General features: G+C 42.2%; 1 protein-coding gene across 1 annotated transcript; it reads left to right on the top strand.

Annotated features, from left to right (window-relative positions):
- Positions 1–15,415: 15,415 nt before the first annotated feature.
- NPR3 (natriuretic peptide receptor 3) lies at positions 15,416–56,999 on the top strand (the record flags this gene model as incomplete). The annotated part of the gene is made up of 8 exons (XM_082335652.1): positions 15,416–16,127; positions 20,902–21,024; positions 25,990–26,156; positions 44,415–44,550; positions 48,420–48,514; positions 51,660–51,795; positions 53,871–53,958; positions 56,888–56,999. 8 exons carry the CDS (start codon positions 15,416–15,418, stop codon positions 56,997–56,999), a joined length of 1,569 nt encoding a protein of 522 aa, XP_082191778.1.
- Between the last annotated feature and the right edge of the window lie 15,090 nt (positions 57,000–72,089).

Genomic DNA, 72,089 nt, shown 5'->3' with positions numbered 1-72,089 from the left:
GTTCGATTGGAATTGCAATGTCATTTGGCTTATCTTTCGTTTAGGAAAACTAAAAATCAGAATTAAATAAAAATTTTAAAAATGAAAATAAAAAAATCAAAATTTAAGAAAAGAAATTTTTAAAAACTAATCAGAATTTTAAAAAGGAGAAGAGAGTAAAAAAGAGGGAGAAAAAAAAGGTAAATGAACATACAAGGAACTGAAGAAGGAAAGAAGAAGAAAAATATTTCACAACCTGTAACACATCTACACCATTTGCTTGCACCAGTTGCTCTAGGGAAACCCATCTCACTTGTGATACAACACTGGCCTTTCTGTAAAGTCCCTGGGTTTGTTTATATCTGGTGTACATTAAATCAATTCTATTCACTGTAGAGTATTTACTAACTTCGCAAACTCCCAGCTAATTTGAAAATCAAATTGTATGAAAGCCACCCATTTACATCAGGGTTCAAAATATATCATTTGAGTTCAAGGCTTAATGGATTTTCCTAAGCCCACATCAAGCGAAGAGCTATCAGCTCTCATTACAAAATCATGCAAATATGGGAATCTCAGCTTTGAGAACTGAAATCTTTTGGGGCAGTTTTCTGCTGTATTAATTTCACCTGGGCCAGTACAGCAAAGCAGTAGACTTCTAAGAAGTCCAGTATAGCAAGCTTAGAAATGTAGATTCAGAAATTTAACATGTGAAGTAAAATAAAAAAATAAAGAAAGTTGACATTAAATTAAAGTACCTGTGAAAGTAACTGAAGTCTGGATTCAAACTGGAGCATGCTAGGAAAACTGAATCTAAGCCTTGGCTTTTGATATTTTTTCAACTTTTGTGGCATTATTAAAAGAAAATAGTTGTATTTTTAGGAGGATAACAAAGATAACTGGTATTTCATGCAAAGAAGGAGACCAGTTTTGTTTTGTTTTGTTTCTATATCCACGATGGCTTCGTGTGCAGCCACTGCAGTATGTAGTCCATTAGTCTTCATGGTGCCAAGGGGTTTACCATACCTACCAGGCATTTTTCTGCTTCTTCCAGAAGAGGCGCATGCTTGTGCTTGCTAGGGAGAAAATCCTTGCAGCAGGAACCCCACTGACCTTTTGTAGATTGGAAGCACACTGCACAGTGACAGCCTTGTCCCACCTGTGTCCCAGGATGCAGGTCCTCTTCGATTGCTCCTCTTGCCACTGTTTCTTCCTACCTACAGCTGTGGAGATAATGCATTCAAATTACTCAGGTTCAGTTTGTTCTCTGCTACCAGGGAGGTTTTTTGAGTAAAACACAATAAAGTTGTATTTGGTCAAATGTAGGAGACATCCAGTATCAGTGCTCATAGTTATAGATGCTGCGATCACAGGTTACAAATTCTAGGTGAAACTTAAAACCAGGGTTCACTCCTTGACATCAGCCGAGCATCAGACTCCTACTAGGAATCCTTGGGCCTTTTAAAGAAATGAGATGCTGGGTGGTTATTTTTTTCCTTCTTTTTTCTCTAATAAAACTAGATTTGGCTTTCTGCTTCTTCGTAACAAACATTCCAATGATAACTCGGGTCTCATATTTCCCCTGCATCTCAGATTTACCCCTACTTCACTTGGCTAAAAAGTTTTAGCATACTTATAGCTGAGTCAACAATATTTTGTTATCTCACATAATGAAAAGTAGTAGGTGTGCTTACATGCAATTAAGCTCAGATATTTCCTGTGTTCTTTTCATAGAGCTCCTTCATGTCATTGGGGGGGGGGGGGGCACATTATTAACCCAAGTGATGTATCTAGGATTAAGATACTTTTCTAAACCTTTGCCTTTAGGATAAACTGTCCCCCCCCTTCACAGTATTACAGCAGATTACTCCTATTTTCCAGTAAGATTGGCACTTAAAAACATAAAGCCATTGTTTGTTTTTCATTTAAAATCTTTTTTGTATACTGGTTTAAGAGAAAGATGTGCTATCTGCAGTTGTGCGGATCTGTGACTCCCACTCTGGTCTCTACTCTCAGTCTTGTGACTGGGCTGTGAAATGGGGATCCAGAGTTGCCTTCCATTTCCTGCTCTTCAGTTAAGACAAAACAGTGAGGCAGCAGTCATTTAAAAAAAACAAAGAAAATGTTAGCAATTTCATATATTGAGGAGGAGGGGTGCTAAACTGAAAAAATTAAAATCACATATCCTTACCTGTCCTTAATCACAACTTAAACTATTACAACGAAGTAATATTAAAAATCCGATCGATACAACATTTTTCCCAAACTTCTAGCTCTTGGACACACCCTTGGGTTTTGTACCTAGACTTAAACTAGCTTTTACTATAACTGAACATCACCAAGCTCTTCTACTACATAAAACTTTTTTGCCCGTATATGGAATTTTCCAGAATCCAAAATACTTTTTTGGTAACCTTTTTTCCCTAACAAAAAACTATTATGGTTCATTTTAGTGTGTCTTTCAGAATTTAAAGTCTAGGGGTGTGGTTTATTTCAGATATTTTTGTAATAATGGTATTCCAATTTCTGAAGAGGTTTTTTTCCGTATAGATATCACCGATATTTTTTCCCTGAGAATAGCCTTCTCTGTGCCTGTAACAGCAGACCACAGATATATTTACATAAAACCTATACAATGAAAAGTTAAATTTCATAATTTATGAAATTTAAAAAATAATTAGCACAAAAATAATCAGCCTGATCAGACATCCTTCCTGATACTCTTACCAGAAAAAGTAGTGATTTGCATGTTACAGAGACCAAACTGTTGCTTCATCTCCTCTGTGAGCAGAGTCCTCCACACCATGACATGACATGGCACATGGAGGAATTTCCTACATAACGCAATTAGAAGCAAGAAATGCATTTCCAAGTCATTCATTTGCTACAGTCCATAACCATCAATTTTCCAAATTCAATTTCTTACTCCAAGCAATCTCCGTCATACTCCATAGCACTGAAAATGATCTTCAAATACCAAAGGACAAAAAATTCTTGTATTAGCTTATCCTGGAAGTTCTCCATCAGACAATTTTTGGGGGAAATGGTAGACAACACAGAGAAAACAGATGTTGTATTCTAGGGTTTTGTTTCCTTTGACTGTATTTTTCATTGCAGTTAGGACTTAATTTCACACATTTCCAGTGAAATTTATTTTATTTGAAAAGTATGTTCTTGGTTTCTCTTTTTAGCCATGACTCAAATGTTCTGGTGATCTTCTCATTAACATCCCTTTTTAATGATGTTTCATGGACACAATCCAATAACATTGCTTCAAATAAAGAAACACGTGAAAGCTGACAAAAACAGGGACATCTTAACTGTGAATTTTGTCAAACAGCTTGTGACAAGTTATATAAAGGCTTCTTTCTTTGTGTCCTGTTCACTGGGAAGTATTTGGAATCTTACTAAAAATAATACTAAACTGGTAAATCACTTCAAGGTCTTATAACTACAGGGATAGAGGACAAAACTTTCCTTACTTAGCAGTAGCTGCCAGGAGATGGATTCCTGAGGGACGCCGTTGTCAGATGCTGATCAGAGGAGAAAGATATTCCAAGGGGAGATACAAAGTTTTATTTATTGACAGTTTACCTGGAAGAATGGGATGGGATGTCTTGGTAATAGCATGGAACAGAAAAAACAACTGATCACTATCTTTAAAACATCTGCTTGATATGGAAGGACCACTACATCTCTTTTCAGTCTTCCCTTTTCTAGACTAAGCAAACTTAACTTTTGAACCTGTCTCAGGGGGACGCGCTTCCAGGCTCTGGTCCTTCCCTTCTGAACTCTCCAGTTTGCCTGTGTTTCTTTCAAAACAGTAATGCTCAAAGCAAACACGGTACTCCTGCAGAGCAGAGAGAACTATTTCTCAGACCTGACATACAGCACTTCTGCTAATATAACAGCATTGTATTGCTCACTCGCCTTCAGTTTGTGGCTCTTTAGGACGAGTAGAATCTTTTCTGAAGCGCTATTCTGTACTGTATTCTGCTTTTCTGTACACTTTCCTGAAGGGCAAAGCACTGGACATTTTGAGATTGATTGTTTGACTTCAAGCTACTTCTCCCGTTTGTTATGATCATCAAAATTTTGAAGTATTTGTCAGCTCTTTTTCATCTTCACATGCTCACAGATTTTTAACGTGGACTCTTTCCTCCTTCATACACCTAATGACTTTTTGGACAACAACCAAAAACAGGATAGGGCTTGAAGTATCCTTCTGGTTTAACACAGGCTGACTGATAGCTGCTGTCTATATTTTTTTCAAACATGTATGCCAGTTTCATCTAATCACGCAAGTGTTCAGTAAACTAATGCAGCCTGTACTAATACAGACCTTTTCGTTTCAATAAAGTGATCATTGTCAGGGCGAGCTGCAATTCTCATTGCTCTCATGTCTCTCTGATGTCTCCCCATTCGTTTGTCACGATTCTGGCTCTGTCTTCACGTGATTCTCCCATACCTGGAAAGCACTGCATCATTCATAGTACATAGCACGTACTTGCACAGCCTGTGCTGCTAGGCACAGCCTTCTTTTCACAAATATCATAGGGTTAATCCCCCCTTTAAACAAGGGTACTGTTTAACCTTGGCACGAAGGGTAAACCTCAAGAGAAGGAAAGACGGTGAAAAAAGATATTGTCTACATATATGTTTAGTTTATCTTCTAGATCACCTGAGCCCAATATGCCATCTTGGGTGCCACTGCCTTGGGATAAGAAATTTGTTATTGCAGTTCACCTGGAGCTGTTTTCTCCACTACACCAGAAATGATCACCCCCTCCAGTCTCTTGGCATTTCTTCACGTGGAGCTGCTCCCTAGGCCGGTTCTGTCAAATGACCTAGTTTAGCAGAAACACCTTTTACACTCAAATCATACTGACAGAATGGGGGTAAGTAGCAATTACACATGCAGTTGTCATGGCATATCTGGAAAGGCAGTAAAGTCTGGCAGAAGGACCCAGCCAGCCAGCCAGCTACAGGCTGGAGACCAGTCCCCAAAGCCCCTTCTTTCACATCAGCTACTGCCAGAATGGATGTGACCTCAAGCCATTTTTTTGCCCTTTTTTCTTGGTTCACAACAGTCCAATTGATTTCGGCAAGAACAGTTGTACGCAAAAACGAGAACAGTCCCACTTCAGCTACAAATTACATTGGGATCTTGCTCTGCTCTGTCCTACATTGGACCCGCTCCTGACTGCCTTTGAAAGAACAAAGTTGGCCAAACTCATTTTCCTAGACGGGTCTGTCTGGTACTAAAAAAGAATGGTGTAACAATTAAAGTTGAAGAAAAAAAGAATTAAAACCTGATATTTTCTGTCCTTATTTTCTTATGTGAAAACTGCAGGGAAAATTTAAGAGGAGAAAAGAAGTGTAAAACCGCTTACCTCTTCAGAAAGAGGTCTAATTCCTGCTAACATTTCCACAGTTGCCTATGTTTGCTCTTTCTTCTGCTTTAGCAGCAAAAGACATGGAAGAGGTGGGTTTTTTTACAAATATAAGGAATGTTTCTGTCCTTTTGACCTTAGTCTACAAGTGCACCTATAGGAGAATAAGTTAAACATTCTCAAGCAGTATTTTTTTTTTTTTTTTTTTGTGCATGTACATCATAAAACCACTTACTCATGCTGTCAGCAAAAGCAAAATACACAACTAAAGGAAAGAACCAGTGGGGTCTTAGGAAATACATGGTAAACTGCCCATAAAGAAGATGTCACTTCCTAGAGATCTCTGTTGTCAGTGTGCAAATAGAAGCCACACTTCCAAAAGATCTCTCTGTCCTTGCAGAGAGGACGAGGACACCTTCATTTCCTCTTCCTCTGCTTCTGGCAGCTTGAAGAAGTCATCTGTTCCACACTGCCGAGCTCCTGCCTTCCAGCAGGAACTAGAACCTGTGAACCTCTGTCCATTTTGTTTGTTGACCTCTTACCCACCTCGGTCAAATTAAATGACATTAACTGATGTATAAAATGGCCAGTTCCTCATTAAGTGTAAGATCTCCTCTTTTGACTTGCTTTGGTGCATAACACTTTATTGACTGCTGCTATCCTACTCCTTGCTCTGCGCTGTTTTCGTTACTCTGCCGTGTCTTCCTCCATCCACCCATCTGTTCCTGGAGCCTTTGTCCTTCTCTCTTGGTAATCTCATTTGTTCCCATGCCAGTGATGTGATGACAAATGACAAATGTGTATTCCACCAAGTCCATACATTCATTTTTTATCACATTAGTGCTTTAATAAACTGGAAACGACAGAACTCCTGAAGCACATATTTTTATTTAATTTAAAATTTTAAATATTTTAAAAATCAATTCACTGGAACAAGAATCTGTCCCACAAGAAGTGGGTTTTTTCCATGCTTTTCCCATAATTTAATCATTAATTAACATGCAAGAGAAAAGATATACAGAGATTTCAGTGCTAATGGCAACTCTAAGGAGTTCCTGCCTCCCGTCTCTGGCAGCTTGCTGCTGTCCTTTCAGATCTCTTGCTCTGTCAGGCCAACACGACTGCAAGCCATATCAATGAACTGATCTGGCTTAAACAATAACCCACATTTTCCCTCAGAATATTCTTAAAGATTAATCAGTTCCTGGGCTGATATTGCTATGTAAACTGATACTGCCTGTAGTGCTAAATATCCAGCCAAAGCGTAGATATCTGGTTTATGTCGTGAGATTTCTGTTCCATTTATATGGGAATACATGTGAAAGCAGCACATCAGAATAGTTCCTGTCTTGAGATTACACGTAACAGCAATCCAGCTCTTTGGCTGACAGTGGATCTGGGATGTCTGATCCCAACTCTATTTTTGAGGGATACCATGATAATTTTTCTAACATTTCTTTTACAAGCATTATCGGTACCTATTGTAGAGTCACTAAATCTTGAGCAAAAATGATGTTCGCTCTCCAAAGCCTTTTACATCCTCTGGACAGAATTGCTATGGTGCTGGTAAGGCACAGCAGATGTTTGTATTTCAGCACTCGCTACTTATCTCAAACTATGATATGGTTCTTTGATGGAGACAAATGGACATGAGGAACAAGGTGGCCATTGTCCTGTGCACTTCAGCAGTGACCATCCAAGGCTGAACTGAGGCCAGGAAAGAGTCCAAGGTATTTACATTAGTGAAATCCCAGGGGAAAATTTTGCAGTTGTTGTTCCAAGACATGGAAATTAAAACAAAAGTGAAAATCACAGCATCACTTTGATCCAAACCAAGGTGATTTATCCTTCTAATTTAGTTCAGTTAGCATAAAGAGTCTGTTCTATACCCAGATATTATCTATACCCAGGTATTATCTATAAATATAGAAATTCGTTGCCTAAAGAAAGATAATCTTTTCCAGTGTAGCCTAGGCAGAAGAGGAAGGTGTATTTTGGAGAGAGGCAGTGGGAGTCAAGAGTACTTTGTAAGGTTACACTTTTAAAAAGAATGCAATAATTGCTTTCTCAGTATTTTTCTCATCTCTGAAAGTACTTGGAAAAACAGACGAAGTGTGGAGATGCTTTGTTTAAATTGAAAATAAATACAAAAACATTTTTCTTCTTAGAAATAGAAGTTATCTTGAAGGTTTTGTTGTCAACTTACTATCAGTATGTCCTTCCATAGGCTTCAGTGGAACCATGTGTGTGCTGTAAAAAACTAACGACTAAAGTAAATAACATTTGCTCTGTATAAGGCTGCACTTTTCCCACGTTGTATGTTGTCTGGGGTGGCAGAAAGTGGACAAGAAGTATTATTCCTCCTTGAACAGCCGTGACAAGAAGTTTAATCGTTACTATTTATGGAAGAGAAGGGAAAGATAACTCACTCTGTGAAAATCCAACACTTCTGAGGAGTAACCTTGTAGAGCTCAAATCAAGTCAGTCGAGTCTGGCAAACTGGCCTCTCATTTCTGCGGAGATACAGTTTGTTTTACTGGAGGCACCTGCTTCCAGTTGTTCAGGATATTGGTCCCTTTTTTTACAGAATGACAATATGAGTCCTGTTGTGCACTGCATTTTGCCGTTGCTTAGGGATTTTTAGAGCAAAAGAGAAAACAGACATACTTTTTCACCTAGCAATAGGAACTAGGCAAGATGTCATCCAAAGTATAATGCGATAATTCCTCGTAATTCATCATTGCTCTCAAAGTTTCAGGCACAGGTTTAGTCTGCGGACCCATAAACAAGGAGCTTCCTTTGCAAAGACTTTCAAGGGAAAAATCCGCATTTTACAGGTTTTTTTGTAATGTTAATCTTGCTGCAAAAAGGTGAAACTCCACTGTTCTGTCCTTTGGGGAATTCTGTTTCTTTTTTCTTTAAGTTCAGTTGATGACAAATCAATTGATCAGGCATAGCTTTCCAATGGCAGTACCACATTAAATATTTTCAAGAGGTAAAGCAAATCAAAATCCTGAACTTTGTTGGTGGTTGAATTTATACTTGGATTACACTTAGAGTTTTACAAGTAATTCCCATATAAATAAAGAACAAACTTGAACTCCATTGACCAATATCTGGGACTGGCTCAAAATTAAGATCACTGTTTTACAGCCTCTGTTAACTGTTTTCAACACCACTGCAAAACAACTTTCACAGCAGAGCATTGTATTACATAGATTTGCAATAAACCCAAAAGAGCACTGGCTCTTGTTTGTGTCTGCTACAGAAATGACACCTGCACCACATCAATAACTGTGCTGTACAGTCAGTTCACTTTTTCATTTGTGGATTTATGCGTAATGCCATACTCCATTGCCCTTGAGGCCTAACCCTCTTATTTCCACTTGTGACCTGGGTTATGCTCAGCCTGATCAGTCATTTCAAATTTGTCTTTTGTCTTTCGGGGAAGCCCACAAGCGTTGCGCTGCTTCTGAGTGTTTCTCCACATTGTCTAGCTCCATGTTTGACACTGGTTCAACACTGTGCAAGCTCTTCTGTAGCACAACGCTCACTAACACGCAAGCCACCTGCCAAATTTTATGGTGAGAATGGAGTGACTTGCATTTGAATGGGTGTTCTTGGCTTTTATTGGCAGCTAATTACCTTCAAAGTCAATGCTGGCAATTGATGCTCAGCTGGTTCTTTTTAATAAGGCCATGTTAACAAATGAGTCCATGATTTCTGGTTGGCCTTTGAACTCTTACACCTTCACTTGTTCTGCTGCTTGCTGCCAATATAATTTCAGGGGCTACAGTTTGCGGATGCTGGATTGAGGTTGAGTTCAATAGATACACATCTATACATAAGAAGAAGACGAAATTCTCCCTAGCACAGTTTTATAAGTAAAATACCATGCAAATATAGCATACTATCTTATTAATCAGAACCATTTAAAAAACTGGTCCAAATTGAATGTTGCCCAAACTGAATATAAAATATAAGGATTGGTTGCTGTTACTCAGGGTGGTTTTTTTCTGTAAAGCATGTGAAGAGCTTTGGGAAATCTGTGGTGGGACACAGATAGGAATCACTGTGCCCAGCTGTCCCTGGAGAATTGCCAGTGCTGCGAAGCCTCAGGAGGAGGCAGAAGAATCAGTCCAGCTTTCCCCTGGGCTATACAAAGAAAACAAAAAGTGAGGCTTCCCAGTGTTATTTCTGGTACCCTCATCCAGCAGGCTGGGGCAGCTGAGGTCCCTCAAAGTCCTGGCCCAAAGCAAGTGTATTCATCCCTGTGGTGCTGTGTATGTGCTGTTGGGTACAGGGCTGGGATAAAGCTCAGTTTCTGGGGATGGACAGTGCAGGTACAATGCGATAAGTAATTTGCAAGGGAATGGGGCACACAGAAGGGAGAGGAAATCCTGGATTTATGCTATTAACCTTTTGCTGCTTGTAGGACTGCTTGTAGGAACATCAGTCTTTCTAAACTTAGAATTCACGCCTGGTTAAACACATTTTCATGTGCCTGTCCCTCACACACAGGCCCCCCACCCCAAATTGGAGGGCCAAAGTCAAAAAGAAGTTGCCAGAGTTTTTTAGAGATCTAAGGCAACGAATATTTCCTTAATCTCTTGAGGAATGGCCCAGCTTTTCCAGCTGAAGTTAGAATAGCAACAACAACCAAAAATGACATGGTAGACACACATCCTGAAAACTTGAACCCAAACTGTTAAATGTTCAACTAAAATGATAAGCAACTGAAAACAGTGTCAATTTCTATATAATGGCTGTCTGTAATGCCATTATATAAAGGGCAATTTCAAGCAGACTAGAGTAGGTAGAGCTAACAACACTATAATAGCTATGGTATCTTATTGCTGTGTTTGTTGAAAACTGTGGACCTTTTCCGTAGTCATGTCTTTTTTAGCTTTATTTCATTTTGGAAATTAAAAGCTTAGGCATGGCAAAGTTACTGTTGCAGCTGCAGACATGCCTTGACTGCAGAAGTACAGGTAATTATTTTTTCATTAATACTAGTCATAGGGGGAGAAAGAAAAACGTGCTTTTCAATAATCCCTAAAGCAACTACTTCAATTTGGAAGTGGTAGGAGTACTGAAGAGAAATTAACTTCCAATAGAAATATAATCTTGTGCACACTGTTCTTATTTTGAAACACTTCAAAAGATGATTTTGCCTGTCCCTCATAGAACTTGCAGTGTTTCTTCCTGCTGTTATGAGAGGATAACCTTCCTGAGATGGGCAATGAGTTATTAGAAGCTGAAAAATGCTATATAAAATTCGTGACAATTTTAGTGGCGTCATAGAAATGAGAAACTATTTTGCCGTATTTTAAAATTAACATGAATCTGAATGAGGCCTATATTTCCTTGGCAATGTATCATATATTTAGACACATTCATTACTAAGGTGGACAGTTTATAGTTCACACAGACTAGGGCATTAATTGGAAAGGAAACATGGAATGTAATTCCAACATGCTCTCTTGATGGGCTGCCACTGTAAAATAGGGTTATTCTTGCAACTTCACAAGCAAACCTATTGCGTGTCTTCAGCTTTTTCTTACATAAAATATGTCAGAGCTGATTTATCCCTGCTATAATGCCAGATGGATTGACCTGAAAAGGAAGACGAGAAGAAATGAGGTGACTGAAAGTGTATCATGGAACAGCTAATGAGACATCTCTAGTTTAAGGTTATTAACGCTGTTCCTGCATGCAGTGAAGGGCAGTACTTCAGGAAGTCTCCAAAGTCTTCTGATGGAAATGAAGGCATGGATCCAGTACTTTTGCTATAACTAACTATATGGGGCACAGAAATAAGACCGTTACAAGACACACTTGCTGACTGTGATTTATACTGTATCAGTCCCAAGGTATTAATTTGGGCCCTCCTGAAGTTGCTGTAACTCAGACCAGTTGTCAGTAATCTAATTTTGATAAATCAGGGTATGTCCCTAACATGTGTATCTGTCATAATTCTTCTTGTGCCAGACTGGGACTTCCTAAGACAATTCTGACAGCAGGATTTTTCTGTAAGCCATGGCAGCTCTCCTGCGTTTTGCCTTGAATGTTGTATCTCTGCCAAGATTTCCTGATTTGTTGTCTCTCACATGGTTACCTCACATTCAATGTTGGCCTGTAGATGGGAGGAAACACAGCAAGTACTGATTGCATTACCTTGGGTTATCAGATTGGGGTTTAGCCCCATAATTTGTATGCTTTGGAACAGTACATGCTTTTGAAATAGTCTCTGGGAGGAGGAGCAGAATCTGCGACTAATTGCGGGGGGGGTGTGTTTGTCAGTCTTTTTCATCCTACCATCTGCTTTTACATAACTGAACAGCACGTCTCATGTGGGGCTACATCTCGGCTCACCTTTCCGTATCGGTGGGAAAAGATGGGTAGGTGTTGCACTGTGTGACTGTTGAGGACCATCAAGCCATGATTTTAGCAGCAGTAGTGAAGATAAAGCGGTGTAGTGAAGGGATGATCTTGAGATCACCCTAGACCTCTGGACATCACAGTTTGCCTTCCCAAGTTCTGTTCTCCCCATTTGTAATACAAAAATGACATCCACCTGCCCACCTTTACCTTACTGTGTGCTGTGAAGTGGAAGCTGTTAAGTTAGAGAGAGTAGTGAGTTCTGCAAACTGTTATTACTGTATGTATGTATGCTCACGTTTTGTGTGTGTCGTTTTGTCATCTTGTTCTTGCATATGTATCTATACAGAAGATGGTGTCAATTAAAAGAAGAACAAGGAAATATGTCCCCTTTCCATTTATTTTTTTAGTATCAGAGTGGCTCATCTTGAGTGTTCATGCTGCAATATTTTCACCTAAAACCTGCATTGCATTTTTACGTAATGTAAGTATACGAAGGTAAGACCAGAAAACACAAAAAGAGACACCCAGATACATCATGTCACGGTAAGAAATCCCTTAGGTGTGTTCCAGAAGAGTATAGATTCCTTGAAACAAAAAGAGAATAGATTTCTTGAAAAACAAGGAAAGAATTTGAAAGCCTGAATGGCAGGATATGTTTGCAGTACGGATGATGTTAAAATATTTCATCTTTGCAACCTCTAGGGGGGACTATGTTTTCAGCGAACCTGCCTGTGAAGAGTTTTCTTACCCTGCAGCAGGCAGCTGAGACTGCTGCTAATGCTAGCTGGAGCGAGTCAAGTGATTCTTGATTTGTGTATGAGTTATTTCTGGGGGGAAAACAGCCTGTGTCTGAAATGACTTTAGTCCTAAAGGGCCAGCCTGAAATCTCTGCTCTCACTGCAGTCCGTGGGCATTCTGCCTGCTACTGATTCATGACTGCAGGATTTGTTCCTATTAAAAAGCATTTATGTAGCTGAAAAAAAAATAATGTTGGTGGAGAAATGTTGAATTTATAGCTATGGAAAATACTGTAAGTGAATTAATGATGAGGTGGATTAAGTGCCATTTTGAATTGGGATTAACAAGTAAATTCTCGTGCATAACTTTCGGACTCAGAAAAATAAACCAACCACAGGCTGGGATTCTTCTTTATAAAACTGCTTAGGGTGAAGGGGAACAACTGAAATTCTCATGACACTTTGGGCCCACAGAGATACTGCAACTCCCATAAGGCTGAACGCAATTGCTCAGGTGAGTAAGGACCACATACTGTGGGCCAGATCTTTTTCTGAAAGCATCAAAATTGGTCTTTGACGCTACGACAGCTACACAGTACTGCCTAGACACCTCTTGTTTCTTTTTCCCCTCATGTTGGCCCTGCTTCTCCCACTCGTATTCATTCCCAGCAGTACTTTACCTCACAAGCAGCCGCCAGCGTGAAGGGATGGCAGCCCCGTGATTTATGGGCTTACTATCTCTTCTGTTGTGTTTACACAGCTTACATTCAAATAAGACAGCTAGGAGAGTATGGAGCTCACACGTAAAATGAAAAAGATATTCTGGTGGGGGAAGGAGGGAATCAAGAGAGATCTGTCCAGATTTCCGTGTTGTAAACACATCTGTAGGGTCACCATGAAGCAGTGACTACAAAGGTCAGCGTTTCAAAATGTGTCTTAAGAAAATGTTTTTGCAAGCTTTGTGGTGAAGATGGCTGGCGTGTTGTATATTGTAACATTCTGCTTAATCTCCGCTATGTTATATGCAGTCATTTACAACAAAAAATGCCTGACATAACTTACAGTACAGGAACATACAAAACCAGCTTCACCAGGGTGGATGTTTATGTAATCTTCAAGAACACTCTGAAGTTCGATTCAGTAATCAAATAAAACTACGTGAGAGGCACATTTCTCAGAGACGCTACCCATCTTTGAATTTCTGAGCTTCTTTATTTTACTGAGCCCCATTAGATAAATGCTCCCGAAAAAAAATATTTTTTTTATGATTATTTCTGTACGTTGCGTTGTCTGCTGTTTTCCTTCCACTTCTCAGCTGTAACTGTACAAGCGCTTCCACCTTTCTTTTCTTTTTAATCAAGGCACCTTAAAGGTGAGCAGATGGTCACCCCAGGAGCGCAGGTTTCCCATTCACAGACTGCACAGTGCAGGCAGCAACAAGTCAGTTTACACATACTGCCCTGACAACGACCTCCGTGCTGAACTAAACAAACCCCTTCTGTAAAGCCAGGAGCAGTTCACTCACCTTTCGAATACAAACCTGGCACTCTCTGAGTAACCATAAAATGCCAAACCATGCAGCCCTACGCTGGGTTTGAGGATGCGTGCTGTTACGGGGCACAGAAAACTCCACAGAGAGCCATCCTTTAGGATTTTGGTGTCAAAAAGCATCAGGTATACCAATGCTGCTTTCGCAAAACATTTTGCACATTTCGCATTGACTTTATTCCAGAACAGGAGTGTCCATTTTAAATGAACACTAACAAAATCTTAAGCATAGCAGCTTTATGGCCAGTAAGTAGAGCTGAACAGGGATGCATTTAACATGCTCTGACTAGGCTGTCTTGTCAAGATAATTCAAAAAGTTGTTTTTCTTTTTTTCCCCAGAAAATGATCTCAGAACAGGACTTGTCTCCTTCACTGGGGAAACCTCTGCTGCTTGGGGCATGAAATTGTGCCTTGGAGACACAGCGGGTGGGAAGCGACAGAAAACTGCATCTGGGCCCTCTTGGCATGGGGGTCTCAGCAAGACCCCAGAGAGATACAGCAGGGGTCAGGGATCCAGTGCCGGCTTCCCCATCGGGTTATGCCGTCCCGGAGCACTTTTCTGGGTGAGGAGGTGGCAGCCGGGCAGCCCCGCTTGTACCCTGCCGCAGTGCTGATGCTGCAACCCCCCCTTCCCCAAATCTCCCCGGTCCTGCCGAGCACCGACCCCTAAGCCCTCGGGGGAGGGGGGGAGGGCTCAAATGCTTCCCTGAGGCAGTAAAGTGCAGTTTAACCGGGCTGAAGCAACCCCCAAAAATATTAAAAAAAAAATTAAAGTGCAGTGGGATCCTTTACTGCCCGGCCCCGACTGCAGGGGCTGGCTTGGCAGGGAGGGCAGCAGCCCAGCGGGAGGGTAGATGACTATAGGTACACATACGAGCGCTATACGTGCGGCAAGGCCCCCCCGCCCTCCCCCCGCGGTGTCGGCGTCCCCGGGCTCGCAGCCCGCCCGCAGCCGCGGCCGGCGGGAGAGGTGCGGGGCGGGGGGGCCGCCGGAGGGGGCGGGCGGGGCGGGCGGGAGCGGCCGGGCCGGCTCCTCCCTGCGCACAAACCCGGCCGCGCCGCGCCGGGCGTGCGGAGAAGCCGCCGCCGCTCCCGCGCTACTTAAGCGGGGAGGGCGCAGCCCGGCAGCCCCGCGGGGGGATCCGGCGGGGGGGGCGGGCGGGGGGGAGAGGCAAAAAATATCAGAATAGTCATCTAAGAAAAAAAGCAAAGCAGAGCCGAGATGCTCCGTCCGTAACCCGCAGGCGGGGGCAGGTTGTGAATTCGCCAAACACCTGAGAAATAAAGCACGACCGAACAATTTCGAGGCGGGCGGGGAAGGGGGGGCGCGAAAAGTTTTGCCGGAGCTCGGGCGTCTCGGGGGGGGCGGGCGCGATGCCGCCCTGGCTGCTCGGCAGCCTCTGCTGCGTGCTGGCGGCGCGGGCGGCGCTGGGCGGCGGCGCCGCGGGCGCGGAGGCGGCGGAGGCGGAGGAGGAGAAGCTGATCCGGGTGCTGGTGCTGCTGCCGCAGGACGACGCCTACCTCTTCTCGCTGGGGCGGGTGCGGCCGGCCATCGAGTACGCGGTGCGGAGCCTGCGGGAGAGCGGCGCCGGTTTGCCGCCCGGCTACGCCTTCCAGCTCACCTACGAGGACTCGGCGTGCGGCAACCGCGCCCTCTTCAGCCTGGTGGACATGGTGGCCCTGCAGCGCCGCCGCCCCGACCTGCTGCTGGGGCCCGTCTGCGAGTACGCGGCGGCGCCGGTGGCGCGGCTGGCGGCCCACTGGGACGTGCCCATGCTGTCGGCGGGGGCGCTGGCCGCCGGCTTCGGCGCCAAGGGCGGCGAGTACTCGCACCTCACCCGCGTCGCCCCCGCCTACGCCAAGATGGGCGAGATGCTGCTGGCCCTCTTCCGCCACCACCAGTGGAGCCGGGCCACGCTGCTCTACAGCGACAGCAACCCCGAGCGCAGCTGCTACTTCGCCATGGAGGGCGTCCATGTGGTCTTCCAGGAGGAGGCCTTCCACATGGCCGTGCACAGCTTCGACGAGAGCAGCCGACACCTCGACCTCGACGACGTCGTCCGCGCCCTCCAGACCGGCGAGAGGGGTGAGTGGCGGCGGGGCGCACGGCGTGGCTCCCCGACGGCGTTGGGTGGCGGCTGGGGACAGGGACGGGGCGCTGGGGCGGTGGGAGCACCGCGAGGGAAGGTCCTGCGGGAGCGGGGAGTCGTGTCACGTTCCCATCCGTGGGGAAGCTCACTGTCGTGCTGTGCCGGCATCCCCAGGCCAGGCATCCCCCGAGAAATGGGGACCCTCAGCCCCAAGCGAAAGCTGTGCCCGCAGAAGTTCCTTAGAGCTTTGCCTCCCGTGGCGGGGAGGGAGGCTCACCCTCGGGGACCGCTCTGGGAGGGTTTTGTGGCGTGGTAGGAAATCGGCTTTTGGCTGGCAGTCTGGGAACCCAAAATCACCCGCGTCTGCGGAGCAGCAAATCTGTTGCTTATTCTCTGAGATTTTTGAAGTGACTCTCTGTAAGTTCAAAGTCTAAGCAAAGATGTTTTCTTCTCACCCTGCTGTGTCTTGCCGCGGGGACCCTTTTCCCCACTCCTGCCGTTGGAAGCCCCGTCGAGTACTTCATAAATAACAAATGCGTTTAGGGGAAGCGGTCGTTGCAGGGGTTGTGGGGATGCAAAACCCGTGAGTGTGTGCAGTAATATTGCCACCAGCTGTTAGCAAAACACCGTGGAGATAAATGGCTTGTAAAACATCTTGGAAAGTCACCCCTGGGCTGGATGAACTGGCTTTGCATCACGAAGTAGTAAAACGCTCAAAGTGCTTTGAGACATGCAAATTTGTAGTTAGATGTGTTATAAAGTGAGATCTTGCTGAGCGATGTGTGGATGTACGGGCTTATCAAAAAGGCATTTTCTGTTAGAGGCTTTTACCAGGCATAGGCTTCCCCACCCAAGTTACTGCAAAAAAAGAAAAGGTGTATTCCAGGAGTGGACCACAGGATCAAGTTAAAGAAAGTCCTTAGCTGTTTTCCAAAAGAGACGTAGATGTACAAAGTGCTTTGTACAATTTTTACATCCCTGGCTGTAGAATGTTAAAATAGCATCAAAATTGGAACGATAAAGATAATGCTATGCGTGACTGGCGCAACGGGTGTTAGGGTGCCGTAGGCTGTGGACGGAGCAGCCTTGCACTGCTGATGTGGTTAACACTGCTGTGAAATCCTTAATGTGCGCAGGAGCGTGAGATAACGGAGGGCTAATAGCGTGTGGCTCTTTAATTCTCTCTTCACCGAAGCAGGTGCTTAAAATAGAGCTTTCCTAGTAAGTACCATTCGGGGAAATACTCTGAATGGAGAGAAAGAAATGTGTAAGTGCTAGTGGAAACCGCTATGTGGGGAAAGATGCTTTTCTTTTTTTAATCATCCTGACTTTGGTGCATGTGTTTGACTTTCCTGATGCTAAGAGCATAACAGCATGCTTAGGACAGGAAAAGATGAGTGTTCACCCTTAGGCAAAGGGAGCTGTGGCTGTGCTGTGGGAATGTGACTGATGGCTAAAGGCAAACCCCGCTCTTCAGACTGTGCTGACAGTCAGGGAAGAGAGGCTTGCTTTCAGCTCAGGCTTAAATGCTTTGCTGAGCTGAGACCTTTGGTCTTACATCATTCTGTAACTTGCAAATGACTAAACAAAAGCAGCCCTCTGTCTTCTCTCCCCCTCCCCATGCCTGCTGGCATCCCCTTGCTCTGTCTTGCCTCTTCATTTGTCCTCTGGCTTATGCTGCTACTGCGAAATGCAGCGAGTGAGGTCCTTCCACCTCCACTTGTGCCTTTCTGCCTTTAAAGACTGACTGCAGGACTCTCCTTGCACGTTCCTCTGGGCCTGAGGGGTGGTCCTGCTGCTCAGGGCATCTTTCAGGTTGTCACAATATTTTAAAAGTCGCATACCACGTGAAGGATGCGCCATGTGCCTTAGCTGACCAGATGAGGTCTTCATTTCTCCTGGGGACGCCTTGAAGGACCCCCACGGGGCAGCTGGGCTGGTGGGCAATGTGGCACCATCAAAAGCACTTCCTAAAAACATTTTTGTTTGGTTGGTTTGTTTTCTCACCAGTTTTTAAGGGTTCCTGTATCACACCTACCATGATACTGTCCTGTGCTCTGCCCCTGCACCCTCTCTGTTTCTGGAGGAGATCGCTGCTGACGGTGGTCCTGCCTGAATGGCTGGGCTTCCTTGAGCTTCTCTGAGTGGGAGTGGGCTTTCAAGCAGATCAGGATACAGGCTCAAAACTCTCCGAAGGCTGAGAAAGAAGCTGCCCCATCAGCTGGCCTGTGGGGACCCGGGGCAGAGGCTGGCTGGGGGTTTGCGCGGAGCTCTCGGGGGTCTGGGAGGCAGGGGCACACTCAGCCGCACACCCATGTTTGCCAGTGGCTGCCTCTTCTGTCCCTGGAGCCACTTCAAAAGACTCAAGACCTGGAGCCACAACAAAATCATGATGAAAAATATGGTAAAGGTTAACCACTTGTCTTTAATGAATTTCATTAGTAGTTCAAGCTCCCTTGTAGACTCGGTTAGCCACGCTGCACACCTGATGCTGTAAGCTCAGGTTTGTCATAATGGTCACAGAGCCAGGACTGTGCTTAAATACGTGCTGCATAAGCGCATAGTCCAAGGGATGCGCACAGCAAAGGGAACGCTTACTCCTTTAACTGGAATTAAACTCTTAAGTATTTGCAGGATGAGTCAATAATCCTCGTCAATAAATTCAGAATATTAGTATTAGAACTACTGTGGTCTGCGGGTATTACACTGGAGGGGGAACATTTTCTATGTGTTTGCACTTATTTGTATGTACACTGTAGTAAGGTACAGATGCAGATTAAATACATGTAATTTACATTTTTGGAAGGTTGTGAGGGACATGCCCAGAGCTTATTTGCCTCAAAATCTTGAAATATCTAATTTTTGCTCTCCTGCTGGGTTAAAAACCACATCCAAATAGTTAATATTACTTCCCTTATGTTCCTTTAGAGGCTTACAAAATACGACTTGATGTATTTTAAAGTAGGGGTTTTTCCTCTTCTCTTTTTTTTTTTTTATTCCTTCTGCTCAAGATCTTTTATTGGTGTTGTGGGAATCTCTTTGATTCCATCTACAGATTATGATTTTATGATAGATGTGAATTGTAAAGGCGAAGTCAAGGGAGAATTGGGAGGGCAGCAAGGAAGTGTTTCAAAAGGAAATCTCTCACCTATGCTGAAATTAGAAACAGTGAGACAAATTCGTTCCTGATGTGCGTCTGGAAAAGATTTGATCCAAATTTTATTGTAAGAAAACTTTTTTTCTTCTTCTTTTCCTTCATGCTAGTATACTTCACAATGGTCATGAAATACGTCTTGCTCTGTTGCTCTGGAAATTATTATATTACTCTGCTGTAATCAGGAGGGCAGAGCTATGCATGGTGTAACTCTCCTGAAGCGTGGGGATGTACCAAACGTGACTCACGCCGACGGTGCATCTGGAGCTTTATGCTTGCGATGGCATCCAACCAGAAAAGCGGTGCGAGAAGATTCATTGTGTGCGAAAAGATTTGGCCTGTTTGGCCTTTTCATTTCTTCTAATAGCAAACACTTCTACCCAGAAAAGCCGAATGTGGTTTTGATTCAGTTTTATTGTTGGGGTGAAAATATTTGTGTACATTATTGTAGCTTTTGAGCCCTGCCATGTGTGACGGCATTTTTGGAAACGTGCATGCAGTTGGTTTTGAATCATCGTCCCAACAGGATCTCTTACGACTTTGCTGCAGGGTATAGCCCCGAAGCACGCACTGGTACAATACTTGCTGCTCCCTCTGACGTCAGGAGCTTCATACCCATAGTCTTGTGAACCTATATAAAAGTTTACGGTATAATGTGCTCAGTCTGGGAGGTGCCTCCCTATTGCTGAAGACCGTGCCTGAGTTCCTGCTTTCCCTTTGCAGAGGGAAGGGGTAGCAAGGGGAGTAGTTCCCCCTGCCCAGCAGGCTGGGGAAGAGACCTCTCAACCACGGTTGTTGCAGTGTAGATCGCGGTGCCCGCACAGAGCATGCCTGCGGGCTTGTAGGTCCTGCTGTAGCAGCAGAGCCCCTGCTCAGCTCTTGGTCCGTGATAAATGAGGCTTTGTGGCATTTAATCCTGTAACCACCTTTAATCTTCATGCTCAGAAAGTGGCACTTGCTTTTCCCATTTCTGAACATTAAGCGTCCCATCAAACGTCGTTGCCTAGGCTTATTGTATAGTCTCTGGAAAGAAAGTTGTGTCCTGGAAAGATTCACACTTCTGTCCCTAGACAGCTGCAGAGATGCTGCTCTCTGTTAACCGTAGAGAGGCAACAAATTCTAGACCAGATACCTAAATTTTGGACAGCTGAGGTGTAGGCGAGATGAAACTACACCAAAGTGTTCAATGGAATGGAAATTAAAATGGTAGTGTCATTGTGTCACCTCGATTCTTCATCTTCAGATTGTCTTATGTCCACTTAGAAGTAACAACAGAGGCTTATGGATGCAATCCACCCCACAAATATATGCAGTTGAAGAAATTTGAAGCCAGAACTTATCACACGTTGCAGAGGTAAAAAAACTTAGATCACACACAGGGTCTATTTAATTATTTTCAGAGGAGACAAGGGAGTGGGAAGCCTCTCTGTGTTTGGTACCTGCCTTCTCTCAGCTGTTTGGGAAATCAGCCTTGTTCACCATCTGCATTGTCATGTTTGTTGCAACACTGGGAGGACAGCTGAGGTCACCGTCTCTGGCAGCGTTCATGCTTAACAGCTTGTTCCCTGAAGTTCTTGAACTCCTTCTTATCTGTGTTTTTCCTTTTCTTCCACCAGTTGTAATCATGTGTGCCAGCGGTGACACAATCAGGAACATCATGTTGGCTGCTCATCGGCAAGGAATGACCAACGGGGACTATGCTTTCTTCAATATCGAACTCTTCAACAGCTCATCATATGGTAATGTTTCTCCTGTCCAAGTATGTTGCAAAGTCTTCTGTAAGCCTGGTGATATTTTTAGATTTGTTAGCCTCAAAATACACTGCACTGAGTCCCAGAATATGCCACCGTCTCTCCCTGTTGTTACAGTTACATTCCATTTAGGCTATGGTATTGCAGGAAAGGACCTTGTGGCTATAGATGCCAAATACATTATAGGTGTTCCTTATTTAGTTACTTGTAGAGGAAGCAGCGCCAGGTGGAGATGTTGGTTATAGCAGCCGGGTGTGGGTACCCCGTGCTGCAGCGTGTGTCCTCAGCTCTAGGTGGCTTGCACCATCCCCAGCCTTGTGACTGCCAAATCTCAGGGCAGGGGTGTTCCTGGCTGCCCAGTGGCCTGCTGTCTGTGCAGATGGCTGGGAGACGACACTAGCAACGGCTGGGGCTGTGGGCAGATGCAGGGCCTGGGTCTCCAGAAGTCATCTCTGTGCTGGGGGATCCACATGCCTAATTTGATTCAGCTTTTGATCAGAAACAGCATCTGCAAAAATATTCAGCAGTGTTGTGTTGAAGCGAAAGCACTGGATGGGACATGGACAGTTCAAATGTAGGGTGGATAAAAGCGGCTGATTTCACCCCTAAGGAAAAAGGGTCAGATTTGTCAAATTAAAACATGACTTTAGAATGTAAATGAAATACATTCGCTTTTTGAAATATGCCTATATTCAATTACATTTGATAATATGGTAGTGCATAGCAGGGACTAAACCTGCTCTCAGCTGCTACAGCTGTCTCAGTTAAATTCAGGGTAATACTGGAGCAACATGTTTACTGAGTTTTAAACAATGTCAGATGACTGAAGCTGAGGCAAGTTCCTGCCTGGGAACCAGGTTTTGGTAAAGTGTCAACGTGGCTTTTGAAAGGAGCAGCCTCTTTTGCAGGTGCACAGAAAATAATTTCCCCCCTGCAGGCTGCCTTAACTACAATAACAAATTCATTCCAAATTGAAAACCAAGTGGGAGTTGAGAAAGAAGGAAAACTCGTTTTTTTTTTTTTCTTTCAAGCCTCAAAAAGCTGACGAACAGGAACAATTGAATTCACAAAAGGATGATGTATTTTGTTTAATAAATCAGTTAATTGTAAGTTGAATTCTTTTGCATAAAATTTTGTTATCCATCTACCACGTCTGAGGTGGTTTTTATAATAAACAGTGCTATTTGTTGAAAAGCTCTATAATGAACATACATAGCCACTTAAATTTGGAGACACAGATACGTACAGGAGTACAGATACTGCTATATGTATCTTCAAGTTTAGCTGGAGAAGTGCCAAGTTCTGCCAGGTAATAAAGAAATGACTTAAATAACTAAAAGGTAAAGTTGCAGAACAAGATCAAAGCCAATGGTTCAGATCAAGGTTTTCTTTTTGTTGAGTTAAATTTGGAGTGACTTCATCCCTTGTGGCATAAGCGAAACCATTTGGCATTGCAGCCTTAATCAGGACCAGGGTAAAAAGCTGAAGGTCTACCCATGTCAGCAATCACAAACCCCTGAAATTTCAGCCCTTTTGTAGACCATGGGAGCTTCACAGGGTTGAATTTAATAGAAACCACTGATTAAATAACCCCTCTGGCTGCCGGCGGTGGCTCATTACCCCTGCACTACTGCTGCATTTCATCTCACAGAGTAGAAATGAGTCAGAAGTGATTCATCTGGCTGTGGGTACAAGTCTGCATGTGAGCTGGGCTCCCTTTGGAGTCACAGGAGAGAAGCAGGCATCCCCGGACAGAGATTGACCTCATCCTTAGGTGTCCAAAATGGCTCAGATGAATCATCCCCTACAACAGATGGTTTTCTTGGCTTGGCTGAAATGAGTGCAGGGTGACTACCTGGGAAGCGCTGAAGCTGGCTTGTGCAGATGGTACCCAAAGTTCTCCTTGAGCAGGGGATGTTCATGTAAGAGCAGCGGCTGCAGGAGGTGGGCAGCTGCATTTTGTAATGATTTTGCTTTCCAGGCTGGTATTTGCTAGGAGATAGCAGTGGCTGCAGGAGGCAGTGTTGCAATCCCCAAGCTCAGGACCCTGCCCCAGGATGGACCCTGGCCTCAGAGCTGATGTGGAGTGGGTGTCCCGCCCCACAGTGATGCAGCCCCCAGTGGATGGCACTTTGCTCAGCCGTGTACAGGGCAGTGCTGTGCTGTCCTGGTGTGGGACCTCCACACAGCACAGCGATGGGGGCAATACCCGTTTGCTCTGCAGTCCTCTGGCAGTCTCAGCACCATCCTCCTTTGCATCACAGGTAGTCCAGTCTTCTTGTAGCTTTTCCAAGGGATTAATGAAAACTAACTGTCTTCTGATGTAGTGTAGTTAGAATGTGGCATTTCGTGACATTTCTAAATAATAATTCTTTTAAACCAATGTTTCTGTTTCTTTGTGGATGTGTTTCCCATGAAGAGCGAAATGACTGTGCATCAGAAGCTGACTTTTGTGCAGATGGTCATCACATGTGGAAAGCAAGCCTAAAAGGGAAATGTAGAGAAATTCCCCCAAAATTCCTTGTTCCCAGTGCCTGGAGATACTAGATTTTGTGCTTTAGAAAAGTACAAATTCTAAGAGTGGGTGTGATTGGCGAATTGGCACTTTGCCTTTAAGTTCAGATGACCATATTGCAGTTTGTTGTTGCCCTCTGTTCTGAATAGTTTTAATTTTTCCAAAGAGCAGGCGTATTAAATGCCAAGACTGCAATAATTGCACATAAGTACTGTGGCAAGACAACCTCCCACAAAATAATCCATGAAGGAACTTAAATATGTAAATTATTCTAGGAACGCTGTTATGCAAGTGTATCTTCCCTGCTCCCAGTGTCAGGATTTTTAAAAATAAATATGTATAGTGTCCAGGACAGAAACTTACTCACATTCTACTGGCACTACCAGTTTTTTTTTTAATACAATCTGCTCTTTTTAGCCATCTCCATTTGTAAATGCAAAGCTATAGCAACACCCTCCATGCTGTAGTCTCTGCCGTACTTGAATACTTCACCTCTGAAATGCCAGTACCGAGCTGGGCAGAGGCTTTTCAGCTTCGAGACTCTGGTAGGGCTTGTATCCTCTTGCGGGGAAGCCAGTGAGATGTGCTAGCTTACAATTGCCAGATGTGCATTTCTTTCTTTTCGAAAGCAGCAACAAGGACAGGGTGCAGGCATTGAAGGGAAGAGTGCTACCTCTGAGGGCAAAATCAGACAGTGGGATGTTAGTTGCTTTCCAGTGTTTAATCAGGTCTGACGAATAGGGTTCTGGTGCAAGTAATTTTGACCGGTTAACTTTGTGTTGGGAAAGAAATCCCTAAATCAAGGCTGACGTATCTAGAGCTTCTTCATAAGAGAATGAAATAACTGCCGAAAACAAAACAAAAACAAAAAAAAAAAACCAACAAAATTAAGAATTAGCAAGGTTCATGATGTTTATAAATATTGCAGTCCTAGCTGGTGCTGAGCTGTGGTAAATAAGACTTTTCTGAGGTGGGAAAGAGAGGCAAAAGGGCTCAGGTGGTCCTGTGCCTCCTGCCCTGTGCTAGGAGCGACAGGAGCTGCCAAAAGCAGCACGAGGAAAGATATGTCCTCCAGAGAAGTGCACGTCCTTTGTTCCTTCCCCCGTGCTGTCTGAGGAAGGAGAGCAATTCTCCAATTACATTTACTGTCAAAAAAAAGAAGAAAAAACAAGTCCCAGCAGCAGTGTTGCAATACTGGGAGGAAAAAAACACAGGCTCTGTATTCATCTGCTTTGGGGGCACTGGGGTGGTCTGTCCATGAATTTGCTCTTGCAGGCATGCGATGCAGCTGGTTGTGCCGTGCAAGGAGCACCATGGGTTTGGTGCCTGGTCTCCATCTCCGTTAGCATCTCCACTCCCACACTGCTTGCTTCTCTTGCTCCGAACAGCACCATGGCCCTTGACCCAAGCAGAGCAGCCACGTCCTCTCTCATCTCAGGGTCCTGTGTGCCTCCAGGTCGCCCTTGGGAGCTTAGCGTTAGTCTTCGTCTTGGCTCATTTAGCCATGATGGGGGGTTTGTTGCTGTTGTTCAAAAAATAAAATGACTGCCTAGCTTTTAATTATTTGTAAGCACTTAAAGACACACTGCTTAGGGCTACCACTGTTCCCCCTAGGCCTCTTTTATTTATCATTTACAGAGAATAGCACAAAACCTGGTCCAGGGCAATGTGAACTTTCCACTGATCTCGTGAAGCTTTGGATCAGGGTCTCAGGACGTGCTAAGGTCAGGCCCTGTTAGGCAGGAGGACTCCTTTGCTAATTAACAACCAGTCAGCTATCCTGCTTTTTAAAAATCTGATTACTTTACTGGTAGTCTGAGTTAAATCGTTACCCTGCTGTGACACAAAACGTGTAAATACAGCATAGGTGCAGGATCTCATTTTATTTCTAAGTTTCTTTTCCACTAAGAGCAGGGCTGGCCTGGCAGCCACTGCACACATGGTTTTCTCCTTGACCGCAGTGGGAGAGCTGTGGGAGAAGTAGCTGCACCAGCTGCCTCCCATTCGGGGTGATGATCGTACTATTGACTTTACTGCTGCCTTTCTGACTATCCAAGAGTGTTGCTGGTGGGGTGATGTGTAACAAAAACTTTGTGGTTGGATCCTCCCTCACTTGTTCTAACTTAAATATCTCTGCATTCAAGATCTGGCACGTGTTTTTTGCTCTGAGATGTCTTCTCACGCTTAGGCTTCATCCCACCCTTTAAAAATAAGCAAGCACAGCATGGGAGTAAAGTTGTCTTTCTGTTTGCACATTTACTTCCCACTAGCCGTTCCTCCCTGCCTGGTTTCCTGCACGTCTTGGAGCAGGTTCAGTTCTCCCTTGTATTCTGCCATCTCCCCAAGGTGCAGGAGAGGGGACTTCTGGGTGGAAAAAGGAAGGCAACCCTGTAATGGTACCTAATTCAGAGTTGGAAATATGCTTGTTTTCCCCTTAGGAAACGGCTCGTGGAGAAGAGGAGACAAACATGACCTTGAAGCCAAGAAGGCATACTCGTACCTGCAAACCGTCACTCTGCTGAGGACCGTGAAGCCTGAGTTTGAGAAGTTTTCCCTGGAGGTGAAAAGTTCTGTTCAGAAGCAAGGTCTGCATGAGGATGACTACGTAAGTACTTGACGACAGGCTTTAGGTCTTAGCATTTTCAAAACCACACTCCTAATTAAAGCAAAAGTAGCAGTGAGCCCTTCTCAGGACAGAATCACCTTGGTTCAGTTGTAAAAGCCCAGTGTTGCCTATATGATCTCTTCTCTTTTTTTTTTTTGGGGGGGGGGGGGGGAAGGGAAAGGGAGCGGGGGTGGATATGCAAATAGCAGCAAAAATAGACTTGGTCTAGTTGCACTAGGTCTGTGCACCACCATCCATGACCAGTTGTCCTGTGCTTGTCCCTTTGTTCATCAGCAGGAGGGCTGGCGAAAAGCAGGTTGCCAGGTCTCTCTCCCTTTCCCACCAATCACTTGTCTTTTTTTTACAGGCAAAGAATTACATTCTTCGTCTTTATTCTCTTCCAATACCTTTTTTTGGTAGAATCAGATCTGAGAAATTTATACTCTGTATTGCATCTGATGAGGTGTTTCTTGATGCAAATGAGAAAAGTGGTCTTATTCCCCAACTAAGCATATTTAGGTTGTTGCTGTTTATTTTAAACTGTCTAAAATATCACTGTAGTCCTTGCGAGTTGTTTTAAACCTAGGGGAGTTCCACTGTCCCCCAGAAATGGATGTGGGAAAGTATGTATTTTTTTAATCTCTCAAAATGTAGGAGGAAGATGCCTCTCAAAATTGTTTTTGAGCTACTGCAAAGCTAGTTCATTAAGGATTTTCATAGAAAAGTGTTCTGTGAAAGCAAGAACGTATGGCACATACCTATAGGGATTTCTACTTGCTGACAGAAGTACTTCCCGGACAGTCAGCCTTCCCCATGACAGGGAGCAAACTTTTCAAATATGCTTAGAAAGAAAAGAGGCTTGAAGAGAGTTTGGTCAGTCTTTAGCTGTAGGAAAATAGAGCTGTAATACAAACAATTCCACAGGAAACGTGACTATCAAGAAAAATGTAAATCTCTTGCAGTTAAGAGCATGAGACAAAGCTTTTTTCACTGTCATACATGCCTACAAATAGAGGAATAATAAACCCATTAAGACAAAAGAAATTTTGGCTTCATAGCCTAAGGCGGTATATTATGTTGTTTTTCAAGCAAATGCAAATGTTGCTGTGAAGTGTACTCTATGAAATTAAGATGCTGCAGCAAGGGTAAATTTACTTCAAAGCTGTTATCTTGGGTGAAAGGAAAAGCACTGGTGCATCCAGAGCACCTGCTTTAACTCCTAAAGGAAGGTTTGTGGGAATTTGTGACCAAAACTCAAGAAAGCAACTCAAACCCCTCATTTGCCAGCTCTCAGTTAGGCACTTACCTCAGCTCTTTGCTTTAAGCATTGTATGTCTCCCAGGTGGAGGCATCAAAGCACAAGCAGATGAACTTGAAGTTTGTGTTAATAAATGACCTTTCCTGGAGTTTATTGCATAACCTCAGCTGTCTTCAGAAAAGCTGTGTTTCTTAGAATTTGCATGTATTTTATTTAAATATTTTGTTTAAAATGTAATGTTGAATCATATCAGTGGCTTGTATTTTTCTCATGAAACTTTAAAAGTCTAGGCAGGCAGAAATAGTCTTTTGTTGGCGTTCTTTGCCTCGGGTTAGTAGAGAAACCCCAACTGCTGAGTTCAAGGTGCTGCTCTCTGAAGAACCTGCTAAATGAGTTTTGAACAAAGCATGGAACTGTAATTTGTGCTGTTCCTCCCTTTTCCCATTATGTGCCCTTTTGCAGATGTCACTTAGCAAGATGGTTCATGAGAAATGTGATTTTGAGTATTAAAGATCCAGTCTTCCCCAGTTTTGTGGCTTTTCTAGTGTGGGCAGTGTGACATTTCCCCAGATGAGAAAAGTGTTAAACTGCCGAGAGCTCAGGATGTTCTCTGTGGGCATTTTGGAGGCAGGCAAGGGATGCTTTTGCTGTTCTTTAGGGTGGGGACCCACTGCATACCCTGTGCAAGTTCAGCATTGATAAATGCTGGGTAGATGCAAGCCCTATTATGGTCAAGCAGAATTGGATCCATGACAGAGCCAATGGGGGGAGATTTTGCAGGCTGATGTGTTTGTTGGGGAGACTCTTTGCACAGCTGCATACCCACTGCGAGACGTCCTCTCTTCACTTTCCTCACTCCATGGTTGCTTGTGCAATCAGACATCCCTGCTGGCAGTGCTCCTGGCTGTCCCAGGGCAGCTGCGCGGGTGCCTGGCTCCCTACCACCTCGTCCTTGACCTTCTTATGCCTGGCTCTGAGGGCTGCCTCTCTCTATATCCCATTCCCACCTGTGATCCAGAGCTTTTCATCTTGCTCCAAGCAGTCCCTCACCCAAAAATGTCAGCCTTTGCTAGGGCCGGGCAGTGGCATGGGACCCCTCCTGCTGCTGCTGCCTCTCACCCCTCTTCCTGCTCTTCCTTTCCCACCTGGCTTTCTGCACCGTTCCCAATCTCTTCTTGTCGGGGCAGAGGGAGGACCTGTGATCTATCTGCACCTACCACAGCTTCCTGCCGTCTGAAACGTCAATCCTTGTCTCACGGGAAGCTCGTGGTGGAGGCCGTAGGGATCTGGGGCTCCCTGTGGAGGAGCTACAGATCTTGGCTATAGGGGAAGGAGGTTTGGTCTCAAATGCAGTGTCCTGGTATTACATGGATGCTTAACTTACGTAGATCTGAGCAGAGCCTCCCCTCCCTGCTTTCTCACAGCCTCCTAGCCTAGTGGGAAAATGAAACTTCTTTAAGAGGGGTAGCCTTGGGTGGAGCATAGCAAAAAAACATTAGCTGTGTTACTTCATTACACTGTGTGAATTTTAACTATCATCTGGTTTGCTTTTCGTCATTTATGATGAATTTTACATTTCCCCACTTTGGACAGGGGGAAAGAGATGCTTCATATTCCCTTAACTGGTTGTCCTGCTACTGTGTTCAGAGGAGAAACATTTTGGGGCAGCCTTCAGGCTTAAGAAAGATATCCATTTTAAAAACTAATGGGGAAAAATAGAAAGCAAAATCAAGGGCCAGTTCCTTCCTCTCTGAGAGATATGCGGGCAGTAGGCGCCTCATTAATGGTGCTTCTTTTGGCAGCATGGGAAGAAAGTGGCAATGTTGGCCTGGGTGCACGCTAAGCAAGGCTGTGTCCGTCAAGGGAAGCTTGGGAGGGAGAGGTCCTTCAGCTGTGTGAGTGGGAAGTGACAGAGATGGATTTTCTCTGCTGGATTTTGCTCCTAAAAACAAAAGCTCTGGGGAAAGATAGATGGTGGTACAGTCCATCTCAAATCCTATCCATGGGTGTTGAAATATAATCCTCATCCCTTTCTGCAAGCTATGTCCCAAGAGGATGAACACAGGGAGGTTTGGATTTGAAGCATTCAGTGTTTCTGCTTCTCTATGTGGATTTTTCCAGTGTCATGGGAAAATGGGGCCCCAGGTCCGTGGTCTAAATTATCTCGCAGTGACCCTAACTCAAACAAAAGTTCTTAGCGCTGCCATTTTGTCCTGGCCTCTTGCCAGCAGTATTCCTAAAAGCACTATTATCTACAAAAAAAGAATATCATAAAAATGGAAAATAAGCAGATGACAGAAGGAAAGATAAGGGAGACAGAAAGGGCAAAGTCCTAAAGCAGCAGCTGTCCCATGGCCAGACTGGAGAACGCATACAGCCCTTGGAGGAGTAACAGGTCAAAGAGTGTTTTTGGCCATTTTCATCTCCAGCTGTGAAATCACACAGAAAAGAGAGAAATGTGTTGTGGCTACGTCTTTCCCAGGTCAGAAATTGCTGTTGTTTCTGCATAGGTGCTATGCTGTGGCAAGGGGAAGGTAAAAGAGCCTGCGCCTTGTGAGTGAGCAGGAAACTGTGGAAAAGGCAATTTATCCGAGTCCTCCAGGAATCTCTCTTGTGAAGGAAAAAGCTTCCTGAAGCACCGTTTAACTAAATAGCATCGAAAATAAGAGTGGCAGAGAGGTTCTGAGAAAGCATCTTTGAAGTGTTTGGGTAGGTAGTATTTGCACAGAATGGGGCTAAAAATTATGATATTCCCTGCCTGCAATGTCCCATTGCAACATCCCGTTGCAACAGCTGCCTGAACGTCAGAACAGCCTGTTAGCAAATATTATTAGTTTGCTTGGTCACCACTTTCAGAGTCTGAAAGCAGTTATTGTCATGTTAATGTAACCCAAAGAACTGTGGGCTGAACCACCAGATCTGCTCAGCCCTCGTTTCAGCATTCAATAGTGCCATGATTTTTTGTTTTCGAGAAACATCCTGTAGTTCTGTGGAAAGCCTGACCATTTTATTTCATGCCTACCTGGAGACTGACTTCTCTGATAAAATAGCCAAAAAAAGAAGAAGTTTTTCAAAAATCCATTCAAATGTGGGGTTCGGGCATAAGGACAGTAGAATCATTTTAATGCTATTACACAAATTGTAGCAGTTTTCTCACTTCTGTAATGCTAATGCATTACCAAGACATTAAAAGCAACATGTCTTGGTCTCTATAAACCAATTGAGATCCTTGGTTTAATTGCAAAATACAGGATAATATCTGCTTGCGGACCTATAGCCTAGGTGAGGCAGACAGCAGTGGGAATTGCGTACATTTATTGAAGGAAGAATTTGAAACTGTCTCTGAATTGGTGCATGAATAACTCCCAACAGATACTGTAGTTAAAAATGTTTATGAATAAATAGCATTTCAGTTAAAGTATATACATAAGCCATTTTTATTAAATAATGCTGAACACTTAATGAATTGGCGGTAGGCTGCAGTTTGGAAGCTCTTAATGCACCTTCTGTTCCTGACTCAGGCCTAGGATTCAATAAATGGTTTTTTTATGTCTAACCCAGTATTCTGAGCTGGGATGATTTTACAGCCCAGGATATTTGCTCTTCTGAGGTTACAGACCACCCATGGCTTGTTTTTTCTTCTTATTTAAATGCTGAAAATGTAACTAATTAAACAAATGTTTCTGCTGTGTTAACTACGTGACAGCATTGTTTGCGAGGTGAATGCGTGGGTTTTATCCTATCCACAGCCCTTTTCACAGGAAAATGAGGCAGCAGGAGAAGGGAACTGGAGCCCAATTTGCCTGTAAAGTTATATCAGTGAAAGAACGAGCTACATAGATTAATTAGATCAGCGAGATGCTACTACCTATTAGAAAGGGCAAGTCGGTTTTATTTAACATTTTCAGCCCTCTGAAATGAGAAATGGTCCGCATAAGAGCAACTGTTTGAGCTCCAATGGTTAACTACAAAAGCTATGTGGGAGGTAGCTCTGCTCATAAAGTTTATCATCTCATCCATAACATCCGTGCCAGACTCTTCCCCGTGTGTATTCCTTACGTCAGCCTTTTAATTAGGATTGTACACCAGCTAAGATAAGGGTTGGGAGAAGTGAGCAATTCAGTCATGTCACTGGGAGAGGCGCTGAAAATGTAATGTATTCAGCCGTGTACGTCCCACTTGTCTTTTTTCAGGCACAGGCAGGCAAGATTAATGACAGGCAGGCTTTTGTGTCTCTTCTGACTACACCAGGATGGGAGAGAGTTTTGGGGAGATTTTTTTTTTCTTTTTTAAAAACCCTGCCAGGGAATAATTTGTTCAAATGAATAGGTCCATTCAGCTGTTGGAGTGCTTTGCTAATTGTGTTAGAAAGAATAAAAGCAAACCACAAGCTGCTTTCAGCAGCCGGAAAAAACGGGTTCACATGCCAGCTTATTAACAAGATGAATTCTATTAGTAAAACATATTTAGGATTTTCGCAACCAGCCCTTCACCCCTTGGAATTAATGAGAGTTTCTTCAATTTCTGTAAGAGCAGTGTTGAACTCTGGACGGCTAAATTTGGTGAATACAGCAGACACTTTTTTTTGCTGAAGTTAATGCTTTCTCAGTGATATGAAAGACTAGTGTCTTCCATGTTGGGTGCTTAGGCAAAACTATGGCATTATGTAAATATATAAACAATATTAACATAGTATGTTATTTGCCATTAACAGATGTCATAAAAGACAGTAAAAGAAAGAAATTATTCTTCTCTCTTCCAGTGGATTTCTGTTTAGTTTTTCTAGCCTGTCTAAGCATATTTTTGAAGCTGTCTTAAGCCGTGGAGGAGATAGTATAAAACTGTAGGTATATCTGAAAATAGTAACATCTGAACTCTTCGGGAATGTAAAAGTTTAGAGTTGATCTTCATATACATGTTGTATATTTTCCATAGCCCCATGTTTTTACTTGGGTTTCACAGGTATTCACATTCCACTTTACTAAACAGACACTCAGACATCTATGGGCAAGGCACTCTCCCTTTGAAGTATTTGCTGGAAATACATCTTATTTTCCACTAATAAAGCGTGAAAAATATGTCTTCCAGCAAAGTTCATAATCTGTTTTTGTTTTTAATGGCTCTCCATGCCATTTGCATTGCTAATGATCGAAAAGTGAATTTGTCCCATTGGGGTCTTGTTTTTCTGTAAATTCGTAGGATTTTTGATACTGGCATTAAATGGTCTGTCTCTGAGATGTTTGAGTGAAGGCAAGGAAAGACTATGATGTATCTTACTTTGCACAAAATGACACTTTACAAATGAAAGACCTTTGCTAACTGACTTTCTAGCAGCTAATAGCTTCTACGAGCTGCATTCCCTGAGTCGCTTGTGAAAATCACTCAGTTGAAAGTTTCCTTTTTAACTGGAAAAAACCCTCAACTCAGCAAGGCATGAAGTGGGAGGTCTGGGTGAGCCTGTCCCGTGTCAGGACGCCGTTGCAGCCAGCACCAGGGTCCTGGGAGGGCAGGTGGAAGCTCTTTTCTTGTGGGAGTGGTGTCCTTGCCGGATGGCCCGTGGGCTGCTCCAGCTTGCCAGATGGCTGGCGGGCTGCTTCAGCCTCAGCACTGCAGGGGGTTCACCGGTGCCGGTAGCCTCACGCTGCAGTAACATAGACCGGGTTAAGAGTTCAGTGTTTGAAATCTGGGTGAGCCAAATAGTTTAATCGGACAGTTTGATCAGGAAGGTGGCAGGGGTTGAGGGGAACGAGCCACATTTTGTTTTCTTTAGGTGCATAAAGGAAGGATAATTCTTCAAGACCAGAAATGTGTATTCCTTGTTTGAGAGCTCCAGGACAGAGGTGTTACCTCCACAGGGGCAGATCCAGCACTGAGGTGGTTTAGGCAGGCTTTCCTGTACCCATTTGAGCTATTGATATGGTGAAAGCGACCCTGAATGACAGCAGGGCAAGGTCTAACTTTATGACATTCAGGTGACAAGTCTTCCTGAAAGAACAGTATAGGTTGCAACCGGTAACACCTCAAGTCTGTGATCTTTTGCTATGTCGGCACATTCATTTCTTATGTCTGAGTGCTGGGACGGTAAGCAACCTGAACGTAGCTCTGAGAATCGCTCTCCAGAGGGACAAATCTTTTAACAGGAGGGCACGCCATCCCCATGTGTGGGTCAGGTCATGCAGGTGTATGAGCATTGGTGGAGGAAAGGCAGAAGCAGAGTTTGGATGTCCTCTGTTGGGCAGTGAGAGATCTCTGCCAGCTCTGATTTTTTTTTTTTTTCAGTGGATATTTAGCAATTCCTCTAATGTGGAGGGGTTAATGTAGTCAGCCTGTGAGGATGGGATGTGTGAATAAAGGCAGTGGTGTTCTTGTGCACGCAAGGAGCCATAGGAACCCACAGGAGGATACTCCCAACTTTCTTTCTCTTTTTAGTAGATATTTTTTTCATTAGGAACAGAAGCCTGAGGCAAAAATCAAAAGGTTTAGTCCATTCCAAGAAGAACTAATATATCAAGGCAGATTGAAAAGACAAGGACTGTCTAAGTCCCTGAGCAAATGAATAAGAGGGGCATGAGAAAGGGGCGCGGGACAATGCGAGGAGGGTAGGTGAGGAGCTCTGGGCGCCCTGCGCTCGGCAGCCGGGAACAAGGCAACATTCAGTAGGCAGGAGGACATTTACATTTGATGGGACATGCATTTGTACAATGCATCCAGTTAGCCCACCAGGCTACAGACTACAAAATACCTTAGAAAGCAAAATCAAGCAGGATCTCAGAGATCAAGACAGTCGATAAGGAAGTGAGAACCTAAGAGTGAGGTTTTAGCCTTTTGGAGAGGCTGTAAATCCTCAAATTTTGAGGCGTTAACTACCATGCTGCTGCTGGAGGGTGAGAGGACACGTTCCAGGTGTGTAGCTGGAACATTACTGCATTACATTTATGCATACAGGTATGCACAAATGCCTTTCAAGATAGCTGCTGTACCTCTCCTTTCCCGTGCTGGTGGGATCCTCGCAGGTATGCCAGCAAAGGGATGGTTAGTCAGCCAGCTGAACCTTTCATCAGATATCCAGTACCTGAAAGAAAATAACAAAAACAAGTAATTAACTTTTAAATTATTTGGAATGGAAGCATGATTAATAGCAGCCTGGGGGTTTGCATTAGTTCCATGCCATTAAGGTTTACAAGTTCGTATGCCCCTTTACCCTGGTATTTAATCAAAGGACCATTTGTCGTGGCAGCCTTGGCCTCAGGTGGGCTCTTCTGGCAAATGATTTACTGCCAGCCCAGAGGTACCCCAGGCGTTGGCAGGTCACCCCTCTCCCCCAGCGCCTGGGTTTCAGCTCCAGGGCGTGCGCACCCCAGGATGCCCTGCAGACAGTGCAGGGAAGGGTGGGGTTCGGATTCCCTGAAAGCAGGGATTTGATCCTGAATTTCTCTCATGCTAGCACAGCAGTCATAGCTCCGGGACTTTTAGATGAAAGGGGAAGGGGATTTGAAAGGACTGGCTCCCCGTGGGGTTTTTGTAGACTTGACTGGGTCTCCATGCAGCGGGGAGTTTGTTACCTGCCTGTGCAAGAGTAACGGGGTCACATCTATCCCTCGTTCTCTACCTCTGCTGGCAAGGGTGAGATGTTGTGCTGGTGCTCAGGAATCCTGGTTTTGTGTGCCTGATTTTTGCCTGGTACTGAATAAGGAGCTTAGATGACTAATCCCAGCTCCAAGCGTACTTTTGAGCTAAGCACCACTTTTGGCTGTGCCTAAATCATCTGTGTTTATCCAGCTCTTAAGACTGTATTTAAAGCAAATGCTCTGCTGGGTATCCTTTGCTAACCTGCTGCAAAGCAGAAATACGATGGCCCTTTCACAGTTTCTGAGCAGATGCTCATGACAAACGTGCATTGCTTTTTATCCCATTAAAGATTTCACCATCCCACCCTCATAGTATTTGTTTGCAAGCTAGCATAATACAGGTAAATTCAGTTTCAATGTGTGAGTTTCCACAACAGTGATTTAGTGATTTTTCTCTGAATTTTGCATGAGAATTGATGTGATCATGAGAGTTTTTAGTATAGAAAATAAGATATTTCTGTGATTTTTGTGGTTTGGTGATAATTTTAGAAATCCAGAACCCAAAACAACTGCACATTGTACAAGAATAAACTTTTAACAAAAAAATGTCCTTCCTGTTTGTCCTAGCTCTGCATGTATTTAAACCAGTTAGCTTGTTTTAGCAAGTGGAACTGATTTTTTTAGATGAGTGTCATCCTGAAAACTGAAATATGTTCCTGCTTGAAAAACAAACTTGCTCGCTGACATTTAAAACCCAGTATGTAATGAAAGGACTGGGTTTTTTTGTTACTAGGTGTTTATCTGCAATTAACATGTCCTGACGGTTGCATAACGCTAACTTAAAATGTAAGTATTCATTACAACTGTATAACAGGTTATCATCAGACTACCAATGGAGTCCTTAGAAAAACCTATATAAAACAGGCATGTTTTAATTTCTGTGTGTGTACAGCTGAAAAGAGTAACTTCTTTAATCTCTCTCGTGTTTCACCACCGTGACTAGAAGTATGATTTCTGAATGTAGTTTTGTAACTCATCACATGAACGACCACATGGTTTGTTAGAAATCAGGAAATCCTAAAAAAGTAGAATGGTTAATTTTTAAATGATAGCTATACCTTTTACAGTTAAGATCCCTTCACTCTTCAAGCAATTATAATACAGTGGTGTGTGCTGGAGATCCTTTGCATTGGTTGTTTATCTGGAGTTAGAGATGTATTATGAGCATAGAGAGGTGCATTTCATCTTAAATGCAGCAGCACATTATTGCATTCTCTGATTTTCCTTGCTAGGTGGCCTGAACCCCTTTAGAGCTAAATTAAATAGGTGAATAGTGTGTATGTAAACTATACATAAAGGAAAAAATACCCTAAATGATTTTTCTGTAGGTAGTTCGTTTCTGGTACAAAACAGTGCTGCTCCTTAGCTACATTGATTGCACTCCTTTGAGACCAATATTAAAAAGTAATACAGGAACCAAAACCACAGAGGGGTAAAATGGCTAGTATCAACTTGCAGGAGGAATCAGTGAGTGCATTGGATAGAGCCAGGAATAAATCCCACAAAGGATTGCAGGGGGAAAATCTTGTCCCAGAAGTACTCCCCATTCTTGGAGCAGGTCAGTTTTCAGCTCATCCCCCTCCTGCTTTGGCTGTGCCGTTGGAGGTCTGGAGGGGATCTGAGACCCGGTGATGTCAAGCCATGGGTTTGGTCCAGAGTTCATGCAAATCAGTGATGGTAAGAGCCCCTTGACGTGAGCTGACTGTGGGTAAGGCTCTAAATCTGCTGTGGTGCCCGCTCCCGTGGCTGTGTTTAATGGAAGGAGCAGGTTTTGGCTGTGTCTTGAAAGTTCTCTGCCTGGCTTGTTGGCAGCAGGCGCTAGGGATTTAAAACTGTTTTCTACATAATCATAGGAGAGGGTTGCAAGCAATAAACAAACAAAGAATGAGCAGCTCTCGCAGGCAGTGGGGTTGAAGGGTTCCTCTGTGCCCTTGCATCTCGGTTGCCGCTGTGCCCTGTCGTGTTTTAGCTGGCGTCTCACAGCGCAGCTCCCCTGCAGCCTGGGACTGAATAGGTTTCTGCTTCAATTCACTACTGAGACAAAAGAGCAACTTGAGGCTGCCCCAGCCGGATGACAGTGAGTAAATCTACCAGTTTTTCAAGAGTGGGGTATTAAGAAAAACAAGGAGGAGAGCATGAAGAATGAGGAGATACAAGAGCAGAGGAGCTGGCTTTGTGGTTAGTTTTCTTTCCCTAGCAAAAAAATAACCTTCACTGACAAAATCCCTTAACTCCCTGAAATTGGCAGCTTTTTTTTAAGTAAATCCCAGGCATTGGTTGTTAATTTCTTTTTATTTTCTTTCTAGTAATTTATTTTATTTCAGCAGACCTTTTTGTGGAACAAGGGCTGGCTTCTGGTCCCCATCTCGCTTTAAAGTGGATGGGAGTTTGTCACTGGTGGTATTTCAGTCCCGTTGGAGTAAGCATCCTCTTGTCTAGGTGGAGCAGGGGTAGCAATGGTTTGGCATGCCTTGGGGTGCACATCAGCTGATGTACCAGCTGGTCAGATGCATGGCTGAACGGTGCAGGCAGGCAAGGGCACGGTCTTACCCTGAAGGAAAAGGGCTTAGCTGTGGCAGGGCATCTTTGCATCCGAATCAAACAGAAAGTGCAGTAAAAGCAGGAATCTTTCTATACATCTCATCTCTCAAATGGTACTTGCAGCCTCTTTCGTGATGGAGGTGGGCAGCTGATGGGCTGTGATCGCTGCTTGCTCCCCAGGCGTAATTATCGCCCTGTTTTTTCTACCTACGCCTTCTCTCTCAACTTGCACTTTGGTTGCAAAGTCCTCCCTCACGCTGGGGCCAAATTGCCTGGTGTGCAGAGTGCTTAGGCGGAGGCCATCTCCTCTGCGCTCAGCATTACTTCTGTACTGGTAAATACCGTCGAGGAGATGGAGACAAGCAGGCAGCCTTGTTAGAAAAAGCCTCCTTAAAGGTAAAGAGAATTCATGTCTTGCTTGACTGCAGTGCTGAATTTTTAAGCTGTAATTTTAAAGCAGAGTGTAAGACTCATTTTGCAGAATTCGCATAATAAAGTCACATGCTCCCCTGTAAGAAAAGTCTTGTATGGGTTTCCACATACACACTGTCTCCCTGTAAAATATGAAACTGATGCAACAGTATTTGAGTAAATCTCTCTTAAATACGCACAAGGCTTTATTGTTATATGACATCTCCTTACACTGGGGAATGCTCATCCTCTTTTTCTAATGAGAGATGTGGGTTCCAGCCCCGAATAACAAATGAGAGTTGGGACAGTTATCTGTCATTTGGAAAACAAAGTCCTGAGCTCTGGCCTCATGTGTTCTTGAGCAGGTGCCAGTTTACGTATTTATGTATTTATAAAGAGTTGATATCAGTGAATACACTGAGAGGCTGTCCTTGGCTACAGCTGCAGTGCCCAGAATTTGGCGTAACGCCATATGTTCTTTTTCAGTCATGAATTAAATATTGAGGAAATGGCCTTCTCTGGAGAAGGTATGTGTTTCTATTATTTTTCTCTTTCCCTTCCTGTTTCTTTGAACTAGTAAAGTCCAGCTCCATTAGGGAAGCAGTCTGGTTGCCCACGCGAACAGGCTTTATTTTTAGTATTAGGCATCTAAACGTACAGCTTCGATTAACTGTTCTACAGCTTTATCCTCCTTTCCAGTTGCTGGGCTGGTTTCACAGTGATGTGGTCTCTGTGGGAACAGGTCAGGGCATGTGTCCATGTCTGTAGGCACCCCAAGACATGCTGTTTACAACAGCTGGCTATGGGCAAATCCTGTGGCTTTGCCTTTGTTACACTTTGGAGTCCTTGAAATCCCAGTCTAGATGCATGGGAGTAGCTGTTACCCATAGGTGAGATTTAGGAACACTGTTAGTTTCTGTTGTATAGTGCCGTTAAGAAGTCACTTGAGGATCTGAGGAGCTGGACGGTGAGTTAATGAGAGCTGCGCAATCATGCTATGATGGTAACACGCAGGATGATATGCGGTAGTGTTAGTGGCAGTAGGACTAAGAAGTTACTGCAAAGCTGAAACTGGATTACTGGTTTGAAATGCACTTTGCGTATTTGCAGGTAATGGTCAGACGTAAGGATATGCTTCCCTCTGCTTCAAATTCTCAGTCCATATTTCACCTTCATGCAGAGTTGATGGAGGTGATTCCAGTGATTCTACACCTACATCTACTTCCGTCAACTCATTGAGTTTATGCAAACTGAAAATTTAACAGAAAATCAGTTTGTAACAATCATAGTTTATCTTTAAAAAAAAAAAAAGAAAATTCTTACCTAATCATCTGTATTCACCTGCTTCTCTACTGTAAGGGGATCATGAGCACCTTAATCTGTGTTTGTGCAGCTCAGACCAAGAACGTAGCAACTCATCAAGGAACTGCTGAGGGCCCCTGGGCATCCCAGGAACATAAAGGAGTACTTGTAACAACGGCAGCAGCAGTGGCGATGTCTTGAATAGCAGCATGTGACATCAGCAAATGGTATCAAAGAGAAAAGTCCCTGCTCCTAAATTAAGTGAAGAGTATATTGCTGGTTAGTGAGTCAGTCGACAGAAGACAACCAAGGATACATGTCCAGAAATGCATGTAAAAAAGTTAGTTATATCAAGGCATCTTGGAAAAGCTCGTAAAGGAAGGACTGTAATTATAACTGGCTTCATGAAGAGGGATTAAAAACAGAGAACTGAGAATTAAATTACAACTGCTTAGAAAAAGGCTGTTTTACTGAGATACATTGAAACAGAATGCGATCATAGGAAAACATCTACCTAAACTGTAAGTTGTGTTGCCATGCCACAGAAGTCCATAGTCACGGAGGATATGAACCAACTTGACATGAGATTAGGTTGAAGTACATCATAGTGTATATACACTTGAAATATAGTTGCTGTATTTTAACTTTGTTGCCATATATTTACTGTCATGCTATAATTTTATAGTATAACACAGTATTGCTAAAATTCATGAGGGTTCATTTACAGTATTGATAATCCTGAGGTTAGATGAGCTTCATGTGATTGTAGCATCAAACTTCTATACTTGGTTGCTTAAAGTTTCATCCTTGTGGTCTAATCCAAAAGAGGGTGAAATATCAGTGGACTTTCAGTGGGCATTAGCTCACCTGAGCATCATGTCAAGTATGTAAATTGGTAAGATTTTTACAAGAAGTCTGAGTATGCTTTGTGAAATCCCCCAGGCTCCTCACTGATTTTGGCTGGGACTATAGTTTGAAAACTTGAAAATCACTGCAGATGTACTGGGAAGTAGATGCAGACACCCAGTTTGGGGAATGTCAGCTGTTTGCTTTTGTAGTAGAGAAAAAGTAACAATGATCCTCCCCACCCAGCACTGAAGTGGTATGAATTGCTGTAATTGCTGTGATTCAGAGCTGGGCAGTTCCAGATGGAAGAGAATAAGCTTACTTAATAGTCAGTGGTCAGGATATGGAAAATTATGGGTCCTGCATAGCTGTAGCTTGGCCGTCTTCCACGTCGGTAGTATTTTGCATTGCTGTGCATGCTGTTAACACCTTGGTATATATGAATAGTGTGGTCACACTATAGCTGCTTGGGGAACTATAACTTTGAACTGTGTAAAATTTATTCATGTGATTTCCATGGAGAGAGTTTTTTTTCTGATGGAAAATGGCTAATTAGAGTAGAAAGGTAGGAAAACAAAAAGCGCAAATACATGCTTATCTCATACAGCTATGCAGTTCGCTTACCTGCTTTTCAGTTATATGGTACCTTGAATGGGACATGAAACTGGTACAGAAGATATCTCAGCAGAGGGGTTTCCATGTAGTTGTATTGCAGCCTCCAAAGATGCTCAGCAGACCTGACAGCTTCTGTGCTGCCACTCACATTGCTGATGACAGACATTGGGGCTGGCTCTGCTGTGTAGTACAGGTCAGGGACAGCAACATTTTAGTAGACTTGATGTGCAAAATATGATCACAGCATTTGGAGCTCAGCTTGCACCTGTACTTAAAAAAAACAGCCTAAATCAAAATGGAAAATACTATAATAAAAATTTTCTGCTTTTTATAAAAGCTCAACTAAAATAACTGTTAATTACCTACAAGATTAGTGGATCTTTAATAGCTTTTATAATCTGTCTGGTTTTGTCCTGAGGGCTGTCTAATGTTGAACCACACATTATTAATTACCATGGAGACCTTCAAGCAACCTGTGAAGACATCTTCACATTTACTCTGGTCCCTATTTCGACACATTCATGGAAGATATACTTCTTCTAGCCCTTTTTAACCCTTTTCCTGCAGCAAAAAAGGATGGGGTTTTTTTTGTAAGTATTATTTATTCTTACTGTCAGGTATTCTAGAATTCAAATAAACACAGGCCAAAAAGTGTAAAAGTTGTTGACGAAAATCTGGTGCCAGTCTGTTTCATCATTTCTGATAGGACTGAATGTAGAACAGAAGCTATGTTAATATAATAAAAGAAGAAGAAGAAAGAAAATCCTTCATACCCATGAGGTACATGAGGTATCATTAAGAGAGTTAATGTGCAGAAGGGAAGTCCTGGGACCATATGGGTTGGGACACTGTTCTAATAAGTCAGGAGTGGTATCAGATGGAATAAATTTTGCACTCTTTTTACGCAGAGGATCTGTTGTAGACAGTCATAGGCAACAGGGCTGCAAAATGAACCTGAGTGAGCTCTGGACAGGTGGAAAATGGAACAAGGAAAGTGCAATCCCTTCAAAATTATCTGCAGCCGTTGCTTTGCATTGTAATATTCTTCTGATCTCTGATGTTTTCTCTTTTCTAGGTTAGAGCAGTCCTATACATCATGCAACCCATTCTCTGTATAGGTTCATGGCAACTTCTAAATGATCAAGCAAGATGATATGCAAAAAAACTTTATGCCCTTCATGGCATCCTGTAGCCCCTTTCAAAAACTGGTGCTTGCACAAGTTCCTGGAATAATGTGAAAAGTAGCCAGTGTGTCCAACATACGGTTTGGCTGGGGAGTGTAGGTGTGGTCTCACCTGCAAACAGTAAATGTTACTCTTTTAGAAGAAGATTTCAAATGGCATAAATTGCCAGAAATTTCACCTTCCTTGGCAATGTAAGATAAAATGCTGGGGTTTGTGCGTGAGCTACTAAGACGTGGCACAGATGATCTTCTGATGATTTTCTAACATGGTTTTTCATATGTAATGTCAGGGCTTTTGGCCAAGAGGCAAGGCAGGGGGCTACAGCAGTAACCTCCCAGACTGCCAAGTGGGCTTTGACAGGGCTTATCTGGCAAATCTGCCATGTCTACAGGAGAGTTTTCAGGCTGGTGGCACGGGTAGATTTCGGATTGAGCAAATTAGCTGACAAAATAGATTTTGAAGGTTGCTGCGTTACACTGAGAGGTCTTTGCCATGGACAAAGGAAGTGACAAATAGCTTTCCTTGAAACGGATGCCAGCCACAAGCTGTAAATCAGCCAGCAGGGAGGTAAAACAACTAGAGAGACTCATTTCTCTCCTGAGAAAATGAGTGTCACATCAAGAAAGCCCGTGTTTGATCATCCACAGGCCACTTGGATTCTAATGCTGGCACATAAAGCAGTTGTTGAGCTTTGTGGTTTCTTGGTTTGGGTTTTTTTTTCAATTTTGAAAAATTAAACGCCCCACTGGCAAATCCTGTCCTAGTGTGCACTCTGTCCATCAGCTCTTGTTATTCCACCAAAAGCCTGACTTTCACCTCTTCTTTCATGCTTTCTCCTTGGGTCAAAATAACAGCAGTTGCCTTTTAGTCTTTGGCTGTCAGACTGAGCTGAGCTGTTCTGTGCCTTCTGTAGCACTGTGGGCTCTTCGCCTAAACTGGTGGTGCATTTTCTTGATGAAACATAGGTTGGAGTTATGTAAAAGTCCAATTTTAAATGTCAGAACAATGTAAACATTTGTATTATCAGTAAATAATTCCTAAATTCTCCTTACTTTTGGCAACTGGTTTAAGAGTGAAGGAATGTCTTGCATGTGATTACATTACCAGGGGCTTGGTTAGTTCAGCTTAGCCAATCAACTATGTAATACTTTTTATCTATGGAGCAGTTATTTACTTAACACGTTTTTATCTTTTAATATTTTTAATGTCCATCTAAAACTGTGGGAGTTAAAGAAGCACTTTATTTACCAACATTTTAAATTGTTTAGATACACTGAAGTAGAAGATAAGCTAAATGTTGTTTTTATCCAGGAGAATATTTGTAGAGGTGGGTTGTTCAATAGCAATAAAAGACCCCGTAATGTGGTATAATCATTGATTATGCCTTTGCTGGGATGTCAGGAGCTTTTCCATTGTAATGAAGCTGTGAGTGAATGGGAACATATTTCTTGCAGCTGAAAAGAGAATTTATTCCGAATTATTGTGCATCAAGCCAGAGTGCATTGCACTACTGAGATGTGAGTTGCTGCTTACAGAAGAGTAATACCTGTGCTGCTCAAGCCATGTCTGTCTGCTTCTGCTGATGCGTCTCCATCTGAACTCAGCTCCTAAAATAATTATTGCTTCATCACTGAAGCACGCCAGGCTCCTGTGAACAAACCTGTAATATATTTGCAGCACCCTGCTTTTAGCTGTTGTTGTTACTCTCAGTGATGTAGACCAAAAGCTGTAGGTTGCCTACGTAGACTCGTGGGAGGCAGAGCTGGTTGACAGCAGTCTTCTTTTATGTTAGTATTAGAAAGCAACATTTCATTCATTTCATGGCACTTATTGAAAAAACTGTAAAGAACAGGAAACTGTTCTCCTGGCAGTTCCAGAGAACACATTACTGTAGAGGGTAAGTAGTTTCCTCCATTGCTCATTTGCTAGTGGAGAGATGCTCAGCTGAGCAAGGGCCAGAAATGGAAGTGGTAATCATTAAACAAGCAAATCCACCACTTGTGCTCTCCAAACAAAATCATGGCACAGCATACTTCCCAATCCTGAGATGTGCTAAGTCCTCTTTGCAGGGGGAGGAGGACGTACTCCATGCTGTGGGATGAGGGTGCTCAGCACCTTACAGAATCTCACGTGGTCAGCTGCAGAATTTGTGCGTCTGGGCATGGGAACCGTGATCTGCAAATTTCTTCCCTATCTGCAGAGCTATTCAGACACAACATTAAAGTGTGATTTCAGTGTTCAGAATAGCAGATAGTGGTTAACTGTTTTTAAAAATGTGGTAAAAGTTGCCATTTTCCTCCTGGGTTTTTTTTGAGACACATTCCTTTGTGTTCCAGCAATTGAGAAAATAACCCCCCAAATTAGTCATTTTGGTTAATTTGGAGATCACTTCTGGTTAATCAGTTCCATAGGGAAGAAAACTTTTTCATGTGTCAATTGCCATTGCTTTTTTTTCTTTTTTTTTTTTTTTTAGGTGAACATGTTTGTGGAAGGATTCCATGATGCTATTCTTCTTTATGCTCTAGCTTTACAGGAAGTCCTGAAGTTTGGTTTCAGTAAGAAAGATGGGGAAAAAATTGTTCAGCAAACACGGAACAGAACATATGAAGGTAAGAGTTAATATGGAATTCCAGCTTTCAGAGTCAAAAAAATACAGGTCTTTGTTGTGTGCAGAGCAAGGAACCATGCCTATTCCACTCTTAAATGAGAGGAAAATAGCCATATGAAACAATGTACATCTTTAAGGCTGGCTCACATACCTCACCAGTCTTACTTTTTTTTTGCACCAGCCCTTGAGGTCTTACACAGCTCAAAAAACTCCTAACAATTTAGTGACCCTCACTGATGTTGTAAAGAAATACCAATAATTTTCTCAGGCTCCTTCTTTGTTTTTGAAAAGATTACAGCTGCTCACTTTACTCATGTGCATCTATTAGCTCTGAGATTGCCTCATTTTTTCCGTTTGACTTTTTTGTCTTAAAAGCCTGGGAATGGATAGGAACAAGCAGGTGCCAGGTTTTGGGTTTTTTTTTTTTTGTTTTTTTACGGGCTCCTTTGGGCCCTGGAAGGATTTTCCCCCAGCCTCCTTTGAGGAGCCGTGCGTGTTATCTCAGAGGCAGCAGCTGAACAGCAGTGTGCTTTTCTGTGCCTAATCCTGTAGGCTGCAGTTCCGCAGTGCAACTGGCAATTGTATGTCACCCTGCTGATGCAAAGCGGTGCGAGTGCTTTTGCCAGGTAGGGATCATAATAAAGAAACCAAGGATTATTGGATTAATCTGTCATCTCTTAGAATATTTCCATCCCTCTCTTTATAACATTCCCATCCCTCTCTTATAATACTCCAATCTTTTGGTTTAGGATTGACAAGATTTTCTATGGAAATGCCTAAGAGAAGGAAACATTTCCCCTAAATAAGAAGCGAATGATTAAATTGAACATGTAAGAAAAACCTCAGTGGCTGGGTTCTCTGCTCTAAGAACACCCTGGACATAGCAGAGGAAGGCAAGAAGGACAGCAGCTCCAGACCTCTTTTCTGTTCTCAAATTGTGGCGTGAACGCAAGGCAAAAGGGTCTCCAGGGCAGGTTAAGGCAACACAGGGATTGCTTTAAATTATGCTGATTGCAGTCATCCCATAAGGAGCTCTGCACCAGCTGGAGGTTGTGTTTGATGTCCCTTCGCATTTGTGGCTTCCCAAAACACAGTTTTAACAGAGGCAATTTGGTGTCTAAGGATTTGCCTCACTGCTGGGTTATCCTGTGTATAAGCAGATGCTCCAGCACAGCCTGTCTGTGTTTTCTCTACTCCTGCTTCTCTGCTCCGGGAAGCCACCAGCTGGTGTGCCCATGCAGGTCTTTTATAGTATCATGTGCTCCTTGCAGCTTACATGGTTGATTCTCACACCTTTCTTGTAAAACCAGCCAGGAGGAAAAAATGTTCTCTTTTCCCACTTGTGAAAACCAGTTTGTTTTTGCTGGCTGACCTGTCACAGCTATTCTGAAAATGTAGCTGTCAAGCTGAGCTGTAAGGGTGCAGTTGAAAAGGTCAAAATGCCATGTTAAGTCATATGCCGTCTCCTCCCTGTGGCAGTACTTTGCTGGACATAATTTACAAGGATAAAACTGATTTTGCAAGAGGCTTTTAACTTGATGTCTTGCAAGCCAGTCCTTTTAGAAAAATCACATCCCTTTGTTCTGCCTGTAAGACCCTCTCTGAAGTGGATGCAGCATTGCAAATTACGGTTCATGCATACACCCACCAGGCTCAACTGCAGGACTGAAGCTTTATCATTCACTTAAACTTTTGCAGGCCTTGATGATGAGAACTTCAGTTTCATCAATGACATTAATTTAACTGCTGACACCTAGATATCTAATTGCCTGGGTGCCTCATTTTACAGCTTGCTCTGACCCATCAGAACTCCAGTGGGATGTGGATGCTGTTTCCTGAAGTGTTCACAGCCTGCCAGCTACAACTGCGCAGGCAATGTCATGTGCTTAGGAAAGCATAAGGCTGAGATGATCAAAGGATTTCTTACTGCTTGGGGTGTTAGAGATGCCCTGATATGACTGCAGGGAACATTATGTGGGGAATATTTTCTATTCATTGGCATTTCCTCTGAAAAAGTAGCAAAATCTGCTGTATGTAAGTATCTAACATAATACAACAAAAAGAGAGTCTGGATAAAATCCTTCCACCTTCATCCAAACACAGTTCTTCAATAAGGTTGTTTCAGAATTTCCGAAATATGTTTCATAAGGAAGAACATTGCAGGAAATGTTGACATTTCAAACTCTTTGTTTGTTTCAGATGGAAAAGTTAAAAATCAGTCTTTCCCATTAAAAAGAAAATCCCATAGGAATTCTGAGTTTCAGCAAATTTTAGTACCTACTTCTGAAATTGATTTTTGGCTTTCTTAGGCCAGGAAGGTGTCTGTTCCAATTAACACCTCCTGTCAGATCCAGAATCCAGATTGTCATGTAGGCAAGGATGTTGCAGCTCTTCGTAGTGGCCTCTTCCAGTGCTTTCACAGCCAATTGCTTGTACCCATTCTGTTTTCCTGTAGTAATCAAATTTGCAATTGTTTGATTACTGTATTGTTACACCAAAACATAGATGCTTGACAGTAAATCTTCTGAAGACCACTACATTTTGAAAATCACAGTAGGTTTAAACATTCCTGACATCACTAAATGGGAACAGAGACAAGATAAATGTAGGTGTGTTAATCTCTTGCGTGTTTACTGTCATTAGGTGTGTTGATGGGAATTTATACTCTGCCTGAATATCTGACCTCTCTCTTCTGATTTACAGTCACTGAGAACCTGATTATCTACTGCTTTGTGCCTGGTCTAGTCGTGTAGTTTGTGTAATGTGGATGTAAAACGAAGCCTGTTTGACTTGCACTGGTGTAAATGGCTACGTTTGGTGTCAGGCAGTGGAGGATCACATTTGAGAATATCTGAGGTGATAAAGCATATCAGCAAAGTCTTGCAATGTTGTCATCATAGTTAGGTTAGACCTTCATCAGAGTAAATTGGTATTGTGTGATGGATTTCAAGAACCTGTTTGACTTACACCAGAAGAAGTTGGAGCCATGCTCTTTGTAGACAAGGGCGTGCGTTGGAAGAGGAGGTTCAGACTGAATGCGAGGAAATGTTCTTTCACCATGACAGTTGCCCCAGAGAGGTTGTGCAGTTTCCATCCTTGGAGATTTTCAAGACCAGATAAAGCCCTGAGCATCCTCCGATTCTGACCTCCTGGCTGACCCTGCTCTGAGCTGTGGGTTGGACTAGAGACCTCCTGAAGTCCCTTCAAACTTGAGTTATCCTATGAGTCTAGATTCCCAGTTTTCCTAAAGTTTCCAAGAACTTGTAAAGGAAGGAAGTGAACTGGGGGGTCTAAAAATATAAAACAAACAGCACCATACTATGCAGTTAATCCTATGTACATTTACAGGACTTAACGCATATGTAATGCACATGGTGCCTCTTGTCTGCACGCCCTCCAGTATTCCCTCAGGTGGAAACAGCACTGGACTGGCTGTATGGGTGCACCAACCCCGTCAGTCTGCGGGGCGTAGGGTTGTGCCCCCGCATCCTCTGCAGCACGTGAGATGGACTCTCCTTACTGAGACATCATTAGGTATTTCAGGGTTAGCCTCTCCATAAATAATTCACATTAAATATATTTGTGTTTTATTCTTGCATACTGGCTTTCTGGATTGGATTTTTCTCACGTATTCCCCAAACAGTCTCACACATTTGATATTTAAAAAGGAGAAATGTTAAGAATTCAGGAATGCAGACACCAAGATGAAATTACAATTTCATTTGGAATGCCAACAAAAATGCTGGGAGACTGATGAGATTTCCTGGCCTATCGGTCTGTAAAAACCTGTCCACTGTTCTCTTGTTTTCCTTGGAAAGGCTCCGTATTTTAACTAATTAATTTTCTAATTCCTCACATGCCATTCTTTAGGCATTGCAGGGCAGGTGTCCATTGATGCCAATGGAGACAGATATGGGGATTTCTCTGTGATTGGCATGACGGACCCAGAGGCAGGCACACAGGAGGTAAGGAAACAAACACCTTTGCAGGTGGCCACTGATTAGTTAGCCAGTGTAATGTAACATCATACCATCTGTTTACTTGGTGCACACCTCTTTATTTAATACACACATTAAAAGGGTATTGCTTAATCATGTCAGTCTGGGGGCCAAATCCTTTCTGTAAAAAAATTATCTCAAAGTAACTTTTTTAACTTTCTTAACTTCTTTTCTTTAACAGTACGTGTCTTTCTTCACATAATGCTAGAGTCTTTAAAATCTGAAGGATGAAATCTCACACGCTAGCTAAGCATTGATAAATTTTGAATATGAGAAATTATTGTTTAAGATTATTAAGGCCTTTTATTGGCTGGTAAGAAGAAAGATTAATCTTATAGTAACAAGGATGCATGAGTTACCCTGATGTATGAACACTGTGAGTACAGGTATTTTAATCTTACCCCATGGTGAGCCACAGGCGGGAGTGTAGACCTTGCCTCACCTTGTTTGTCAGGCAATAAGACCTAGGCACTTTGTTTTCAGTGATTAAGAGGTGTTTTAATCAGAGGGCTCCATATACACCACGTGGGTTATTCCACTGGACGCAGCAGGAGTGGAAGCAGCCAGACTGTGAAAAACAGGCTACGAGAAATAGCACCAGTTGTACATAGTGAACAGCATGACTGGATTGAGCTTATTAATACATACGTTGCCCAAAATACAGCTGCAGCATACAGCTTCTGTTAGTTGCAAAGTCGGCATCAGCCTAAGCTTTGCTGGCCTCCCCTATTTCATCAAGCTCAAACGTAAAGCAGCAGTAACCTGAGCTGGACATTTCTACATGTGGATTTGAATCTGGTGATGTTATTGTTGTCAGTGGTGTAGCAGAGACAGGCTCAAGAAGCCTTTTTAAATGAATAAGGATGTCTGGTGTGTTTTGGTGTGCAAAAGTGACTGAAAAACTCCAGCAGTAAACTGCAGACACTCCCATGGGTAGGAGTAAGCATCATTAATTGAAGCTAGGAGTACAAATTGGTTGGGATAACTTTGGTTTGAACAACTTGTATCTCTTATGTTTGTTCAGTCCATTAGCTTTTTATCTCATTTATCAGTTCAATCCCTCTCTCTTAGCCTTCCTTCCATTGCTCATTCACTTGCAATTTAAACTATCTTTTATTTCTTTGGTGTTACATTTCTCCTTTTAACATGTTGCTCCTTTTAATTTCCCTCTGCTTTGTTTATGATACATACAAATATAGATGCTATTAATGTATTTTACATGGGATTACTTATTACTTGTGTCTGCTACATTTGTTTCTACCCTCATGCCTCACTCTAAAAACATTGTTTCTTTGATACCTTGTTTTATTAATTTGCTGATCTCTTCTATGTCCTTACCAGAATGTTCCTTAGCTGAACTGAGCCAGATGAATGGGTGTTTGGGCAGAGCTGTTTTCCCAGGTCCATTCACAGAGTTTAAAGCTAGAATAAAACATCCGATTACCTAGTCTGACCTTTGCCGTATTACAGGCAGGCAGGTTTCTTACCCTTGCATGTGCCTAAAGCTCACACAGTAACAGGCATTCATTTTTCATTTGGAGACACTGAAGGACAGGGACTGCCTCGCTTGCTCCCTCGATGTTTGTCCCACTGTTTAACCACTCTTGCTCTTTAACAATCTATGTCCTGCTTCTGATCTGAATCCATTGGGTCGCTGCTCATAACTATTTGTTCTTAAGCTTTTCTGCATGCTTTCATATTTAGTAAGCCCTGCTGGTAGAGGACTCTCCCATTCATGTTTGCTAAATTAAACAATCTCTTAATGAATAGTCTGCTGCCTGCAAATGGTCTCTGAGTTTTTTTCCCTCTACTTTTTCCAATTTACTGAATTTGCCTTTATTTTTTAACAAATGTTAAAAAAAAGTATTTCTTCTAAGGATTTATCTCCCAGTTGCAAAACTGGGAGAGAAATGAGCTCCTTTATTTAGTATGAAATCTACCTTGGTGTATCCAACCAGGGCAATTGTTATCTGTCTTTTAACTCTTTCCCTTCAAAATGAAGTTTAAGTGAAAGATTTGAACAGGCTACCAATGTCTTGAATTCTAAACCCAGTGTACTAATAGATGTTTCTTATCCATGGCTGGACAAATACGTCTTTTGATATGCTTCTGCCATTGCTTCTGACTACTTCAGTGTCATATTCGGCCTTTATTACTATACATAGATTTTTTTGGAACTGTTTTCAGATGAATGACGTACTACTGTCAGCACAATTTAGTCCTTCAACTTTGCAGTAGATCCAACATATGTTATCTTGAATAAAGCCTGGATTTACTGTTGAGGACTGAAATTCTAAAGTATCTTGATGAATTCATCTGAAATAATAGTCCATGCTACCGGAATAATAAGCAGGAAAGGCCCTTTCTGTGTAAATATCAACAACTGCAGAAATACCAGGTGGAGAATGACAGGCTCTGTAGTAGTGCTTCAGAAGATTTGAAGATCTTAGCTGAACATGATCAAGTACCTCCAGATCCTTGCAAAATAGAAAAGTCCAGCCTGGAGTGTGTAGTCGGGAGCCTCAGCTTACAAGGTACTTGAAATGGTACTTTCACTTAGCTGGGTGACAGTCCTGAGCACTCAACCCACTGTGGAGCAATTGAAGAAAGCCCAGGGAGTGCAGGAGGAATATTCAGAGGGTTAAAAACACTTGTGTGAGCTGGGTTTATACAGAAGAGAAGCCTGAGGGCAGACCAGATAAGAGCCTGTGAAGATGTCAACGAATGTTTCAGAAAGGAAAAGTCTCTGCACCCACTGGCAGTTGGATAAGTAGTGATGGATAATTGCAACAAGGGAGATACAGGTTACCTGTTAGGGAAAACCACTGACAGTAAAGATAGCTAAGTTCCAGAATAATTGCCTACAGGAATTGTCAAGTCTCTGTCTTTGGAGGCTTTTAAGAACAGGTTAGATAAACATCTGTCAGGAATGCTTTTGTTCATCTGATCCTGCCCTGGGGCACAGCATGCACTAGGTAACCTCCCACAGACCCCTTCAGCCCTATTCTCTGTGATTCAACATCCTACTTCAGGAGTCCAAGTGAGTGATGCCGCTCTCCTGTTTGTTTTACTTCCCTAAGTTGATAGGAAATTCCTTTCTTTTTTTGCATAGGTGATTGGGGACTACTACGGAAAGCAGGGGCGTTTCGAAATTCGATCAAATGTGAAATACCCTTGGAATCACGGCAGGCTGCGAGTAGATGAAAGCCGAGTTTCAGAGCACACAAACAACACACCGTGTAAATCATGTAAGTTTAGTGACTTAATGCTTCTGCCCAGGCTGTCAGAGAGAGGAATCCATGTGGTGATGCAACATAACAGGCCATATTAAATTGCTTAGCACAGTTGTCCAGATGAGACATCGTGACTATGTCTCTCTGCTGACTGTTTGGGAAGTTAAGGTCTGGCAGCCCTGGGTAGTACGTGGTCTGAATCACTTCCCTGAATTTAAACATGACAGTAATCATGATGCACAGCCCAGGGCCGTGGAGGCTTCAGGACTTTCCAGGGGCTAAAAGGTTTTAATCTGTCTTAGCCAGAAAGAAGGGTATAACTGAAACTCCAAACAGAGAATAATCATACTGATAATTAGCAGCTGAGGAGGCCAGTGCTGATGGGAGCAATGATCTCCCAGTGCAGAATGATTTTCAGTGCTATGAGAAGGCACTGTGAGGGGCCCAGTAGGCTGAGAAGAAGGGAAGTCAGCTGAATGGGGCAACACTTGTGAATGCAGAAGGCTGGGACTACCCTCCATAGGTAGTCCTTGTTTTCCAGCATACTGACTTTGCAGACCATGTTGTAGTGAGCAGGATATAGAATCATAGAATCATAGAAGGTCCTGAGTTGGAAGGGACCCACAAGGATCATCGAGTCCAACTCCTGTCCCTGCACAGGACAACCCCAAAATTCCCACCATATGTCTGAGGGCATTGCCCAAATGCTTCTTGAATATTGTCAGGCTCGGCACCATGACTGCCTCCCTGGGGAGCCTGTTCCAGCGCTCCACCACCCTCTGGGTGCAGAACCTTTTCCTAATGCCCAACCTAACCCCCCCGGCATATCTTCCTGCCGTTCCCTCGGGTCCTGTCACTGGTCGCCAGGGAGAAGAGATCAGCGCCTGCCCCTCCTCCTTCCCTTGTGAGGAAGCTGTAGACCACGATGAGGTCCCCCCTCAGTCTCCTCTTCTCCAGGCTGAACAGACCAAGTGACTTCAGCCGCTCCTCGTGCGGCTTCCCCTCTAAACCCTTCATTATCTTCGTGGCTCTCCTCTGGACACTCTAGTAGCTTTGTATCCTTTTTGTACTGTGGTGCCCAAAACTGCACACAGTGCTCGAGATGTACTATTGCAAGGAGATAAGGGTAGGAAGATACAGGTGCCTCAGTGGCGAAGGGTGGTCTTAGCTTTTCACAGGAAACAAACCTTTTCCTACCATGAAAAGGTATCTGCAGCTTGATAATTCTTTGATCCTTGAAAAACCTGTGTGTACACACATGCTGTAGAGACTGTTTCCAGGCCATACCCTGTATGATCAGCATGGTGTAGCTACACACCTTCTTCCTTTCATGCATCCTGATGTACAGACAAAATCCCCTTAAAGGGTCAAGGATAAATGGAGGGAGCAGTTTAATTTCCTTAACATTTCTCTGTTCCTTTCCACAAAACCAGGTAGGCATGGAAAAGGGAAATGGCATGAAAATGCCATTGTTCTTCAGCTGCCCTGCACTTCGTAGAGTGACTGTCCCTACTTGGGCTCCCCCTCAGCCACTGTGTCCCTGCTCTGCCTCTGTTGAGATTTGGAGCAAGGCAAAGCTCATATGGCTTTAACTTGAAACAGCACAGGTTCAGAAAAAAAAAATTGAGGAGCTGTTGGGTAATCATACAGTCATTTTAATAAACCTGGGTGATAGAGGGTTATAGTGCTAAACCAAGTGAAATTAGTTTGTTTCTGTTACAATGGCTCAGGGCATATTCAGTGCTGATTCCTATTATGTGCGTCATTGTAATCCCAGACTCTGTTATGATTCAGACCAAGCTGTCCAGACCAGTTCCTTAACAACATTCCTGTGTATCACATCTCTAGAACTGTGTCTTCATCTGACACTGATTGTGAGGGCTTCTTTAACCCCAAGGAAAGCAAGGACAAAAAATAAACATGCAGAAACTGAAATTAAGGAAGAGGTTCCCATGGAGTCCTGAGCTCTGAAAGGCTTTAGTTATTATCTGATATTGGTCCCTCGTTTCCTAGTTGTGTGTATTTTCTAATATGTGAATGCAAATAGTTCTCAATATGAACCCTGATTGTTTATTTTTCCCCTTTTCAAGCAGGTGGTCTAGGAGAATCAGCAGTTACAGGAATAGTTGTGGGCGCCTTGCTCGGAGCAGGATTGCTAATGGCTTTTTACTTTTTCAGGTTAGTCCAATTCATTGAAAGTTCTGTAAACTCTTTACTCGTCATCCAAACCTCTCTGCTTCTGGCAGCACATCCTTGGTGGGAGGCAGAGAGGCATCATAATCACCTGTGGTAACATTCCCACCAAGGACAGTGAACACACTTTGATTGTCCTTTTGTGTATATCCAAATCATTTTATTGACTCAGGGCCTCATCCTGTAACCACTTACATCTCTGAGTAACTTTACTTGTGGAAGTAATTCCAGTGAGTTCCAGTCATTTACGATTGCTTTAGTAAAGTGCCCTGGCCTTGAAAGCCTTCTTTGTTTGGTACTCATTGTCAGCACAATTGTGCAGGGTGTGATAGTGCAGTAGATTTGTATCACTTGCCTGGTACCATGCTTAGTTTTTGAGTATTGAGGGGAATTGTACTGGAAGCTAGAAAGAGATTTCTGTTTTGGTATAAGAGAACATTTGGATTTCAAAGATATGCATTTAACTTAATCAGCTGAGGTCAGTGTGGGGTGATCAGTGTTTTATTCCTGTTTAAGTAAAATAATTCTTACACTGCTAGTCAGCAAATCTAAAGTCTTGAGAGCTGATCCTACACTGACAGAATAAATTGGTTATACATGTTCAGCATTTTATATATACTATAATTTATCCTCTTATGCTATGGAAGAGAAAAGGCAGATAGGAGAATAGAATTAACCTCTGCATATAAGAATCAATTCTTTCTAATAAAAATATCAGTTTATAAAAAAATGTTAACAAAATAAAACAAGCAAAAACTGCTTCAATTCACCAGTACACTTCCAGGGTTTCAAAAGATCCCAGAACCAGGATTATTCATCAGGTGCTTAGAACTAAAATTCTGCAGGGTGATTTTTTTTCTTGCATGTGTTTGGTGCTTATATAATATGTTGTTTGGGTCTGAGACAAGAGAAGTTAGCTGGGACTGATTAAAAACTGTCTTTAAAAGAAAAAGAAAATACAAGTCTGTCTTTATATTGGATGTCATCAGAGGTTCTTGCATCTTTCATACATTCTCAATCTGAGATGATAGTTTTTAGGTGTGTTTTTTAGCATTGCTGATATTGGGAGGGAATTGGTATGTGAGGACAAGAAGTGAGGCAAAAGACATATCCTGAGCTGGTATAAAACTATGCAAAGCATCATTGTAGGAACAAGACTTAAACTCTTAGTCATCTGACACGAAGATTTGGATTGGAAATTCATGTGAGCAAAGGTGAGTGTCTGTAAAAGCAGATGTACACACCTGAGCTTAAAACCCAGTCTTTGTATTTACAGTCAAAGGGGAGAAATGAGCACTTTTTTTGGTGCAGTTCATGTCATCCTTCTGTAAAAGCTAAACCAGGTCAGAAGAATGCCTCTTAAAAATGCCTATTTCTCTCCTTTGGCTGAAGGAAGCCACAAGTACTCTGTCAGATGGATCTGCAACGTTGGAGACCTCTAAAGACACATGGGTGAATTTCACCCTGGAGATCTGCACTTACTCAAAGCAGGAATAGGGACAACCCTCTAATTCCACCATTAGAATAAACGTGATACAAAACATATCAGGATGTATGGGGCAGATTTTCAGAAAATGGATGTCTAGCCAATTGTATGCCTGAAAGTAATTTGTACCTGCAGCTTCTGTACCTTTCAAGCTGTATATGTACCTTCTGATTACATCTCATTTGGATCTGTAATTATCACAAATGAGTATGTAAACACAGTTTTGAGTGTGCATGCAAATGATTAAAAGATCTGGGTAGTAGTTCTGATATGTAGCTTTGAAAAGATTTAAACTTGAAGAGCTGCATTTCTAAAACATGGACCTGTCCTTGTGCATGAGCTGCTACTGTGCATGCTCTGACCTGTGGAAGGATCTGACTTGAAAATACATAAATAAAGTAATGAACATAGGTCTTTCAAGTTATTTTGGAGCTTCCTGATAGACAAAAATGTCTAGGGAATATTTTCAGAACTTGTAGGTTCCCACTTTCTATTAAGCCATGTTACCCAAATTAAAACTCTGCTGTTTTGAAAATCATTCTTCCACTGCTGCATATCTAGCCCTGACTCCTGCTACACATGCAAGTGCAGCAGAGCTTTCCTTGGCATAAAAGCTTTTTGTCATGCATCTGCACAAGCAGTACTGTATGCACATGGGGCTGGACTAATGCCCTTATGGAAAATTGGTCCTGAAACGGAGTAGAAGCATAAATGCATAAAATATAAATGTAAATCTTCTTATGATTTTGGGGGGAGATTTGGGTACTAAAGGGGAAACTGAAAGGCAGTCAGAGGGCTTGTTTGACGTATGAAGTAGCAGAATTCTTCAAAAGGCCCTAGAGGAAGACACACAGGAAAAACTGTGTCTGATGCATGAGCAATTGTATTTCTTTCTTATCTATCCTCTACATCCTTCTTCTTAATTCATCATACTACCTCCTCTGACATTACAAACATAGTAACTTTCTCAGAAGGAGATGGGAGGATTATTTAGTTAATACGTAGTTTCAGTGAGAAATGCAACTGAATAAAGAGTCAGATCCGTTGTTTGAACTCTGCAGAAAGTGACCCCCACCCCGTATACTGGAAAGAAATTTGACTTTGATCAATATAAAGCAGTGATGTGACACAGTTCACATGAGACTTCACAAAAACTTCCTAATCACTTAGATCAGAAGTTTTCAAAGAAGCAAACGTCTGTGTCTTGGTGCTTTGAGACTGCTGTGTAGAAATTAACAGGCATTCTTCAGCCTGGGTAAAATGTTTCGAGGCAAACTACTTTAATCTTTGACCACGGTTTCACATTCTGCCACATTTCATTTTTCAACTGGCACCCAGCTGTCCCCTACAGGCATTCTTTATAAGGGAAGTCCTGTTATCCTATAGCTGGAGAAGGATTTCTCACTCTATTCCTCTCCTTTCATGCAGAAAGAAATACAGAATAACTATTGAGAGACGAACTCAACAGGAGGACTGTAATATGGGGAAACATCGACAGTTACGTGAAGACTCCATTAGATCTCATTTTTCTGCTGCATAAAGAAGAAGAAGAAAAAGAATCCCATTCTTCCTAGGAGAAAAAAGAATTAGGGAAAAGGACACAACCAAAGACATCAGTGTAAAAAGAAGCAGCCCTTGAAGAACTCACTCTTTTAAGCAGTAATTTTGTCTTAATTTCTTTCAGAAGCTCAGGAATGATTTACTAATCACATTATGCCGCATGGCCTTTCATCTCATGAAAAAAGAAAATGATGCAGTTTGATGTTATAGGATGTACTTAATATGTAAAGACGGTATTTCTTAAGGCATATATTAAGGGCAGCAGATCTGGGTTTAGTTGATGGGGTATGCCCCATTCTGTTCCCCTTTTTTTTTTTTTTTTTTAGCTCCTACCACCTCCTTCCTTAATTGCATCTCGCCCATGGGTATCAGATATGGTTTCACAGGCACAGGTGCTGGTTGCTGTCAAAAGGAAAAAAGGGATTCATTTGGGGTATCATCCTGCATCACTGAATCATTGCCATTAATTACAGGGGATACAAGATTGGGCATAGGGAGTTTAGATCTGGGAGGGAGCTGGCACTTGAGTGTAATCAACTCCACTGGAGTGTAATTAACTCTACTGAGAAAGTCAGGCATGTGGAAATGCACGCAAACCATTCTTCCCTTGTTTGTGTAGCATCACAGTCAAAAGCACTGATTCTCCCTCTTAGGTGGTGGGAGTTAGGAAAAACTCCAGTGAAGGATGAAAAGTTTCACTGGTGTGAAACAGTGAGAGAGAAGACAATCAGGCCTCCAGAGAGGACTGGCTAATTCCTCAGTCTTGTATGTGTTTTATCATGTTCTTTTCTCTCCACTGCCATGACTTTTCAGAGAGGCAAATATAGAAAAAAGGTAGAGCCTGCTCCTGTTCCCAGTGAAGTCAATGGCAAGATCCCATTGACTTCAGTGAGCACAGGACTGCATCCAAAATTGTAAATATGAAAGTGTTTGTATAGCTGAGGCAATTCAAAAGGGGATCTTTTTTTTTGTGTAAAAAGGACATTCCATGCTACCATTTTATTTTTAGGATATTTTTTATCTTGTATTTTTCTATTAAAGTATCTATTTTTGCTTTGGTATGGTTAAAAATTAAGGGAGAGGATGTTTTGAAGACATATTTTTTATGATAAGAGTAACATGCAGGGAAAGTCAACAGCTGTAAATACATTTTAGAACCAGTATTTAGGGGAGGAGAAGTGACTGTATGGATAGTAACAGGCTTTTGCCCCACTTTCTTCTTCAGGCATGTGCAACATTCAAGTAGTTATTTAAACAATATAAATGCAGTTACTGAATTGTCTATGTAATGATGGCCCTGATCCTGAAAATAATGAACTTTTCCCATGTTAAATAGTCCTATATTAGTCAGTGAGACTAACTATTCATGTGTGTACAATAAACACGCAAGGAACTACATTCAGGAATCGGGGTGGTAGAACACTACTCTAGGGCTGACTTTAATCCTGCTGCCCTCACTATCCCTGGGACTTTTGCCACTGACGTTACCAGGAGCAAAACTGAATCTGTGATGAATTAGCTACTGACAGATTATTTTATACTAGACAAAGGAGAGCTCTGCACTTTCTAGTCAACAAATGGAAATGAACAGTACATATTATAAATGTGGTGAAGACCCATAAAAATATTGTCTGTGGGAAAACCCAGCCCTGACTGTGGTTCTAGTGCATGAGATCTTTTGGTTTATCCTATAATGATTTCATAAGCAGAACTTTCTGGTCTCAGGAGTCATAGTCAGACTTGAAAGTTAATCTGACAACTGGCACTGAAGCCTATGTTCTACAAAACTTAGAAGCCCTGAGAAGCCAGAGTGCCAATTCAGAGAAACCATTTTGGGGTAGCTGGAAGTGAACGAAGAGCAAAAGCTGGGTCTGTCTTCTTTCTGCTGGCTTTTATTTGTTGGTGGGGAAATACCCCATGGAGTATTTCCTTTGAGCTTTTTTTTTTTTCTTATGTTTCACCTGTCTCTTAGCATAGGCAGGGGTTCATCACCTGCCCTTGTGAAATATTGCCCAATGTCCCAGGCAGTCAGAGCTCAGGGCTTCCTGACGGTCAGGGCAGCTCTAGTGTGGGTGGTGGATATAGACTGGGTAGATCTGCTGTCTTTAGGACTCATTGTAACAGCTGTTGTTCACACAGTAGATTTCCATCGTCCCGTTTCCCAGTCTGGGCCTGTACGACTTCTGCAAAGGTGCCTTAGCCAAAGTAACGCTGTGGTCAACGGACAGTTTTCTGAAGTAGCCTCCTTATCTCATGCGCACCAGAGAAGAATGTAGGCTAGAGCAGCATTGTGGAGTTGGGAAGAAAAAAAGACTTCCTGATTAGTTTTTGGAATTTTTTTCAAGCAGTGGAATTCGTCTAGCCCTGGAGCATGCTTAAGGTTTGGGATTTTTAAATAATTTCCAAGGAAGTTTTGATCTACTTCTTGTTTAGCAAATATGCCTTTCAGTATTTTTACTTTTTTTTATCCGTTTGACTACTTTGCCACAGAAAAAGGGAAGGAAAATTTTTAAATATGTAGAGAAAAGAGGGTATGATTTGAAGCATAAATTTTTTCGAAATTATGTTTGTTATGACTTGCCTTGCAGTGTGAACTAATAGTCAAACAGACACTAGGTAGGGAGCAAGATGGTAATGTAGATCTGCATTTTTCCTGTGCCATGCACAGTCAGGTCAGACCAGAAGATCTGAGCCAGGAGATCTGGCTGGGACAATAAATTGTTAAGACAGCTTTTTTATTGCATCATCTTACTATAACTAAACATATTTAAAAAAAAAAAAAGTATAGTGAAAGGTCACTTTTTAATTAAAAAGATAATAATTCTGATCCTCCGTTTTATGTAGGGTTTTTAATCATGACCTCAAGAAGTGTTATTATGAGAAGTCTGTTGGTGGGATGCTGATGGAGGCCTAGCCAAAACTTTACATCCCAGCACCTCCCAAGAAAGGTGAACCTTTCTCGCACATTAGAACATTTTAGATCAATGGGCTTTAATCTTTCTAAATTGCTGCACACCTACTGTGCATTTTTCCCATGGAAGTGTGGAGATCATTTAAGACATTTCACATAAGTAGATTCCTGTATAGCATAAATAAACTTGCTCTTCTTAGCTGCCTTTCACAGGCCTTTTGCTAATAGTTCCCAGGTCTTCCGTGGACCATAGATCAAAAACTGCCTTGAGTTTAGATTATTCAGCAGAGAGATTCTTTACCAGCTAATGCACTTTTCCTTTCTGGTTCATCTGCATTAGCTCAATGCCACAATGTTTAGGCTTCAAACTCTGTAAGGGAATGTCTAATCAAAATAATAATAATTGATTCTCAAAAGAGTTTTCAAAACCTACATTTTTGGCTTCAACAAATTGCCCGTATTATAAACATACGTCTGTATTACAGAGCTGCACAAGGAGGGCCTTGACTCAGCTCAGCACTTTAGAACCCACTTAAAATATGCTCAACTTCAGCTTTTAAGTGCTTTGCCCACTTGGGACCAAAGGGTATGATCCTGGCCATGACTGAACCAAAGGGAATCTTGCCATGTGCTTGAATCGGAGAAAGGTTGGCCCCATAGGCCACATGTTTATTGCTGAATCTTACAGTTGTGCCTGTTAAATGAAATTGAACTAGTGGCTTTGTACTTTTTGTTTGTCAAATTTTGACAAATTCTGCTAATTTAGCATTTTTTAAAAATTACCAAATATTGGTCAGCTTAATAGCTGACTCACCTCAGAATCCTCTTCTTGAGAATTCTATGGACAAATTACCTGGCTTCCACCCTCATATCTTCAATGTGCAGACTTCCACTGCAAGTTGACAAAGATGAAGCAAAACTTTCAATAGTACCTGTCGTATAGTATGCTGAGAGCCACAACTTCAGTCAGATCCCTAGATGCTTTGTCCTGGGCCATTGGTAGTTCTGGAAGTTTTGTTTATGGACAGTTTGTGTGCCCTGAGTTGTCTGTGACTACCACCATCACCAGTTAATTACCCATTCCTTCTGTGATGTGCCTCACTGAAGACCAAACCCAGCTAAGTTCCGAGAACATTCAGTCATTGCTATAATTTTTGATTGAGAGCTGTGCACCTTGAATTCTTGTGGCCAGAATTCAGTTCATTAAAGAGTTACATACATTCATTTCTGAAAATAAATTTTATTGATCTGTTTTAACTTGTTTTTAAGAAATGCTTTATTGCATTATTGAAAGTATTTTGTTGTTTTTTAATCAAGAATTACTAAGGTTTAGCTAATGCTTTGAAAACATTTCTGCTGGACCAAGTAAGAATGTGCTCCCTGACAGCATGTTTTACTGGGAGGTTGATCTCTGATTCATTTTTTGGCTTGGAGATGTGATGACACACTCATTAAGCTGACGAAAAAAACCTCTCATTGTTTCAGTGGAAGTAAACTCAGGCCCTCAGTGAAGTGTCTTCAGGCTTTAAACTCAGCATCTTGAAGCAGTTCGGAGTGAATTTCTCAGCTTTGCAGTAGAACAGGCTGCATCAGCCTTAGCTGACCTTGGCTCCAGCACTATTTTCACCTCATGAATGCCATAATGCTCCTGGAAAGCCAAGAATAGACATCAAAGACAGGAAGCTAATAGTCCTGGTCATAAATTTCTTTGGCAATTCAGTCCACCTTTTCCGGAGCTCAAGACAGTTCCACATCCTTCACTACCCTCCTCTGTGCTTCAGAGTAGCCATGTAGCTGTTCTATTTCTTTAAATAAAGCAGTTGAGGTTATTTTTCCTCATTTTCTCCCAGGGTAGAGTGAACACTCTTGAATTCCCCACTTTTTTCATGCTCTTTTCTCTAGCTTCAGAAGTACTTTGAAAAGAGACAGACGTTTTCCATCATTTAGTCAGAAATGCTGCCTCTTCACTGAGAGGTGGCTTTTATGTAATTTCAGCCATTGTTCATTGCCGCCGTGCTACTCAGCTGCCAGGACACCTTGTGTTGGCTCGTGGCCACACAGGCTGTTAGAGATCTAGACCCAGAATTGTCTGATGTTGCCTGTCTTTTAACCAAGCAAAATTCAAAAATCAGATTGACCAAAAATTTTCTGAATTTAATCTGAATTTTGCAGCTGGCATCCTTTGCTTTTAGAAACACCCAAGGCTGGCACCATAAATTGTGGTTACAGAAGCAGTCCCATTAAAGCTAAAACGATTACTGGGCACCACTAGGCTAACAGAAAATGCACTAGTCCAAGCATGGTGAGATGATGTCAGGTGATGTCAACCAGTCTTTTTTTTTTTTACCCTAATTGTTGTTGCTATAAAATGACATCACATCTAGTGACCACCCTTCCCAAAGCAGGGCGTATGGGAACAGAAATAAGTTTCTAATGGTACACTGCCTTCTCTGTTGGTCAGCAACATGCCCTACTAACTTGTCTCACAACAGTAAGCGATGAAGGGACAAATTTCAGCAAAGCGCATGTTTTGTAGGAGGCAGTTTTAGTCCTTTCTAGAAAGAAATACAAAAGTTACTTTTTGGAATATATTTTTAAGGACATGCTGGAAAAAGTTTCGCCTTCAGATGTGTTGTGTGTGTCTCCTCTCCTCCCCCCCCCTTTCTTTCTTGCTGTTGAAAGCACAAAAAGATTTGTGTGTGTGTGAAACCTTTCAAGTGGAAGAATGGAAGTGTTTGCACTGCGCATATCCCTGCTTAGAGGCAGAAATGAATTCAGATGGCTTGAGGCCTGTATTTTTTCCATTCTCAGATACCTTTTAACATCTGAGCTCTGAGACTGATGGAAAATGATTGTTGAAATTAAAACAAATAGCTGTTTGTGAGAGACCTCAGACCTGGCTGTCTACAGAGGTCAGCAAGCTGTGCAGCAGGCTTTGATAGTGTCTTTTCTCTTCTAGAGAATGACAGGAGGCCTAAGCACTGTGGTTTGCCCCAGTGAAGCCGTAAGCCTGGCATAAGTGCAGCTCTCCCTTTATCTCACCCATAGAGGAAGAAAGGATAAAGGTTAATGGTGGTGTTTTTATGAGGTTACTGCTGGTTTTGATCAAGAAGGTAATGCTGCCATGCCTTTGAGGCTTTCTTGGGCTAGTGTTTAATTATGTCCAGTGTATCATTACATAGACTGTTTTATTATGCTATTACTTCTTCCAGAATTTACCTTTCAGAATGACTCCTAACTGACATACACCAAATTTGTAGCATACAAAACTAGCTTTCAAAAGGAGAGGCTTAGAGTTCATTCAAAATCTCTCACTAACCACTAGGTTAATATTCTGCATCAAAGGCAAAATATTCTAAATAACCTGACACTGTTAAAGTTTGTATGTTAAGCTATAGTACTTCAGAAATCTTATGCGGATTCATTAGGTGTTAAATCTTTGAAAGGTTAAAATCCACTCTGTATGAACTGTTGCTTGGTGTTTCTGTCATGTGAATGTTTCTATAGGACACTTGAGCAAGCAAAGAAAATCTACCAAAAAGGATATTTAAAAAATAATCTTGTTTTAATGGTTTCTTTTGTAATCTCAACTGGTATGCACAGGGAACACACAATTCTTCCCCCCCGAACTATGAACAGAGGTTTTGGTAATGTTATACTAAACCATCAGCAGAGATAATGAGCATAGCTATGTTGGTTAATACTTGGTGATGATCTGGACTTCTCTGTCTCTATGAACTGTGTATGCAGTGTGACAGAGGAACAAGGCACCGCTGGAAAGCCAGTATGACAGTTACTAATCAGCGCTCATTTATTTTGGTGTCATGTGAGATGATGTTTTCCTCCCATATTTAGTATCTCCCTGATGTAGCTTTGTGGCAGATGTTGTAATGATTTCTGCAGTGTAGGATGCAAGAGATGGAAGATATCCGTTGAGAATGTAGGGAAAATATCTGTGCAGTTGAGTTAGGGAGAAAGAAGGGGGAAAATGCTCAGGGATTAATTATACTCCCACAACAATACTATTAACTGTACGGAGGATGGGATCAAGCTCTTTCTGCACAGTACACTGTCTTTATTGTTCAATATCTACTTTTTTAGAGACTCAGCAGAAAGCTTATTCACCTCTTAAATCTCACATAGCCCCCTTACCTAAAATTTAAACAGGATTTAAGTGGTGCATAGGACCTGCTCAGTGTGTACCATGCCCTTAGGTTGGGTATTTTACCTAGTAACAATGTCATCTTACAGGGCAGGTCTAAAAGTGCTGAGAAGGCTTGGGTAGAGTGGCAGGATGAAGGCAATGAGTAAAATTTGCTGTGTTTCTTGTGCATAGGGTGTAATTATCACAAAACTAAGAAGACTCAGGATAGACACTGTGGACGTTAACTTTGTCCCCTTTTTTCGGTGATGCTGTTCATTATTAATGTAAAAATACTGGACAACAGAGAAACCTAGTACCAGTCTAGTAGAAAACAAATGGAAAGCTGCACAGTATATTGTACTGATGTAAGTAGAACTATCTGCATATAATGTGATTTTATTTATTGTTGTTTTTGTGTAGAGGAGAGTGCGTATTCATGACTGTGGATATAACCTTTGTTTATTTGTGCAATGTATTTTATTTCTTTTACAACTTGGTCATTTAAAATATCTACGTTCATTGGTGTCCTTTGACTTTTTATTCTGTGCATTTTCTTTCACACATTTTAAAAATGCAAGAATATCACATAACCTAAATTGTAACAAAATGTTTCCATTAAAGACATAGGAATATGTTATCACCTGTTTCTGTGGTGTTTTTTGTCACCTGTTTACTACATTCTTGGTCTGTTTGTATAGAGGGTACTATCAGATGGTACAGAGTTAATAACAAGAGGGTTATTCTGGGTCTAAGATACCATATAAACCGCTGATTTTAATGATGATTAGCAACTGCCTACATCAGGAATCAGTCTAACCTTTCTTTGGGGAGAAAATTCCCCCTGGTATTTTAAGGTCTGGGAAAGGTTTTAATCAGCATAAAGAAACTCTGGATATTTTTCTATTTATTCTCAGTCCTCCAGAAATGCAATTAAGTAGGAACCAAATTACTTAAATACATTAGAACATTAACTAGTAAGCATTAATTTTTATAGCGTGCAGAGAGGCAAAAGTTACACATTTTACTAAGCTACAATTTCCTTTCTTTGCAGCAATCTTATCAAATTGGAGGAATTTAATTCTGTTTCTTTCCTGTGCTATTAAATACAGTCTTCAAATTATCCTGTTTTGTCTAGCCTTCTGCTTTCTGTATGCATATGTCTGTTGTAGCAATGTTGCCAAATTTAAGATTTGTGCTTGAGAGTATGCCAGACCTTTATAATCTAAAATAACTTGGAAATGAGTGTGAGGAAGAAGTATCTGATCACACTCATATCAAAACTTCCAAGTACTAAGAATTCACTGGAGAGTTGATAGAGAGATGGAAACATCCTCTGGGTTAACTATGGACTTAAAATCTTTCTGCGGCCCAGGAAAGAAAAGAGTAAAAATACAGGCTTGGAGAGGCCCATTTAGTTAGGGGAGGGTTGAACTACTTTCCTAGCTACAGTGGCTTTCACTGGTAAATCTCAAAATGTCACTAAATTTAATTAACTCAATACTGCCAACAAGGAAATTAATATTATCAGTTTGTACAGTGAATTAAAGGTGCAAAGAGATTAACTTTCTGAAATTGTAGAAGATATTCCCGGTATTTTAAAATTTAGATGATTTTAAATCTGCCTCCTCAGAGATACACTTCTAATTGTATGAATGTTGTATAGACAGAAATTACTATTTCTCCTGCTTTTGCTTGATGGTTGTGCTCTTACATCTTCATCCCATTACAAACAGGAATTCTCTGGAAGTACCTAGTGATTTTCCAGTATTTCTGTATAAAGCATTGTAGAAAAAATGGTACAAGTGGTGTTTTATGTTAGTGATAACTGCAGTAATCATTAAAGGTGGTTTGTGATCTTTTCAAAAGTGCACAATTTACATGACGCATCTCCAGTCTCTTCTAGCAATTTAAGATTCTAGTCAGGATAAACTAAAGATTAGTTTAATAATGTTTACTAATATTCTAAGTTTGCTAGAACTGAAATCAGCAATGATACATGCTTTACTGCTGCTGTATTGTAGGGATACATTGTCAGGGAAGACAGTAGGAAAAACTTTTGACATCTTGCCTTCTTTGACAGCAATGGAAAAAACCTCATCAGCTTCAATAAAATAAAGTTTTCACTCAGGCTTAGGAATATGGCATGAGAGATAATTGACTGTATTTATGTTCAGTATATGAGCCTCAGGCTATTAGTGCATGTCCAACATGTCATTACCTTCACAGTGGCAGGATGTTCTTCCACTGTCACTCAATTTTTTTTTTCTTTTTTAATAGCTTATCCTTCTGAATGAGTCCTTGAGATATGTGTGATGAATTGTGAAGATGTATGCATACATCAATATTTATGAAACGGTTCATCCAAATGTGTTGGGTCTCTTTTTGTCAGAGAGTATCAGCCAGTCTGACAGTTAAAATTTCATTTGGTGAAATCAGTTACAGCAAGTGATCTTCAGTGGTAGCAACTTTTGGATATCATTCTAGATATCCTGTAACCATTTTTGTGGCTTTCTTAGGAAACTATTTCTTGAGGAACATTCATCACATTTCTAAAAAATTATGGTGGCATTTGAGCCAAATCTTGGTCTTGAACCTCAGCCAATGTTTTCTTGAGTTGAAAGAGCACTGCCAATAAAAAGTAATTGTACAACTGACAGGGCCTCTTTTGTTGCCTCCTAGGAATAACCATAATTTACAGTCTGTAATGCCAAAAAGGGTCTCCTTGTGTATGTATGCTACTCTTGGTAAATTTTCCTGAGTCATATTAGGGTTGGTTTGATGGTCTTCAGTCCTCTGCCTCAGAAAAAAAAAATCTTATTTCCCTTTCTATAAGTAATTACTCTGTCCAGCTATTTGTTCTGGCAGTGCAGTGGTTTATTATCAGTGTCTATTACTTCTTGACACAATTTACACAATAAATCACTGCATTCAAATTTTAGATACATGTATATATAGTTTAGAAACTAGCTGATGGCAAAAATTGTAACCATGAATTTATGTTTGTCCAGGACAGGGGACATAGAAAGCTCACGTCTATGGAAGCCCTGTTCTTCTCACACCTATATTTCTAGTCCCAGAGAAGACAATTTCCCCAGCCTACTCTATTCCTAGTACTCACTATGTGAACAACCACCAAAGACCAACTACTACTATGCTGTCTATGAGCCAGCAAGCTTCACAACTGGTTATTTCTCCTTCCATCTTCCTCTTGGGGTCTAGCAGGCTAATAGCACGCTTAAACCATACAAAACATGCAGGAGAAGTGGTGCTTGTGTCTCTTCCTCCTACCTCTCACCTAGTGTTAGAGTAGTAGTGGCGTGACTGGGGGAAAACCAGTGCCCTGGATTTGGATCAGGGATAGGACTGCAGTTTTTCTGCCTCCTACGAGAATAATCTGAACATGAATGCTATTTGTGAACCAGTGTCTTGCTGAACTCATTTACTATTGTATAAAAAATGAAAATGCCTCAAGTAAAGGCATATAAAAATCATTTTCCCATAATCTAAATGCCTAGACTACCAGACTGCAGCAGGCATTTCTCACTTCTCATTTCTCTTGCTGCAGCAGAACAATTTTTTTATTGTTATTTAGCTGTCAAAGGGAGAGTGAGAAGACAGACTATACACTATAGCACAGGGGCCATTCTGACAGCAACATGGATTTGTGGATTTAAATCCCTCTTCAAACCAAACAGAAGAAAAATATGATCTGGGGCTTTGTTACAGACCTGGTAACTAGTATTAAAAGGACAGTGTTAGGAATAGTCGCTCTGAGTGTGACTTATGTGTCCTGGCCAAATTAGATGCCTGAATCAAGGACTGGACTAATGTCTCTGACATTTGAGGAAGGAGAAAGCTGCTCTCATACTGAAGAATTTCAGATAGTGAGAATGTCCTGACAGCACTGTCTGTCATTGAACTTGCACACATTTATAACGTGCCCCTGCTGAAAAGGGTTGCCAGTAATGATTATGTTGAACTACTGCTTGGGCAGCCTTAAAGTGTGGAGTATGCTGAGGCTCCTCTACAGCGCTTGTCTCCATGTGCAGGATGGAGGGTCTAGAGGAAGAATTCACAGCCCCTGACTGAATCCTTTCATGCAAGGTTTCTTCAGAACGGGGGAAGGGATCCCACTTTCTCCCATTTGATTACTGCAGTGTTTCATGGGATATCAACTGGAATAACAGCTTAAGAAATACCTTTCTTTCTTAAGAAAAAATACTTAAGTACCTTTCATACTTAGGCATCAAAGGAACAGGTCCAATGAGAAGGGATTGATCAACACCCTCAATTAGGTCAGGGACAACAAAAAGCATGGCAACAGCCTGATGAGTACAGGAAATTAAACTAGAGGAATTAGGCTACTGGGCAATGACTAGAAAAAGGCATATTATAGATTGAGGAGATCAGGGCTTTAGTCTCTGTTCTCAGAAGAGATTTGCCAGAGCAGAGGACTGGCCAGTATCCAACCTCCTACCCTTCTGGGATAGAGAGAAATGAGGCTTTCTGCTGGGTCCTGGGCAGTTTTAGGGAAGAAATAATGGAGGTTGTCAGGAAGGCACCAAAAGGTTTATAGAATGTGGACTAGTCTCTGCCTTTTTGCATGCCTTCTTAAACAGAAATAAACGTCAGAACCACCTGGGATTCACCCAGAACCAGTTATAAATAGGAATAACGGAGTAAAGACATCAAACAAAGGAAAATGTAGGCTATGTATCAGGAAAAATTGCATAAGAGTGTGATCTATTAGCCCTCAGGCATGCCTCCCAAAGGGGGTGGAGGTGGAATTTCTGTTGCTCAAATCATTAAAACCCCAAGCTCTTGGGAGTGTGCTGCAGGAACAATCCCACACTGACTGGAGGGAGGATGAGGTGATTTAACTGGTGGTCATTTCCACCTCCAAATCCCTTTTATGTACATGCCAGGATGCCTTTAGTGACAAGCTGCAGTTCAACGCCAGAGCTGAAAGCAGCCTGGACACAGCTCGAGAGAGTGATTCAGAAGTAGACAGGAAAGGAGGTATAGAAAGAGGGGCGGGTGGGTTAATTTAACTGACACAAGCCAAAGTCCATAAAAAATTTTCCAGTTAAGTTTGGGATGGGAACGGAGGCTGAAACAAAGAAAGAGTGGTTGAGTGATCCCATAATTTCTTGAATATTTATAGATGCATGTCACATATTAGTGGCAAGTATGTTAAAGCCTCATTAACATTGCTTTCCTTAGTCAAGGTCTGAGAAATTAATATAGATATTAAGGGATTCTGCCACCAACACAGATACCACTTCTCTGTAAGCCTTCACCTGGGTCTGACCAGGGGAAATTCTTTCCCTGCCTGAGCTGCAGCTGAAACAGAAGTTTCCATCGGCACCAGCACCAAACACTTAATTTCCTCCTCCCTACAGCTCCCCCTTCTCTGCCAAGGAAATAAAAATGAAGGAGAAAGAACCTTTCCTAATCGTGAATGTCTGTATAAGAGATCATGTTTTATTTCAGCCCTTTACATTGTCAGTCCTTTCTGTAGTCCCTCCTTTCATCACTTGTTTTCACTTTGTCATTTTTTCCCTTTATTTCCTCCATCATCCTCTCTAGTCCCCCTACTCCATACCTAACCTCCTTCCTTCCCTCTGCCTGCCAGTTTTCCTAAGTGCTTGCTTTCTCCTTTAAAGCTATTTTAAAAATTGTTGTTGTCTTGTTTTAAAGAGTCTACCTGGATTGTCCACGCCTGAAGAAAAAGCCTCAAACAAGCCGGCAGCCTGAGGCAACAAATGTCTGGCCCAGCGGCCTTTCCTTTGGGTCCACCAGGCTGTACTGAGGAGCGCTGCATTCTGCTCCTTTGCCACTGACCTGCTCGTAGTGTCATTTTGCCCCCATACTGCTGCAGGGACTGCTACTGAGGGAGAAAGGACCTTTCTCTAATGCTACAGGGCTCTGATTTTATTTCTGGCTCACAGCAGAAATGTAAATAACCACAAACAACCGCATTCCTTCAGAGGACATTGTTTATGTCACCTGTCCATTAGCAAATACCACAGAGTGTCATGATTATTTTTTCATAAAAGATAACACAACTTTCCTTAGGACATTTTGAAGATTTTTTTTTTTTTGTGGTCAAAATAACTGGCTTCTCTTTGATTTCTCAGAGCCTAACCTCCCAGCCTGGAAAAATGATCAAAATCCAATTGCAGCCTTCAATCCCAAACAGACCACCTGTTGAAAATAAAGTTTATTGTCTGTCAAACAAACATTATTAGGAGGCCGTGTTCTGCTAGAACATAATGTACCTAACTTGGCAGACTAATGTTAACAGGATAGTACCATTGTAGAGGGAGGAGGCAAAGACACACCCATATGTATCCCATGATGCCAACACAACTCTTCCTATTCCTACAGGCCTGTAAAATTTGAAGCTCACTGTCTTACAGTCTGAAGCTTACTGACTTACAGTCCTGCATTTAGACAGCAAAGAGAGCTACATCACAGGAGATCTTTGAATTCTAATAGTAACTACACCTTATATGAGGCTTCGCAAAGGTTAAGAAAGTCCTAAGCAAACATTAATCAACACACACCCCACGGCACTGACAATGAGCAGTGCTGCCTCTCAAAAAATGTTTTAGTGTTCTGGCTGAATGCCAGCTCAGTTTTCCTTGTAGAGTAAGTTTTTCAACTGAAACTCTACGTAAGTTGATATGTCCCAGGACAGATCAGGCATCTGATGCAGCCTTTGCTGTTACTGTTGATTTGGCTCGATATTGAACCTGACTATGGGGCAAACCCCATAAATTACTTGCATCAGAACAGAACAGGCTGGTTAGGTTAAAATGCTTCCAGATGCAGCAGTCAGCGCTTTGAAAAAGGACTGGTGGTTTTAAGTCTCTCAGTTGAGGGGGTGCCTAATTTGAGATACTTTGATGCAATTTGACTTTTCCAGTGGCAAAGACTTACTCTGAGAAAATCAGTTCTACTTTAGATTGACACAGGCAGGCCCACGTATAAACAATGCATCCAAAATCACTAATCATTTGGAAAACGAAAGTATGTAAAAAAAAAAAACCAACAGTCAGCCCCCAAGTCCTCTTCAACCCCCAAATCCTCAGTTACTACACTAAAAACCTGATTTTTATGTCCTTTTTTTGGTAACTGGTTACTTTTCACTAGTAGTTTCACAAATGCACATACGAGGAAAACACTGAAAACAGTATAGGAAAGTTTGAAATACTGAGAAAAAAAAAATAATAGAGAAATTATTTTTAACAAAGTTAAGTACTAGTATAGAAATATATATGTTCCTTTCATTAGAAAGTCAAGAATGATCCTAATTCTTTTCCTTTTTGCTGTTGGGAATTGACACAAGTATCTCCTGAAATTCCAGCCCAGCTGGCCCCATGGATGCAACAAACCTGAAGTCACTGCTTGACTAACACCTGTATTCAAAATGCAATTTGAAGCAGGGTTTTCAATTGAAAACATCACCTCTCAGTTCTGCAGCTCTGGTAATTTTAAATGCCCATGTATTTACATTACATTTACATTGCTCCGGTGCTCTGTGTTTCATATGTTGCTTAGGTTTCCTTGTGGTTGCAGGGCTAACTGAATTAATTCACGATTCTCAAGAAGGCTGGTGTCCTAGGTGGGAGGCAAGAAGCTGGGCAGCTTTGCAAACTGTCTTGCTCTGCTAATAGAGCAAATTATTCCCTATTGTGGTTACAGTTTAAAAATCAAGGAGGTAATGTTATACTAACTAATACTGCATTAACTGCAATTTAATAAATCTAGCCAAATTGTATCAATGCATTCTCATGCACAACAGATTGTCTTCTGTTAGATTGTGCCATATATATATATTGGAAATACTAAAAACATGCATTAACTATAGAGTGGAAACAGAGCTAGGTTGTGTATCTATGTGTTATTTTAAAAGAGTCAGGGCTAAATGCTTTGTATGCCATAAAAATCACGCTTCCTCTGTAGATTTACACTTTCCTCTCCAATGTTTCAGAAGAAAATTAACAGTT

The sequence above is a fragment of the Platalea leucorodia genome (assembly GCF_965183815.1).
Source record: "Platalea leucorodia genome assembly, chromosome: Z".
NCBI lineage: Eukaryota > Metazoa > Chordata > Aves > Pelecaniformes > Threskiornithidae > Platalea > Platalea leucorodia.
This window is presented reverse-complemented; position numbering and strand designations above follow the sequence as displayed.